This window comes from Drosophila ficusphila, unplaced genomic scaffold, assembly GCF_018152265.1.
Source record: "Drosophila ficusphila isolate 14025-0441.05 unplaced genomic scaffold, ASM1815226v1 contig_414, whole genome shotgun sequence".
Classification (NCBI taxonomy): Eukaryota; Metazoa; Arthropoda; class Insecta; order Diptera; family Drosophilidae; genus Drosophila; species Drosophila ficusphila.
The window spans coordinates 20628236-20700324 of record NW_025064328.1 but is presented as its reverse complement, the minus strand read 5'-3'; the positions used below and the strand labels follow the sequence as shown (position 1 = coordinate 20700324).

At 40.0% G+C, this 72089-nt stretch overlaps 2 protein-coding genes across 2 annotated transcripts; both read right to left on the bottom strand.

The window, feature by feature from the left end:
- Window positions 1-31746: 31746 nt before the first annotated feature.
- On the bottom strand, window positions 31747-39388 carry LOC122320100. Its single transcript, XM_043208181.1, has 2 exons — window positions 39334-39388; window positions 31747-32787 (listed from the first exon to the last, which is right to left on the bottom strand). Exon 2 carries the CDS (start codon window positions 32712-32714, stop codon window positions 32040-32042), a length of 675 nt encoding a protein of 224 aa, XP_043064116.1. The 5' UTR covers window positions 32715-32787; window positions 39334-39388; the 3' UTR covers window positions 31747-32039.
- A 6367-nt stretch (window positions 39389-45755) lies between these two features.
- On the bottom strand, window positions 45756-46538 carry LOC122320049 (secreted RxLR effector protein 161-like). Its single transcript, XM_043208007.1, has one exon. The coding sequence runs from the start codon at window positions 46536-46538 to the stop codon at window positions 45756-45758; it is 783 nt and encodes a 260-aa protein (XP_043063942.1).
- Between the last annotated feature and the right edge of the window lie 25551 nt (window positions 46539-72089).

Genomic DNA, 72089 nt, shown 5'->3' with positions numbered 1-72089 from the left:
GTTCTCCAAGTGAACAGATAAGTGCACGACAGTCGGGTGACGTTCATGAATCGGAAATGAAAATATCCGCCAAATGGCCTCGTTACAACTAACGTAGCGTCCAAGTTGATGTTCGGATCAACAATGCCGAACACCGCCATGGCGCTCCCTTTGTTCACATATTTGCAAACGTATTTGATGGATTTGATAGAGTTGCAGTACTCAACATTGCAATGCGTTGAGAACGTTTTCGACAAAAGCGGGCAATATGGAACGATCCAGCGGTTATCCACGATTACTGTTACGTTTGTTTCGTTACGTTTCACCATTAATTCGATCCATTTGCCGTTATCATCTGGAGAACCACGCCTATACAATGGATATCCATAGTTTCCACTGATTGTTTCAGCCGTAAACGGACGGGGAAATCGTTTTGTGCAGTTTCCGTTTTCCATGCATACTGATGCTGGGTTGTGGACACCGCAAGGGCCATGGATCATGCTCGTTGTCACAATGGAATGCAGCTCGGGATCAGTTTCTTTATCTGGTATTTCGGCTGAAATAATCGAATCAATATGATCTGGTCGGATCTTGTCGAACATCCCACGCTTCTGCCACTCAACCGAGTACATCCAACAACGAACTGCGCCAAAAACCTTCTGCTTCACAATGTAATCCATAAGTACTGTGATCTTTTGCTTGAATACTCGTGCAGTGATGTCAGGTCGATCGCTGGATGTTTGTCCTGGAAGCAACAGATTGGTAATTTCGGGCCATTTCGGATTGCACGTGAACGTGATGAATAAATCCGGGCGCCCGTAATTCCGGACATACGTCATCGCATCTTGAGCATACTCATGCATATGGCGCGGGCTTCCAACATAAGTAGCTGGGAGAATGGTCAAACAACCGATGTTGGCCGCGTCTCCTTCAGTAGCGATGTCGTCACGCAAGTGGATGTACTCGTCTGAGCGCAACTTCGACTGATTAAAACGAATAAAATTGAGACGTTCCATTTCTACTTTGACGTACATGTCGACACAGTACTGTTGAAACAAACGGCGGTATCTTAACAGATGATTGTCAACATCTAGTCGAATCATCAATCGATACGCATAAAAATTCATAGAGCTGATCTTTTTCTCCTAAAGTTTTAATTCAAACCTAGTTATAGAATCAAAAAGAAGTGATACATGTAAACAAACCTGTCATTGGATTAACCATCTTTATGTTGAAGTGATAACCATCTTCTCCACGACAGAACATCAACGGGTATTGAAGAGCATCATATGACCGATGAGTCTCATAAACTCGCTGCAATTGGCCATCATCCCGACGCTTAAGAACAATATCGCGTGATTCCACATTCTCGCCAACAATCACCACTGCGACTTCATTGGTAGTGGGAGCATTAAATGGTCTTGCATGGCTACCTGTGGGTCTTTTGTCAGCGCTGATAATGATTTTGTGTTCGTCATAATGCATTATATCCAATGCGGTTTTGAACAATCTGACCAATTCATTATGCTCATGGAGAAGATTTTGCAATTTTTCGATAATTTCACGTTTAGTTGCAGTAAAAATTGCACAGCGGTGATTTAGTTCAACTGCCGAATCACCAATGAAATAGATCTGAAGGAATTTATGATCTTTGTTTTGTGGTGGTAACAAAGCGCCCGCGCGGTGGTGAATTTGCCCTTGAATCTGAATGATACAATTTTAAAAAAATTGGAGTTGTTGTAACTTGGATTGTAGCCTGGTTGATGAAAAACCTCGGCTCCAAATGACGTCATTTGAAAGCATCCGTTATATTTTTGTGCAAGCTTTAGGAAACTGTTTGATTGGGCTGAATTTCCATATAGTAGCGAATTTTATGGCTCTGGTGGATGAGCCAAAACGGGCAATTTAATTTTGCCACCTGCACGGCATAAGCCGGAGGTTTCCAATCGAAACTTCAGTGCATTGAAATGCTGACATACGACAGACAATGAACCAATAACAACGCAGTTATGATCTTTGTAGGGTGTTTCAGGATTGTATGCGAATGCAGCGCAATTCAAGTTTTCATTTGCGGTTCGTCTTCCTCTATTATTTTGTCGGGCTTGAGGTGGGGTTTGTGCAGCGCGAAGCTGTGCCATTCGGGCACGTGTCGATGCATTTATTTCTGCACGTTCCTCTTGCGTCCGACTATTACGGAAATTCTGACTATTTATTACATTGCGCGAACGCCGTCCAAGTCTTAATAGTCTAACAGCAGGTACTATTTCAAATTGTTTGAGCTCGCTCGATTTTTTTGTTTAAATATTTTTTTACCGACTTCATCGATACACAATATCAACGCAGCTATGATCTTTTTTTTACATACAACATTGTGTACATCTGTTGAGCCGCTAGCGACTTTTCCAGAAGGTTTTCCCAAAGTTTTCTTATGCTAAAACCTTCTTCTGGTTCTAAGCTATCTCCCTACCAATTTTCAGCCAAATCGGTCAAGCCGTTTTCATGTGATGCGATTGCGCACATTTTTTGTCTCCATTTTTATATAAATAGTCACATATACAATTACTATTACTTTAACTATATCTATTACTATTACTATTACTATTTCTATTACTATCTCTATTCCCGCAAGGGCACCCCAACCGGGGTGACGGGCCTGACACACCCGCGGTCCCCTAGTCACGGCACGACCATGGATTTCACAAGGACCAACGGCTGGATAACACTATTGGAACTGATGATTGCGGGCTGACGAAAGCGGCATTCTGCTACCTTAGTAAGCAAGAGTGATATCTTGCAGAAACGGCTTTCAGGATAATGCCTCTTTCGCCTCCGTCCAAATAAAACTTGGCAAGTCTCTAAGTACGTTCGAACCGCACACCGATAGCTCGGTGGTGCAGGCGCAGTTGAACGGATTCCTGCCTAGAGTCTGTCCTGGCTCTGAACACAGATGCCCATGAAGCTCTGTGTCAACCCTCGCATGGACCTCACTGCAAGCATAGGGACCCATGGGGACATTTTTGACTACTGCACATATACGGGGAGATAGCGGCTTAGAGTTTGGACCCACTCACACAAGATGATAAACGCACAACGAAATAAGGACAATGAAGGAGATGCATTCAGGAAGAGCAACTTGATGACAAGATCACCGGACAATAACGAGACAATGAAGACCCACCGAAAGGACATCTCAGAGGCTGAAGATGGCGCAACCCTCAAACCGACGCAACAGACCCCTCTGCTTACGCAGAGCTCTACGTTGGGCTCCCCACGACAGGAACTGATCTATAAGATGCGGGCATTAGAAGAGAAGGCCTTATCAGAATGCAAGGCAATTCTAAGAAAAATGAAGACAGCGATGCAGAAGCAACGAAATATCAGCATGGACGTCAAGGACGGCACCTCAGAATTGAGCGAGCTTTTTGATGTTATCGAAAACTATCGATCCAGCTGGAAAACCGCAGAGCTGGAGCGCTCAAAGGAATCGAGGAAAGCCAACGATTACATATCTGGCAATACAGCGAGCGAGACCCCCGTTTCGACACTAAAGAAGAGGACGGCCACTAGCCCAGCAACGCAGGAGCTGAGCAAGAAGGTGCGAAATAAACCGGCAAACGACGGATTTCAAACGGTCACATACAAGAAGGGGAAAAAAGAAACAAAAACTAATGAAGGACATGCACGGCACAGTGGAGCTGAAAAAGCTAAAGAAAAGCCTAGCGCAAGAACTCGCAATCGCCCAGAAGCCGTTCTTGTCAGACCGGCAGAGGGAAAGAGCTATGCCGAAGTGTTGGGCAGCCTGCGGAGAAACCTCAAACCAGAGGAGTCCGACAGCAATATAGTGTCGGTCAGAAAAACGAAGGCAGGTGACATGCTCCTGGAACTTGCCAAAGGGAGCCAAACAGAAAAACTATGTGAAAACATCAAGGACACACTTAAAGAGTCGGCAACAGTGAAGACCATGAGGCAACTGGTCAAACTGGAGATAAGAGATATCGACAGCATCACACGAGAAGAAGAGATAATATCTGCAATCAGAGAAGGTCTAGGCGACACAAGCCAAGAAATAATTATACACCTGACAGGAGTAAATAGCTCGGAACAGAGGCGAGCTTTCGTCACACTACCAATGAAAGACGCGTCGAAGATATTGACGGAACAAAGAATTAAAATAGGGTGGACCCGGTGCCGTGTAAAGCGTTGTCTCGATGCAAAGAGATGCTTCAGGTGTTTCGGGGCTGGACACGTGCAAAAAGACTGCAAAGGACCGGACAGGAGAGACCTCTGCATCAGATGTGGCGAAAGTGGTCATAAAATGAAGACCTGCGCTAAAGCTCCGAGATGCTGTATCTGCGCATCAGAGAACAGGAGCGACGTTGGACACCTCCCCGGGTCAGCGTACTGCCTTAGCGTGGCCAGAAAAGAAAAAACATGAAGATTCTCCAAGCGAATATGCATAGAAGCAGAACTGCAAATGACTTGCTGCACCAAATTGTGCTGGAAAACCAAATCGACGTAGTCATTATTAGCGAACAATATAAGAAACGGGAGGACGGTATCTGGATAGAAGACGACACAAAGACGGCGGCAATATGGATTCCGAACCCTATCACGGTATCTTATGTGAGCGACAAAACAGAAAGATGCCACGTCCTAACACACATCAGAAACTGGACGATATTTAGCTGCTATCTGACCCCAAGTGACGACATTCAGACCTTTGAGACGAAACTCGAAGATATCGAAGACAACGCAAGACAAATAAGAGGGAACATTATAATAGCAGGAGACTTTAACTCGAGAGCTCAGGAATGGGGTATGCCATCAACTGACTCTCGAGGCCGTAGAGTCCTAAACATGGCTGCTAGAATAGGAATGACAACAGCAAATGTAGGAGCAATACCGACATTTAATCGAGCAGGGAACGAGGGCACAATCCCCGACATAACGCTAGTGACAGAAAACAGCGCGCACAAAATCGTCGACTGGAAAGTCATCGATACATATAACGGAAGTGACCATAGCTACATAATGTTTGACATAGCAGAACACGAACTGACTACAGTAGCACCAAAGAGAAAAGGATGGAACGTTAACCGACTGGACAAGGCAAGGCTGATACAAGAAATTGACACAAGACAAAATCGACAGCGAGGCGGCAATATAGTAAGCGACAACATGGCAACCATAAAACAGGCTTGCAACGCTGCAAGCCAAGACAAGGACAAGAAGCGTACTGGTGGACAGAAGAGATAAAAGCTCTTAGAGATGCCTGTATTAAAAACAGACGCCGCCTTACGAGGGCTAGAAGGAGGGGGGATTTCACAGAGCAGGACACCCAATATAAGAAATCTAAGAAGGACTTAAATGCTGCTATCCGAAAAAGCAAAACGGAGAAATGGAAATGCCTCTGCAACGACGTCAATAATGACCCATGGGGGTTGGGGTATAAAGTCGTAATGAAGAAGCTGAGAACAAGAGGTACAACACCGGAACTGGAGGAAGAGCAAATGGACCATATAGTCAAAACACTATTCCCTGCCCACACAAATAGCATGGCAAGACCTACACCACCAATAGCCGAAGAACAGATAGAGCCCTTCACAGTGGACGAGCTGCTGAAAGCAGCGAAAACTCTAAAAAGGAAGAAGGCGCCGGGGCCCGATAACATCCCATCAGAAGTCCTCAGAGTGATCGCCGAGAACAGACCCCAAATACTGCTGGATATGTATAATGCGTGCATTACCAGCGGGACATTTCCAGACACCTGGAAGGTGCAACGGTTGGTTCTGATAAGCAAAGGCAAAGGAGATCCCCTGACACCATCAGCTTATCGACCACTATGCATGCTCGACACAACCGGGAAGCTACTAGAGAAAATGATCAAGCCACGATTATCAGTAGCGATCGAAAGAGGTGGAGGACTCTCCCCGAGGCAGTATGGTTTCAGACCAGGCAGATCGACCATTGGAGCAATCCAAGAAGTAGTTAACCAAGCGCTCAGCAGCCAACAAGGCAACCACTTCTCAAGACCGGTAGTACTACTAGCAACTCTGGATGTTAAAAACGCATTCAACAGCGTTAAATGGGACAACATAATTGAAGCTCTGCAAAGACGATTCCAAATCCCAGGTTACCTGATGCGGATAATACAAAACTACCTTGACAACCGACGACTATTGTATCAAACAAAATCAGGAGAGAAATGTATGCAGATAACTTCAGGAGCTGCACAAGGATCTATACTTGGACCAGAGCTATGGAACATCAGCTACGACGAAATTTTCCACCTGGTCATGCCTGAGGACACGACCATCGTGGGGTACGCAGACGACATAGTTGCAGTCATTACAGCTCGAAATACCGAGTACGCACAGCGCAAACTGACGCAGGTAATGATACGTGTAAAAAGCTGGCTAAACTCACAAGATCTGAAACTGGCGGACGAAAAAACCGAGCTACTGTTAGCTACCAGAAAAAGAATCCCTCTAGAAATAGACATGAGAGTAGGGGAAAACTTAATAAGGACGCAGAAGGTTATAAAGTACCTAGGAGTCAGATTGGACTCAAAATTGACTTTCAGCGCACACATACAAGAGACGAGGAAGCGAGCGACCGAGACTACAAAGGCGCTAAGCAGACTCATGGCAAACGTGGGCGGACCCTTACAATCAAGACGGAAACTCTTGATGGAGATAAACCATGCAATCATGCTGTATGGGTGTGAGGCCTGGGCAGGAACCCTTGAGACTGCCTGCAGGTCAAAACCACTACTGGAGGTGCAAAGAACCATGGCTCTTCGAATCGCGAGCGCGTATCGAACGGTATCCGGCCCTGCTGCACTAGTTATCGCAGGCACGATACCAATCGACTTACTTGCTAAAGCGCGAAAACGGATATATGAGAGGCGGCAGACAGGAGAGACGACGAGAGCGTTAATCGAGCGGACCAGAGAAGAAACCCTCCAACAATGGCAGGAAAGATGGGCAGCTGAAGAACGAGGAAGATGGACAGCTAGGCTGCTACCAAACATGGTAGCATGGTCTACAAGGAAACACGGAGACGTGGATTACTACGTTACCCAGATGCTGACTGGCCATGGCTACTTTGCCGCCTTTCTCTACTCGATAGGGAAAAGAAATGACGCCAGATGTATATACGGAGATGCAGAGATCGACAGTGCTGAACACACCATCTTTCAATGTGAAAAGTTCGGACCGGCGCGCATTTGCCTGGAAGAAGTTGTTGGGATAATAACACCGGAAAACATCATCACGAAGATGATAGACAGCGAAGCAGCGTGGAAACTCATTGCAGGATTCGTTGAGAACATCCTCAGGGCGAAGAAGCCTGATCTGGATGAGACAGCTGGGTGACCTGGACGCAGAAGAAGATGAGAGCGCATAGCGCTTAACTGGCGCCACCTCGAAGTAATGCGAAAGCTTTTCCGAGGTGGAAACACGGCCAACGACGAGGGGGGTTTAGTGGGTGCAAGCCCCACATACCTCGCTTTGCGACGGCAAACGGGAGATGCGTTAGGCATTCCCCCTCCTCAACCCAAAAAAAAAAAAAAAAAATTACTATCTCTATTAATATTACTATTACTATAACTATTTGTATACCCCTAATTATAACCTACATGTATAAGCTTAGCCTAAGAATAAAGATAAGACATTACAATAAAAGCTCAAAGCTGGCAGTCGTGTACAGACCGCAGAAGCAACAGCTCGTTGAAACGATTTAAACGAGATTTCTTTATTAAAATAAGTCTTCGCGGTACCTAATTAGCAATTAGGATAGTAACATCAAGCCACGATCTAACTGGCGACGAGGATTTAAAAACCACCGATTTTGGAATTTGAAATTTTCCAAATTACCACGTGTATTTGAGTGCACACGATATTGCGTAATGGTCTGAGACAAGCGGCTCGAAAACATTACACCAAGCTCCACATACGTCATCCTTATCAGCAAAAGACAAAGCTCTGTTTTTGCGCTCAACTTATCCACCGATTTTCGCTACGACGAGCTCTAGCAATTACCATCGTTGTCGACGTCATCATTTACGGTATCATCTATTTCGCTTTATTTTGGACTTCGGAGAAGACTGCGCTGGTCAAAAAAAAAAAAAAATATTCTGAGAGGAAAAGCTTCCGCCTAGGAATACTGGAGTCGTAAAATCTATCATTGTGTATTACTTTCTTTTCACGATCCAGAAGTCTTTGTTAATCTTAAGTAAGTTCTAATTTTACATTTACTAAATTTACATTTACATTTAAGTTAAGAAAAAAAAAAAAACTAGGCCTAAAAATGAATTCCGAAGTAACCGCATCATTTACTCTTTATTTAAAGTGTATTAAAAATATCCAAGATTTTGATGGCTCAGATAAAAACCAGCTTCCCGACTTTATAAATCAAATCAACGAATTAATGCCATGTTTTCAAGTGTTCGACGAGCAATCGAGAAAAGTCCTCTTTAACTATATAAAAAATAAATGTTGTGGACTAGTAAGACCCGTTTTGCATAGGTACGGAAACGTTACGTCTTGGGAAAGACTAAAAGAAATACTAATAAAACATTTTGGGGAAAAGGAAAGTAGTGACGAATTGATGGACGCATTAAAACTATGTAGAATAGAATCCACAATAGAGCAATATTACGACAAAATAAATGAAATTGCCAATAGACTGCACAATCGAATATTAACACACTCTGACGGGACGTATACCACTCAAGAAGTAAACAGAATTTCACTTAGAGTATTTAGGGACAATCTTCCCGAACCAACGAAAACAATGATTTTTGCCAGAAACCCTCCATCATTGGACGACGCATACAAAATTATTGAAGATGCCCGCCATCAAAGTTATACCTTGTATGGACCAATTCGAAAACAATTTAGCAACAAACCCCCTTTTAGAAAATATTTCAGTAACGATAGTAACAATCAAAATGAAAGAACTCCAAATGGATACCATAATCAACCACAAATAGAGCAAAATCCTGGCAGTTTCAACAGGCAAAATACAAATAGGTATGAAAATAGAACCAGTTATAATAACAATTATGCCGCTAATCCATCTAGAAATTCTAGAATGTCCTATAACACTATCCAGCCTCAACAGGTAGCTAGCCGTAACACTCAAAATAATAATTCGGTAGGTCAAATGGACATAGGTAATATTAATACAAATTTTCAATTAGGGGACCAGCAAGACTACCCTATATAAAACTTCGATCATCTAAAAGAGACCTCCTATTCATTATCAGTATCATAAATGAAAACATATGCCACCCAAAATGGAAATCAAACATCGAAGTACAAGTAAAAGCAATGGGAAACATTATTCAGATACAAAAACTATGTAGGTTTCCTTAATTTAAAGAATTTGGAACAAATAATTATTCGTGGGAGTTCTTGGAATACAACTTCCACGATATATTCGATGGCATAATAGGAGGCAACATATTAAATGATTTAAACGCAATAATAAACTATTCAGAACAGACAATTACTTTGAATAACGTTAAACTAAACTTCTACACAAGGCACCCAAGTACGTTAAATAGTCCGGAAGTGAACACTAGCCATAGCGTGCCGTTAGAATATCTAAATCCTATTTATCAGAAACTACTCACTCCAGTTTTAAAACGATTTGAAGGTATATTTTATAAAGAAGGAGATAATTTAACCTTTACGAGTGAAGTTAAACACAAAATTCATACCAAAAATGATATTCCTATCTATTTGAAAGCCTATAGGTATCCCGAGGCCCATAATGACGAAGTAAACAAACAAATATCTGATATGCTAAAACAAGGAATAATAAGACATTCGAATAGTCCGTACAACAGTCCCTTATGGGTTGTCCAAAAGAAATTGGATAAATCAAATCAACCGAAATGGCGACTCGTTGTCGACTACAGAAAATTAAACTCGCAAACAATTGAGGATCGTTATCCTATTCCTAATATAGATGAGATATTTCATAAGCTGGACGGATGTAAAATATTTTCTTCCTTAGACTTAGCAAAGGGTTTCTATCAAATTGAAATGAGCGAGGGCGATATCCAAAAGACGGCATTTTCAACTGCTAGCGGGCACTACGAATTCTTGCGTATGCCATTCGGTCTTCGAAATGCCCCCGCAACCTTCCAACAGCTTATGAACCATTTACTCAGAAACTATATAGACCATTTTTGTATCGTGTACATGGACGATATTCTTATATTTTCGAAAACAATCGAAGAACATATTGAGCATCTTACCAAAATATTAAATTGCTTGGAGAATGCAAACTTAAAGCTTCAAATTGACAAATGTGAGTTTGCCAAATGCGAAATAGAGTTTTTAGGGCACGTTTTGAATTCAGACGGTCTGAAACCCAGCAAAAATAAAGTTGAGGCAATCGATAGGATTAAATTGCCAACAACGCAAAAACAAATAAAAAGTTTTCTGGGCATGACTAGCTACTTAAGGCGATACATAAAAGATTACTCTAAAATTGCAAAACATTTAATAAAATACCTGAAAAAAAATTCTAAAATTAATACAAACGATTTAGAATTTATAGAATCTTTTGAAAAGCTAAAAGTCTTAATTAAAAGCAAACCAATTGTAGCCTACCCTGACTTTCAAAAACAGTTTACACTTATTACAGACGCTAGCAACCATGCCTTGGGAGCGGTGCTAATGCAGGATACCAAAGTAATATGTTATGCCAGCCGTACTTTAAAAACCCACGAACTGAACTATAGCACGATCGAAAAGGAACTTCTAGCTATTTTCTGGGGCGTCAAATATTTTCATTACTATTTATACGGGAGTAAGTTTTTAATAAAAACCGACCACCGCCCACTAGTATGGCTAAACAACTTAAAAGAACCCAATTTAAAGCTACAGAGATGGAAAATTCAACTTAACGAATATGATTTCGATATGGCCTTCATTAAAGGAAAAGAAAATGCTCTAGCAGACGGACTAAGTAGGATATGCACTGATAATAATTTGTTAGATTGTCCCGAAGCAAATAGAAGTGATCTAATCCAGCTGAATGAAGCTTGTATATTGGTAGGCGAACTCGACAATACAATGCAAGCCGCCGAAACAATTGACGAGCTGAACAATGACTTTTCGCTAGACCTAATAAACCTTTTTTCAAATCAATCCACTAAATGTGAAACCATCCACAGTGCTCAATCCGATAACTTAAACTATATAAAAAATACAGATAACGCGTTAAACATATATAAGTCGCAAATAATACTAAAAGTATCGCAAAAGGAATCGCGAGCCACCAAAATCTTGTATAAACGAAAAATAAGACACATTATAGAAGCAATAGGAAATAAGTCCACCGTTTTGGAATTAATGCAGGAAATCTTACCAGATAAAGGCCTAGTAGCCATTTATTGCGAAGACGTTAATTTGTACGTCAAATTCCAGGAATGTTACAGACAATACTTTGCATGCAACGAAAATTTAAAACTAATAAGATCGTTTATTTTGCTAAAAGATGTAACAGATAAAGAACAAATTTTAAAAATAATAAATGAAGAACATTTAAAAAACAACCATAGAGGTATTAACGAAATCTTTGCCGAAATAAAAAATGTATTACTATCCGAATCTTCAGAAAGAAATTCAGAAATATGTTAATAATTGTAAAATTTGTAACTTGGCCAAATATGATCGAAGCCCCCTAAAATATAAGCTAAACATAACCGATACCCCGTCGCAACACAACGAGATAATCCATCTAGATATTTGGTTCCCCATGCGAAACATTATGTATCTTACTACAATAGACAAATTCACAAAATACGCTACTGCTTGTTATATTAAAGATAGATCTTGGGTTTCATTGCTAAAGGCTATACAAGAGAGAATTCAGTACTTAGGCAAGCCCATGCTTATTATAACGGATAATGAATTTAATATAAATTGCATAAAACAATTTCTTATAGATAATAATATAGAAATCCATTTCACGACACCGTATAAAAAAACAGGGAACTCAGATGTTGAGAGACTACACTTGACATTAAATGAGCACATCCGACTTTTTAATGCAGACGAGAAAAACAATGATACGATTCAAAATAAAGTATTTAAAGCAATGGTATGCTATAATAATACTATTCACTCTATTACAAAGATGAAACTAATCGATTTCCTAAACAACATCCTAAGTGCAGAACAACAACAAAACATCGCGAAAAAAAATCAAACATAATAAGGAACTCTTAAATTTAAAAAATAATAATATTAATAGGGAAAATTTTGAAAATGATTATGTTAAAAATTATAAAATTGGTAAATCAAATCCTAAGTATAAGCTAGTACAAAACTATCATCAAGATGGAAACTACCTAATATCAAATGAAGACGCAAACGCAAAAATATACAAAGACCAAGTCAAAAGAAAATACACATTCCAAAATTAAAATAAGTTTATAAGAGTTATACATGTAATTACAATTTATAAATTTCTACAATTAAGATTGCAGAAACTTGTCGTGGGGGAGTCACATATCCAATTACTATTACTTTAACTATATCTATTACTATTACTATTACTATTTCTATTACTATCTCTATTAATATTACTATTACTATAACTATTTGTATACCCCTAATTATAACCTACATGTATAAGCTTAGCCTAAGAATAAAGATAAGACATTACAATAAAAGCTCAAAGCTGGCAGTCGTGTACAGACCGCAGAAGCAACAGCTCGTTGAAACGATTTAAACGAGATTTCTTTATTAAAATAAGTCTTCGCGGTACCTAATTAGCAATTAGGATAGTAACATCAAGCCACGATCTAACTATATAGATTATCGGAAAATAAAATGATAACAAGATCGAAGCCATGTCGATTTTTCTATGAAGTTTCTGTATTATCGAAGATTGTTCATATGAAATAAATTCATACGCTTTTTATGAAACTTAATTCGAAATTCAAGAATCATTAGAAAACTCTATATTTCAGAAACTATCCTTTTCTGATGAAAAACAAAGATTTTATCATTTTTATATCCTTGCAGAGCAAATTTATTATAATTATTATGATTAGCATCACGATCTGAATCGAAATACGTTTAAACGAGTCTCTTAGTTTTGAAGCTATCTTGCTGAAACTTTCCCAAACGTTGTGTAGTTACTGGACGCAGTATATAAGTCGGAACGGGCCAGATCGCGCGACTATATCGAATAGCTCCCATACGAGAGAATAAAATAAAAAATTCTTGCCCCGTTGTTTTTAATCAGATCGACTTGATATCTTCGATATGGCGTTTTTTAACTACTATTGAATTTCGGGTTAAATTTTATCAAAATCGGATAACACTATCATATAGCTATAATATCGAAAAACATATATATAAATATTTCGAAAAAAAATTAAATCGTCGTTGTTTTCAATCCCTCGAGCATGATTTGTAAAATATGGAGCTTTATAATAACCCTTGAATCGAAAAAAAATTTCATTAAAATCCGACAACGTTATTAAATACCTATCATAGGAAAGATAGAAAAATTTATATAGAAATAACGGAAATAAAATTGTAACATCGTTAATTTCATCAGACATTCATGATTTTGGGGATAAAGAGTATTCTAACGACTCTTGAATTACTAATTAAATTTTATCAAACTCGGAAAACTAAAAACTTGATCAGCATCACCATCTGAATCGAAATACATATGTATATATGTATGTACGTCTGTCCGTCGTTCCGTCTGTCCGTCTGTCTGTTTCTATGTAAACTTGCCTCTCAGTTTTAAAGCTATCTTGCTGAAACTTTCCCAAAAGTTGTGTAGTTATTGCTCGCAGTATATAAGTCGGATCGCGCCGGGTCGGCTGACTATATGGGATAGCTGCCATACGAGACAATGAAACAAAAATTCTCACGCCGTTGTTTGTGATCGGATCGACTTGAATTCTTCCAAATGGCTTTTCTAACTACTATTGAATTTCGGATTAAATTTTATAAAAATCGTATAACTCTATCATATAGCTGTCATAGGAAAGCTCGAAAAATATATTTATAAATAATGGAAAAAAAATTTAACGTCATTGTTATAAATCCCACGAGCATGACTTTCAAAATATGGAGCTTTTTTAATAACCCTTAAACCGAAAAAAATTTCATTAAAATCCGACAACGTTATCATATACATACATACATATGTAGCTGCCATAGGAAATATGGAAAATGAATAGAAAAATCGTCAAAGCTTCGATGTTGTTTGGCCTTTTGTATTTTGTTCGACTTATTAAATCACTGCAATGTTAAATATGTCGTAAAAAGTAAAAATTTCGTTCGTCAATAATCGCCTTTTAAAGGAAGAACCAAAGAGGATGGAACTGAAAGCTCGCAATTCTTCCAAGAGCGAGCCAAGCACGACAGCCTTTGCAGGTGGAAAATGAAACATGTGGGGGCGTCTCAGTGCTTTTGGAGATGCAGGAAAGAGTAGACCTGGTCACAGGAATAATACGAACAATTTTCCTTATAAATGTCACTCATGTGGTCAACCTGCACGCAAACATGCTGCTTGTCCGAAGAAAAACAAGAGTTCTACCATAATCCGAATTGAGCGAACGATGATTACAGCCATTTTCGTTTTTTAGCCGCATCGTTTGAGGTGAAGAACGGAACACAGTTTTTCTTGGACTCCGGAGCATGAGATCACTTGGTTCGAGGCGAGGAGGAAATAATTTTTTTTTTTTTTATAATGCTTTGCTTTGTTCATTGAATCTTCTCCTTACGAGACTAACAATAAATGTATCAACCTAACTATCAGTCATATAGACTGGAACAGTAAAAAAAGGCCCTGAGAAATTATGCCTGGGTTGGAAGGTCGTTACGTTGTAGGCGGGTTCTTCTGGAAACCCGATTCAGATCCCTTGCGAGAGGATTTGGGTGGGGTGAGAGTTTTTCCTTGAATGACGCTTTTTGCTTCTCTATTTCATCTTTTACTGCGAGAATGCCAAAGTCCCTGTGGATGTTTTGGTTTCGAATATACCATGGTCCCCCAGTGATAGTTCTCAGGATCTTTGCTTGAGCGCGCTGTATGATGTCTATGTTAGTTCTGCTCGCGTGTAACGAACACACACACAAGTGCTGCTCACTCCCAACACGCTCTGTCTACATTTTGTCCGGCCTGCTCAGGGTAGGTGGCGTGGGTTTGTGTTAAGAGAGAACAGGGGTGCTACAGAATTAAATAGTAGACAGAGATAAACAAAAGGCCAAAACTGATCATACACCAAACGGCTATGAATCGGACGAAAAATAAAGGTATCCATCGATGTTGGAGGACCAGATGGTGATGGCCTCCTCTATACCCACCCTACCAGTGGAATCTAAGAAGATTCCACCCCTTAATCAACTGCTATGCTACATTTCCAAAACTTTGCCCTCCAAAAATACTACTTTTAATTCATGATTAACGTTATGTAATTAAAAAGGAAACGAAACGAAAGCGATAATATACATGTTGATATTTTAACCTAACCTTAAATCTACTTAACTTTAGTTATCCGAGGCTTAACACCTATACGCTATTCGTATGTGCTTATAGGTTCATGAAGAAAAGGCAAGGTATAAAAATTAAAAGATTCCTAACTTTAAAGGATTTCTCACATTTACTCCATATATTTATTCAAGGGTTGCAAGCAATAGGAAATATATATATATGTAGCCAAAAATATACGAAAATACAAGAGATTACACGGCTATGCCGTACTTACGACAATTCCAACGAAGTCAGCAGGCCTGTTGACGGTGTTGTTGTTGTTTTTGCTGTTTTACAAAAGAAAAAGGCGAATATATACTCCTCTACTGCTGCACCATAAAACTATAACGGGGTCGAAGAGGTTTATAAGTGTATGTTTTACGAGTTTAAAGTAGCAAAATAAAATTTATATTTACGATACAAAAAGAAGTTCCAATCAGAGATCCAGGCGGGCACGAACGATCGTGTCGATCGTCGTCGACGTTTGCCTGTATGCGGCGTCCGTGAGAGCCGAAGGCGTTTGCGCTTGTGTGCGCAGAGGCAAGATGGCGCCTTGGGTGCGCGGATGTACGTGTGTGATCACGATGTGTGTGTGCGCTTTCGCACGAGCGCGGATCCAAGATGGCGCCTTCGCCTTCGCGCGGCGATGTGCGTGCTTTCGCCCTCGTGCAGCGATGTGCGTGTGCGATCGCGCGTTCGCAGCTACGTGCGTGTGATCGGCCTGCACGCAGCGATGTGCATGTATGCGATCGCCTAAGTATGGCGACGATGTGACGCGCCAGGCGTCTGGAGAAGTCCCTCCTCAAATTCGGCGTCTCCGGCGTTCTTAGAATTCCGCCCTTGTAAAACACTAGTTTTAATCACAAGGCCTTTAGCCGTTCACTGGCTTACCGTTGACAGAAGCCGTTTCCTCGAATTCACCGATTCCTAGAATTCACAAGTTCCTGGAATTCGCAAATTCCTTGATTTCACACTTCTACACGTCACAGATCGTGGGATCGGCTGAAGGTTTTTCCAGTCGGGGTTAATCGGGTCTCTCTTGTTGCAGTACAAACAATTCAAATATTTAATATTCACTTTTTGAAATTTTAAGATTTAATCACTGCGAGAGATGTCCGTTTCGATCGGCGATCAGAAGAAAAGAGAGAGAGTGGACGTATACGAGCGTCCTGCAAAATGCCATAATGCCAAAAAAGCTTAACGCAATCAATCGATTGGCAATTTTGTCATGTGGTAAAGGTCATTACTGAATGTAATTTAGACTCGACCCTTGCAAGGTGGTATTATCGTGTGGTAAAGGTCATTGCTGATATTATTTTGACACGACCCTCATAACCACAGATTCTATTTTAGTCCCTGCGATTAAAATGGAAACTGAAGAAAGGGTCCAAATGCAATCACCAGATGTCCTTAGCATGAAAGTTTCCTAGTTCTTTACCGTTCATGTCTTGTAAAAGGTAAAGTGATGGTCCAAGTTTCTTCTTGATCCGAGCTTTGGTTCCTACTGGAGCTAATTTTGCGTTGAAGTTATCTGCAGCCTTGCTCAATGCGAAATTTCTTTTGATAACCTCTTGCCCTACTTCGAATGTACGGGGTCTAGTACGCAGATTGTAGGTTCGCTGGTTTTTATCATAAGCCTCATTTAGATATTTATTCATAATGGATCGGATCTTCTGGAATTCATCGGTTCTGCTGAGTTTGATGTCTCCTTCTGACAGTAGTCCTAGGTTTCGCAGGAATTTGTAATCTTTTCCATGGCATAGCATATGCTGACCGAAGACAACCTGGTACGGTGAGACACCTATTGATTGATGCAGAGAATTTCGAAGGGAGCAGTTGATACTGCTGAGATACACATCCCACTCGCGTTGATCTGAACGAATGTAGGCTCTTAATGCTGCATTAATAGAGCGATTTACTCTCTCCGCTGCGTTCGATTGCGGGGAATTATAAAAGTTAAAGTTATAAAAATTAAAAGATTCCTAACTTTAAAGGATTTCTCACATTTACTCCATATATTTATTCAAGGGTTGCAAGCAATAGGAAATATATATATATGTAGCCAAAAATATACGAAAATACAAGAGATTACACGGCTATGCCGTACTTACGACAATTCCAACGAAGTCAGCAGGCCTGTTGACGGTGTTGTTGTTGTTTTTGCTGTTTTACAAAAGAAAAAGGCGAATATATACTCCTCTACTGCTGCACCATAAAACTATAACGGGGTCGAAGAGGTTTATAGGTGTATGTTTTACGAGTTTAAAGTAGCAAAATAAAATTTATATTTACGATACAAAAAGAAGTTCCAATCAGAGATCCAGGCGGGCACGAACGATCGTGTCGATCGTCGTCGACGTTTGCCTGTATGCGGCGTCCGTGAGAGCCGAAGGCGTTTGCGCTTGTGTGCGCAGAGGCAAGATGGCGCCTTGGGTGCGCGGATGTACGTGTGTGATCACGATGTGTGTGTGCGCATTCGCACGAGCGCGGATCCAAGATGGCGCCTTCGCCTTCGCGCGGCGATGTGCGTGCTTTCGCCCTCGTGCAGCGATGTGCGTGTGCGATCGCGCGTTCGCAGCTACGTGCGTGTGATCGGCCTGCACGCAGCGATGTGCATGTATGCGATCGCCTAAGTATGGCGACGATGTGACGCGCCAGGCGTCTGGAGAAGTCCCTCCTCAAATTCGGCTTCTCCGGCGTTCTTAGAATTCCGCCCTTGTAAAACACTAGTTTTAATCACAAGGCCTTTAGCCGTTCACTGGCTTACCGTTGACAGAAGCCGTTTCCTCGAATTCACCGATTCCTAGAATTCACAAGTTCCTGGAATTCGCAAATTCCTTGATTTCACACTTCTACACGTCACAGATCGTGGGATCGGCTGAAGGTTTTTCCAGTCGGGGTTAATCGGGTCTCTCTTGTTGCAGTACAAACAATTCAAATATTTAATATTCACTTTTTGAAATTTTAAGATTTAATCACTGCGAGAGATGTCCGTTTCGATCGGCGATCAGAAGAAAAGAGAGAGAGTGGACGTATACGAGCGTCCTGCAAAATGCCATAATGCCAAAAAAAGCTTAACGCAATCAATCGATTGGCAATTTTGTCATGTGGTAAAGGTCATTACTGAATGTAATTTAGACTCGACCCTTGCAAGGTGGTATTATCGTGTGGTAAAGGTCATTGCTGATATTATTTTGACACGACCCTCATAACCACAGATTCTATTTTAGTCCCTGCGATTAAAATGGAAACTGAAGAAAGGGTCCAAATGCAATCACCAGATGTCCTTAGCATGAAAATTTCCTAGTTCTTTACCGTTCATGTCTTGTAAAAGGTAAAGTGATGGTCCAAGTTTCTTCTTGATCCGAGCTTTGGTTCCTACTGGAGCTAATTTTGCGTTGAAGTTATCTGCAGCCTTGCTCAATGCGAAATTTCTTTTGATAACCTCTTGCCCTACTTCGAATGTACGGGGTCTAGTACGCAGATTGTAGGTTCGCTGGTTTTTATCATAAGCCTCATTTAGATATTTATTCATAATGGATCGGATCTTCTGGAATTCATCGGTTCTGCTGAGTTTGATGTCTCCTTCTGACAGTAGTCCTAGGTTTCGCAGTAATTTGTAATCTTTTCCATGGCATAGCATATGCTGACCGAAGACAACCTGGTACGGTGAGACACCTATTGATTGATGCAGAGAATTTCGAAGGGAGCAGTTGATACTGCTGAGATACACATCCCACTCGCGTTGATCTGAACGAATGTAGGCTCTTAATGCTGCATTAATAGAGCGATTTACTCTCTCCGCTGCGTTCGATTGCGGGGAATAGGCACCAGTGAGTACGTGCTGAATACCATACTTGGAAAGAAAATTGGAAAAATCATGGCTTTTGAATTGGGTACCATTGTCGCTGACAACTGTTTGTAGTACTCCGAAACAAGAAAAGATTTCGTCACGAAAGATTTTGGTTACCACATCTGTTTTGAATCTTTTGACCGCTTTTAGGAATGTGAACTTAGAGAAATGGTCTAGGATTATGAGTATTCCTATGTTTCCTGATTTGCTACGCGGGAAAGGACCTATGAAATCAAGGTAGAGTCTTTGAAATATTCTTTCGGATCGGGTCGGATATTTTGTGGTAAGGCATATTTCACACTTACGAATGTAATCGCGTACATTTGTTACCATATTTGGCCAATAAAATCGACGACGAATGCGTTCTAAGCACTTGGCCATGCCACAGTGCGCTGATGATGGCTGATCATGAGCAGCTGCTATCACCGTATGTCGCAGTGACTCAGGAACCAGTAACTTCCAACAATCATCAGGTGAGATATCTAGACTGTTGGGAAATGTTGTTCGGTGGTAGATGAAATCGTCAACAACTTGAAAGTCTGGTAATTCGGAAGCTTTAATTTTCTGTCTAAAAGCAACATATTCTTCCGATTGGAATGCGTCCGATGACAAATCGATTTCGGGATGAACCTCGATATCAAATGCGGCAATTACGTCTTCGCTTTCAAATGATCGGAATAAGGCATCCGGGACTATGTTCTCACTTCCTTTTCGATGTTCGATACTAAAACTTAAGCCTTGCAGTTTGTTAGCCCATCTTCCGCTTAGATCCGATTGTCTCATATGCCATTTAAGACTTGCGTGGTCTGTGACTACTTTGAACGTCTGTCCTTCAATGTACATCCGGAATCTTTTAATTGCTAACACGACCGCTAAGCATTCTAGTTCGGTGACTGTGTAGTTACGTTGAGCCTTGTTTAGTTTCTTGGACATGAATGCAATAGGTTTTTCCCATCCAGATTCATCACATTGCGCCAGAACAGCACCAATACCATATAGGGATGCGTCACACTGCACGATGAATGGTTTATCATAATTTGGATGAATTAGGCAGGGAGCTGAGCAGAGTTTTTCCTTTATCAATTCGAAGGCGTTCTGCGCATCCTCATTCCAGGCGTACGACTTTCCTCGAAGCAACTCGGTAAGATGGAATATGATTGAAGAGTAGTTCGGGATGAAACGTTGGTACCAACCAGTCATACCTAAGAAACGTCTAAGTTGTCTTTGTGTTTTCGGAATTGGAAATTCGCTGATTGCGCTGATTTTATTGGGATTCACTTGGAGTGTTCCGTCTCCCACTAGGTATCCCAAGTAGTCAACCTTTTTAAGACAGAACTGACTTTTCTGCACGTTTATTGTCAAACCTGCTTTCCGCAGCTGAGTTGCCACTTCAGATAGATGTAAGAGGTGGTCTTCGAAATTGCTTGACAATACAAGTAAGTCGTCAAGATACACTAAAACGTGAGACTTAATGTGGTACGGAATTACTAAATCCATAAGTCGACACATGGTTTGTGGAGCGTTGGTCAACCCAAAAGGCATCCGTTTGAATTGATATAACGGACGATTTGGTACGGTAAATGCAGTCTTTGCGCGAGATTCTTTGTCCAAACAAATTTGCCAAAATGCGTCCTTCAAATCGATCTTCGAAATACAATGAACGGGCGGTAGGCGACTCAATAAGCCCTCCATAATGGGAATTGGATAGGCGTCCTTGACTGTGACGGCGTTGAGTTTTCTAGCGTCTAGGCAGAAGCGTACCTTACCAGGCTTAATGTGCAACATAATCGGGGAAGACCAAGGGGAAATTGAAGCTTCTTCAATAACGTCCATCTGAATCATTCGGTCAATTTCCGCACACAATAGTTTTTCTTTTGCTGGCGATATAGGGTAAAATCTTTGCTTAATTGGTTTAGCATCCGCTGTATCGATGTTGTGCTCGATCAGTTTAGTTAGGCCCAAGCCATCCTTTTCAAATGATGGGAAGAAGTCAATAATGGCTTGCAGTTTGGATTTTTGTAGAGAAGAAAGGTTCAAACGATCTGATTCTATTGTTGAAGAGAAATCTATTTCCTTCACCGAGAAAGAGGGTACAATGGAAATACCGAAAACTTTCCAAAAATCCATCCCGCATATTACATTTTGTTTTATAGAAGGGACCAACAGAAAATCAAATTCTAAATGTGTTGAATTATTAATTACAGGGACGCAAATAGTGCCCGCCACTATTTGGGACTGGCCATCGGCGGTGCGTACAGTTGAATTCAATCTCACAAAACGTTGTCCAGATGATAATATTTGCTTGGCAAGCTGTCCTCCTATGACACTTTTGTTGGCACCACTGTCTAACAAAGCTAGATGTTCTTTACCCAAAATCTATATGTTAGTAAATGGGCTAATGTCATTAATCTTATGAACAATTGAGGAATTTATGAAACGATTGCATCTGCGCTTTCGGCTCCAGTAACGACGTAAGCGTACTGATCATCGACGTTTGCTTGCTACTACAGAACATGCATGAAATATTTCAGCCTTACGCTTTTGATATTCCTTTAAGCGTAGGTGATAGGGTTTGAAATGTCTGGGAGGTGATATGTCCGATGTAACTGGTGGTGACACAGCTGGTTGCAAAACCTTGATCGGCTCTTTAGCGTTCGTGATTAGTGTCGGATGTCCCCCTTCGAGACTAGACGGACATCCGCTTTGGAGTTTTCCGAAGCTGATGCGCATTTTCCACAGTCGGGCTTGTACATATCTGGGGTACCGCAACCATAACAGAAGATGCGGCGAGGTTTACGACAATCATGGTACCTGTGACCCTTGGCGTCACAATTCCAGGAGGTTAGCTTTTCTGCCACCTTGATGGCACAGACTTCGTCAATTGTTGAGTGATCGTCGTCAGAGTGTTCTTCATCATTGTTTTCACATTCAATAGCGTTTACTACTCGTTTAGGAGGATTGAAACGATTCACAGTCTTTGTGCGATTACTGCGATAAAATTCTTCATGGCGATAACATTCTTTACGCAAGGAAGCCAAATTTGGGGTTTCAATGTGCAATAACTCGAGCTTTAACTCTTGCTTGAGGTTGTGGCGAACTTCCGCCGTTAGGTCTGCGTCATGCATAGGTTCTTGGAGAGAGTCTGCAATTAAAAGCATGGCGTCTACGAATTCATCGAAGCTTTCGTTTTGACCTTGTTTTCGACGACGCATAATATTCCTAATTTCACGGTCAGATCTCTGATCCTGATAACGCTCTCTCAAATGTCTGCATAGAATTGACCAGTTCAACGACACTACCGATTTGTGAACACGCCAGTAAAACGACAATGCAGAGCCTGTGAAAAGCAAGTTGGCGAATTGGCATAGTACGATAAAGTTTCCGTCAAGGGATTGTTGAGTAAGACAATTTACACGATATATAAAGTCTTCGATAGTTATATCGCTTGGCGAGCCACTGAACTTGATGCGCCAATTCGAAATTGTATTTGAGATCTTGTCTGGGCGATCAATTGATAGATCGCTGTGTGGGCTGCGGCCGCTTCGACCACTAGTCGGAGTTCCTTCCGAGCCAACCGGGTTGCTTGGATGAGCTGAACCATTTCCTTGGACCTGATGGCCGACACGCTTAAATTGCTGAAAAGCTTCAGTGATCTGATTGGTTATGTCCATGGAAAGTTGTGCATGAAACCTCTCAAATGAACGAGAGATTAACTGCTGAATTCGACTTTCGTCCACGTCTGATGCGCTTTGAGAAGTCACTTGATCCGCTCGTTGTTGAGGAATCGACTGAGAGTCCTGTTGATTTGCATTAGCGTTTGCCATGAGCGCGCGTGAATTCGATCTAGTTGTCATTCTGTGACTGTTCGAGCTCGCGCCTGGATCGCTCTGAGATCCAATAGATTTGGAACAAGTGGGACAATTGGAATCGGTTCGTAACCAATTTTGTATACATGCTCCTGAAAAGAGTGTTTGCAGCCTGTTTCGTGCAGGTCTGCTGAAGCAATTGTTACATTACAAATGAGACAAATCCCTATCTCTTCCTCACTTTCAAGTGAGACCAAATTTTCTGTACTACGTACTAAAGGCATTCTAATATTCTAGAACTTTCTAAAAGATTCTTACAAATAAAATAGGCGATAAACGGTAAATCTGACAGTAAGCGATAAGTCTGACGATAAGCGATAAATCTAGCGGTAAGCGATAAAACTGACGGTAAGCGATAAACCTGACGATAATTGAGGGACTTATGTTTGGAAAGCAGCATAAGCAGGAATTTTAACATCGATGGATAATATAAACTGTATGTGGAAACTGATTTAATATGGAAATAAAATTGTGTGATGTCCCACCCAGTAAAAGAGGAACTTGCCGAATCTATTCAGCAAGAGCAAATCTCGATTTCACTTAGGTAAGATCGGTGGGCTTAAGCAATTTCTCTTGGCCTAGAACCGATCAACACCAGAACTGGAGCTCATTTTCTATAATGTTCGGCTTCCGAACTGATAGTAAAACGAAAAATTATATGATAAATATATCTGCTGGACTGGGTCCGAAACTATCCAGACTGCCAGTAAATCCGAGACGAGAATATATTTACCACCTGAAACTACGACTTAAAACATTGGATGGAAATACTATTTTCGGGAAGCTAGGGAGTCCAACGACTAGAACCTAATCAGGCTACGCTGGCTTCACGATTGGGCGCCATTAATTCTGTAACGAACACACACACAAGTGCTGCTCACTCCCAACATGCTCTGTCTACATATTGTCCGGTCTGCTCAGGGTAGGTGGCGTGGGTTTGTGTTAAGAGAGAACAGGGGTGCTACAGAATTAAATAGTAGACAGAGATAAACAAAAGGCCAAAACTGTTCATACACCAAACGGCTATGAATCGGACGAAAAATAAAGGTATCCATCGATGTTGGAGGACCAGATGGTGATGGCCTCCTCTATACCCACCCTACCAGTCGAATCTAAGAAGATTCCACCCCTTAATCAACTGCTATGCTACATTTCCAAAACTTTGCCCTCCAAAACAGCAGGCCTGTTGACGGTGTTGTTGTTGTTTTTGCTGTTTTACAAAAGAAAAAGGCGAATATATACTCCTCTACTGCTGCACCATAAAACTATAACGGGGTCGAAGAGGTTTATAAGTGTATGTTTTACGAGTTTAAAGTAGCAAAATAAAATTTATATTTACGATACAAAAAGAAGTTCCAATCAGAGATCCAGGCGGGCACGAACGATCGTGTCGATCGTCGTCGACGTTTGCCTGTATGCGGCGTCCGTGAGAGCCGAAGGCGTTTGCGCTTGTGTGCGCAGAGGCAAGATGGCGCCTTGGGTGCGCGGATGTACGTGTGTGATCACGATGTGTGTGTGCGCTTTCGCACGAGCGCGGATCCAAGATGGCGCCTTCGCCTTCGCGCGGCGATGTGCATGCTTTCGCCCTCGTGCAGCGATGTGCGTGTGCGATCGCGCGTTTGCAGCTACGTGCGTGTGATCGGCCTGCACGCAGCGATGTGCATGTATGCGATCGCCTAAGTATGGCGACGATGTGACGCGCCAGGCGTCTGGAGAAGTCCCTCCTCAAATTCGACGTCTCCGGCGTTCTTAGAATTCCGCCCTTGTAAAACACTAGTTTTAATCACAAGGCCTTTAGCCGTTCACTGGCTTACCGTTGACAGAAGCCGTTTCCTCGAATTCACCGATTCCTAGAATTCACAAGTTCCTGGAATTCGCAAATTCCGTGATTTCACACTTCTACACGTCACAGATCGTGGGATCGGCTGAAGGTTTTCCCAGTTGGGGTTAATCGGGTCTCTCTTGTTGCAGTACAAACAATTCAAATATTTAATATTCACTTTTTGAAATTTTAAGATTTAATCACTGCGAGAGATGTCCGTTTCGATCGGCGATCAGAAGAAAAGAGAGAGAGTGGACGTATACGAGCGTCCTGCAAAATGCCATAATGCCAAAAAAAGCTTAACGCGATCAATCGATTGGCAATTTTGTCATGTGGTAAAGGTCATTACTGAATGTAATTTAGACTCGACCCTTGCAAGGTGGTATTATCGTGTGGTAAAGGTCATTGCTGATATTATTTTGACACGACCCTCATACGCGTTCCCCCAGAGCTGGGAGCCATACGTCCAGATTGGTTTAAGAGTGGAGTTGTAGAGCAGTACCTTGTAGTCCAGACACATGGGCGATCGGGCGTTTATAATCCAGTGGAGGCTGCTGGCTTTTAGTTTTAGATGTAGTTTCTTGCATTCGATGTGTCTACGCCATGTTAGACTCTGTCGAGGTGGACGCCGAGTTACGTTGGGATAATGTTATGAGTTCCTATATATGGCAATATGCGTGCTAGAAGGCATTTTTCGAATTGGTCAGTAAGAGGACGGAATCGTGTGATCTTTTCCGGGCTCGGTATCATTATAATTATTGACTTTTTCCATTTTTTTGGGTAGTAGCCAAGACTTATGATCCCATTGAAGAGTTTACAAATGACCTCAATAGCACAGTTTGGAAGTTAAATTATAATTTTTTGATTTATTTGGTCACCGCCGGGAGCCTTTTTCGGTTTTAGCCCCCTGATGACTTTGGTGATCTCGTTCGGTCGAAACGGTGTTATTGTAGATTCATTTTCAGTTTGGATTTGCGGTAAAACAAAAGGACTTGCAGCGGGATTCGGTTGGAAGTCGCCCCTGAGATGTGAGGCAAATGTTTCGGCTCTGTCGGGGAGACGGTTTCAACCGGAGAGCTTAGGTTTGGGTGAGCCTCCCACAAAAAGGATGCTTTGCACAAGTTAGAGAGAGTTTCTTGATATATCTCAGTTGTGCGTTTTCGGCATCTTGCTTCAGACCCGGTTTAGTTTGCGGGTGGCTTCATTTAGACGTTGGTTAGAGCATGGCGATCTGCTGGTTTGCCACGCCCGTCGCAGACGCCTCTTTTCCAGAACTGTTCTATTTGCAGGTTGATTTTGAACTTCTTTATTTGCACATCATGTCGTTGTGGTGTTGAGATCCTGGCTGCTGTGACGAGTACCTCTTTCAGGGCGGCGGTAGAGCAGTCGATGTTCGCTTCGATATTGAGCTGTGTGGCCTGTAGGTGTGGTCCGAAATTTCTGGGCTTTGAAGAAGGGTTATCAATAATGAAGAGTGGTCTGATGAGAGATCCGGTAGGGCATTGGCGTTTTTTAGGTTGCGTTGGATGTTTTTTGTCACCGCGAAATCAATTAAATCTGGGATCTTTCTGGGATCTGCTGGCCAATATGTGGGGCTACCAGGAGAAACGTAGTCCAACTTATTTTCCACATTTCTAAGTGCATTATAAAGTGGCCTTCCCTTGGGAGTAACGAGTGTAACCCAGTGCGTATGCTTGGCGTTGTAATCTACAGCAGCTATGAAGCGATCCCCAAATGAGTTGTAGAAATCCATGAATTGACCTTCAGAGATTGTAAAGCGAGGTGGGCAGTAGACAGCGGCGATGCAAAGGTTGTCGTTTCCTGACTGCACTTTTATGGACGTGGGTTGCAAGTAATTTGTTGCAAACCTTTGGTGAAAATTGAGTTTGATGCGTTCTCTAATGAAGATGCCGGTGCCGCCGTGGGCTTTACCATGATGATCTGTGCGGTAGAAGGTATAATGTATATGGAAGTTATATCTGCTTGTGAGATGGGTTTCAACCAGCAGCATGGCGTCGATGTGATTTACATTTAGGAATTGTGTTATTTCCAGTTTATGCCGTGAAATGCCGTTGGCATTCCACATGGAGTAGATTGGTCATTGATTATTTGGAATGATGTGATACAAGCAGCTGCATCACCATATTCTGATTCTGGACCAGCGTTTGCATGGTCGCTTTCATAAATGACATGAACTCCATCATACTTTGTTGCATAATAAACATCATAGTTTCCAAATTGCTTTGTGGCTGGACTGGGACCTGATGAGCGTTTTGTGAGTGTGGCGTGGGTGGATTTTCCATACCCGTTCGTAGTGCATCAGCGTAGGAGATGCCACTGCTGGTACTGAGCTGACCGAAAGATGATCTGGCTGCCTTGGCGAAAAATATGTCTGGCGTAGATTTTGATTTAAAATACACATTTTGTGTATTTTGTTGACGCGTAGCTGTCGCTCGTCGCACGCGACTCTTTAGCTCCTTGTCGACCAAACAGCCTCTGTAGTTTGCCGTATGGTTTCCTCCGCAGTTCCCACATTTCTTTGTATGGGGATCTTATTTGTTAGCAGGGCAGTGTGCGAAATTGTGGAAGTCTCCGCAGACTATACAAACTGACCGAAGTGTGCAGTATGTCCTGGTGTGCCCAAACTCCTGACAATTTGTACATTGCACTGGGCCGTTCCGTTTGTGTGGTTCTTCCACTGTGATCCTCCGGTACAGTAAGAACTGCAGCTTGTAGATCGGGTGCACTTCATTTTTCTTTAGGGTTTTGCTATCTGGCTCGAGCTCGACCTTAAAGAGTGGTTGCGGCTTTTTATTTTTGTTGATAATGTTGCTAACATTCTTAGCAGAAAACCCCTTGTCTTTAAGGGCTTCGAATATCTAAGGGGGGCCGACTGCTTTTTAGTTGGTGGGTGTAAAAGTTCTTTTTGTTTCCACAGCTCGGAAGTGTTCTTCATATTTGAACTTTAGTTTCGTGGATGTTCCCTTTAACAACGGAACAACATGAAAATTTTCGTCGCCGACCAGCGCAACAATTTTGTTGACCAGGGCGTTTAAGCTTTTTTCCCTAATATAAATAGGTGCAGGTTTTGGTTTCTTTTAAGTCACTTGCTCCGGCTCAGCTTGGTTCTCACCATCTGCTCAGAGGGAAAATCTTTTGCTGTTGTTGGAAATCCTGGTTTTTTCTTTGGTTTGGATTGTACGGTTGATCTTTGGTTTGTTACCAACCGTGTTTTGCGGACTAAGCTTACGCTTTATCTGGATGTAGCGATCCATACCGGTCTGTATGGCCGGAACCGCTTGTTGCTTATCAAAGCGTACGGATTTTGTTGCCGTTGCAGTTGGCGGTGGAGCCGTTGACACCGTTTTCGCAATATTGGTCGTTGCTTTAGTTGGTGTTGTTACTTTTGCTGAGGTAGCAGAAATTGAAGCACTGCTTGTTGTTGGTGCGTCTCCCATAGAAGCCGGTGGTGGTGGGGTCTTTTCGCGAAATAAAAATCTGTTATTTTCGAAGTGTTTTTAGTTACTCGGCGGAGTGATATAAAAACATGTCTGTTGTCATTGACAGTTCACTTTTACCTGAAGGAGGAGTTAATCAACACAAGGAAATTGGAACAACCTGTACTGACCAACGTTGCTAAGGCAAAGACGTCGCTGAAGTCATGTTGGGGACCTGGAAGTCATCGTCGTCGTGAATGGACAGGATATTGGTATTCGCATCGAACACGTGCTATCGGTACCAGGACTAAGCCACAATCTACTTTCAGGAGGAGGAGGAGCCGGAATCATTAGGAAGAATGGACGAGTTGCAGCAGTTGCCAAGAGGGAGAGACATCCTTTTACAGTCTGGAACTCAGGAGGAAAATGACTGAGGCAAATTTCTGTCAGAAAAAGAAAACTCTGCAGCTGTGCCATAGAAGTCTTGGTCATTTAAACTATGATAGCCTGAAACGATTACCCAAAGGGGCGGATGGAATATAGCTCAATCGAATTCCGGAAGCACCTTAAATTTTTGATATATGTGTCGAAGGCAAAAAAGTAAAATTACCCCACAGCCAGACACGTCAAAGAGCCAAAAGACCAATTCAACTTGTACACACGGATCTCTTCGAACAAATTCAAAAGCCTTTCGATACATCAAAGCATATGAGGGCATGGCTTTAGCACACTTCAAACCAAAAGTGCGACAATGCCAGAGAGTTCATCTAAAAAAGAAGTGAAGACGTTTTACGAAGAAAGGGGAACACAGGGGAAATATACAATGAGATAAACGCCTGAGCAGAACGGCCCCGCAGAGAGAATGAACAGGGCAATTGTTTAAAGAGCCAGATGTATGATCTTGCACTCCAAGCTTAGTAAAAGCTTCTCACCAACCGCAGCCCAATCACAGGGTTGGGTACGGCGGCAAACCTAACCTGGAAAACTCCGAATATTTGGATGCGTCGCTTTCTTGAAGGTGACCAAACAGGTCGTAGGATGAAAATTCAACTCGCAGTCTCTACGATACAGGATGATAGGGTGTTGTCCGAAAGGCTACAAGCTCTGATGTCCACAGGAATAAAAAATAATCATGGGCAGATATGTCATTTTTGAGGAGACAAGATTTCAGTTTAAGGAAACGAACTCTGCCGACTAGCTGAACCACGACGTCGAGGAAACCGCAACGGAAGGTGTACCCGAAGAACCGTCCCAAAAAAAAAGGAAAGGAAGAATAACACTGTGCGACAAAAAATGTTTAAGTTGATTTTTTCTTATTTTTCACTTCTACTAATCAATATAAGAATATGAGTTTGTGGATTTGTTAATATCAATAGCTAATCAGCTTATACGCTCACTCAAATGTCCCAAAAACACGCGTTTTTGCATATTTCACAGCCTTATAATCACATAATGGGAAAATATTTTTTCACCTTTATAAGCGTTTATGCAAGTTCAATATCTAATAATTAAAATGTATTAAGCAAATATACCGTTAGGCTTTTATCACAATGCTTTAAAATTTTTTTCTCCCAGCTCCATACTCTGGGCGACTACGTATGGAACTTGTTACGCGAGGATACCTCTGAAAAAGCCAAAAAATCAGGAAAAAAAAACTATTTTAAAAAAATAATATTGGGTTGGCAAGAAAGTCATGTCGTTTTTTTTCAATATTTTCAAAGATGATTTATTTATATCAGGACATATAATAATTCAATTATGTATTGGCCGTTTTGTTCGACCACTAATGACAATCTTTCGGGCAGCTGCATAATTGCGCGCTCGAAGAACTTTTGGTCTTTTCCACTAAAGAATCGAGACAAGTGGTTTTCGACAGCCTCATCTGAATCAAAGTTTTTACCACTCAAAGAGTTTTGAAGAGAGCGAAACAAATGGTAATCTGACGGTGCTAAGTCCGGACTATAAGGTGGATGTGGTAGCACTTCCCAATTCAGCTCCGTTAATTTTTGCCGAGTTACCAAAGATGTGTGGGGCCTAGCGTTGTCATGGTGAAAGACTATACCCTTGCGATTAGCTAGTGCCGGCTCCTTTTCTTTAATTTTTTCCGCCAAATCGAATAGCTGGCGACAGTACACATCTGAATTGATGGTTTCATTCCGTCCCAGCAGCTCAAAGTGCACTACACCCTTCCAATTCCACCAAACAGACAGCATAACTTTCCTCTGATGGATATCGGCCTTTGATGTGGCTTGGGCTGGCTCATCTTTCTTGCTCCATGATCTTTTTCGTTGGACATTATTGTTAACAACCCACTTTTCGTCGCCAGTAATGATCCGCTTCAAAAAAGGATCGTTTTTAATGCGTTGCAGCAGAGAATAGCAGATGTTGATACGCTTAGTTAGGTGAATTTCCTTTAAGTTATGCGGAACCCAAACATCGAGCTTGCCAAGTTTCTTCAAATGGTTTTCAACCGTTGAATCCGACACAGTGAGCTTCTCTGACATCTCCCGCGATGAATAACTCCGGTTTTCATCCAGCAAAGCCTGAATTTGTTCGTCAAAAACGGCCGATGGTCGACCAGAACATGGGGCGTTTTTAACTCAAAAATCTCCAAGCCTGAATTTGGCAAACCAGCGCTGACATTGGCGATCTTATGGCATCTTTACCACATACTTCGCACAATTTTTCGCGAGCTTCGACCACTTTTTTTCCTTTTCGGAAGTAAAAAAGCAAAATATGCCGAAAATGCTCACTTTGGTCCTCCATGTTTAATTTGCTATAGCTTCCACAAATGTTATCGAATAATTACCAAATTTTCAACGATAGTACCTAAGACAATAATCTTTAAAAAGATACTAAAAAGTGTGACCCTGGTGCTCGATTAGTCGTAAATAAATTAGATTAAAAACGATTACTAAAAAAAACGACATTTCTTGCCAACCCAATAGTTTATTGAAAGTAAAAATAAAAAATAATATTTTGTGTTAATTATTTTCATAATAATAATTTCATAAAAATTACCATGAAAAAAGAAATCGTATCACTTAAAAGGTAGCATAGATATTTTTGTACATAATTTATGCACCTTAACCGAAAACAATCAAAAAAGTAATGTAGATCCAAAAGGGGGTCTACTGCTAACGTGGCCCTGTGCCACAAGCAACTTCAGAGCAACAAGATCAATAAAATTATTGAAGGCCAACTTGCGTTAGCGGACGGGACAGACAGTGTAATGAATTTGCGTGTGCTTCAGTTTCAGTTCTTTTCTCAAGTGATCGTTATAATTTTCCATATTTGTTCTTAAGCTAAGCGCTGGCATAATTGCGCGTGTATATGTAAGCATGCAAATCATAGATAACAATAGATAATTGGAGAATGAGCGAATTTCAATATGCAAGTGAGCGACTATTAAAGAGCGTAATGTTAGCTTAAGAGTAGTACTTCAATTCGAGCGTAACATAAAAGTATTGGTTTAACTATAATTACATATAAATATATATCTAATTAGTAGGACTTCATGAAATGACTTAACATCGGCCGCGTTGAACGGCTGCAAGGCTTCAAAATTCATTTACAGGCAAAGGAGCTAATCGACGTATTGATCGCTTAAAAACGCCAGATTTAGTTCTGACGACCGCCACGCGAACTTTTCCATCCTCGCCTTTGATGACCTCCTCGATGACTCCCATTAGCCACTGCTGAGGCGGACTGTTGTCCTCGTGGACCACGACGATTGTTCCGATTTGTATATTGTGGCTCTCGCTTAGCCACTTCTGTCGTTGTTGCAGGCTCAGGACGTAGTCTTTTTGCCAGTCTACCCAAAACCGTTGCTTGACGGCGGATATCAGTTGCCATCTCTTCAAGTAGCTCAGTTTGTCGTCTGTTACTGGCTGACTTGACACGAATGGCAGCGCAACGAGCGTTGTTCCGACCAGCAGATGAGCTGGGGTTACTGCTTCGCCGTCGTTTGGGTTGGAGCTGTCCACGACGATGGGCCTCGAATTGAGAATGGCTTCGACTTCTACCAAGACGGTGTTCAACTCGTCCTGTCGGAGCACTGCGCTGCCCACGGCCTTGACCATTAATCCCTTTGCTGATTTCACGGCCGCCTCCCATAGGCCGCCAAAATGGGGCGCTCGGGGCGGGATGAACGAGAAGGTGATCCCACGCGTGGCTGCGAACTCTGTTATGGCATCCTGGTTGGCAATGAAATGGTCCCTGAACTCCTGCAGCATTCGGGAAGCACCGACAAAATTGGTGGCATTGTCGCAGAAAATTTTCTGGACACGTCCACGCCGGCCAACAAACCTAGACAAACACATAATAAATGATTTAGATGTGAGGTCTGAAACAAGTTCTATGTGAACAGCTTTAGAGGAAAAACAAACAAATATGGCAATATACATCTTTACCGCTGACTTCCCTCTAATTCCTAAGGTTACGAAAATTGGACCACAAAAGTCCACTCTACTGACTTCGAACGGTCTGTTGCCGTGAAGACGATCAGCAGGTAAATTTCCCATTATTTGGGTTGCCAAGACTGGCTTATAGCGAAAACAATGTACACACTGCCGTACAATGCTATTACACGCTTGACGAGCGTTTACCAACCAAATTTGCTGCCGAAGAATAGCCATCAAAGCACGTGGACCTGCATGACAATTCGAACGATGCAAGTATTGCAGGTATATTTTAACGAACCGGTTATCTTTTGGCATGAGCAACGGGAACTTAGCATTGTGTGGCACAGGAGCTTTTAACAAACGACCGCCGACTCTAAGCAGCCACCACACATGCTTGCCATCTTGATGAGGATACAAGAATGTATTAAGTTTCTGAAAACTAGGTTGTAACGTCAAGGATTTATTTAGCCTCGCAATTTCATTTGCGAACTCGATTCGCTGCAATGCGGACACCACTGCTAAAAATGCTGAACTCAGTTCTTCCGCTGATGGCACGAGTGAAGTCTGTTTGTGCGATTTTCCATTGATAAATCGGAGCATATATGATACGATGCGCAGAATTTTCAAATATGACGAAGATTTGTCAACGAGGTCCAAAAAGGATTATCCAGTGCATCGGCCGCGATCAAGACCGTGGCATCCTTCCGCATCTCTAGCACAGAGAGATCGTTGGGGGATTCTAGGTGGTAGTTTACTGGCCAAGAGGTTCTATTTTCCTGTAAGAAGTTTGGGCCCGTAAACCAGATTGATTCCCTGAGCTCACTAGTTGAGCAACCACGTGAAAGGATGTCCGCTGGATTCGCGTTGGTAGGCACATGACGCCAGACAGCTTGTGAAGTCAATTCTTGAATTTCTGCTACACGATTCTCAACAAATGTATTTAGGTATGATGGGTGCTTCTTGATCCAATACAGCACCACCTCAGAGTCCGACCACAAAAAAACGTCGTCCACTGGTGAGTTCAACAGATCCCTGATTTCACTCCATAGCTTCGCCAGTAAGTGAGCAGCGCATAGTTCCAACCGAGGCACAGACTTGGTTTTGAGAGGTGCCACTCTCGACTTGGCTGTGAGCAATCGGGTAAACGTTCCCTTCCGATGCTCCACTCTGACATAAATGCAGCAGCCGTATGCTCTCTTTGACGCATAATCCAAGTGGGTCATACAAACGTGCTACAAACGATAGAATAGACCTCTTAGTCGGCACAAAATCGAGTGAAAGATGGTCTGCGGAGTATTTGAACACATCACTTCTGGGATTCCAAATCAAACCCAAAGTTTTGGTGTCTTCTTGCGACCCAATTGTAATGGACGCATCAGAAACTTGGAATTGTTGGCAGTTGGAAGACCATTTGGCTAAACCAAATCCAAATGGTTTTAATACAGAGTCCAACTCCTGCTGCAATAGCCCTAATTCCTCTGGCGTTTCTGCTCCCGCTAATAAATCATCGACATAAAAATCATTCGCAAGTGATTTCGATGCTAATTTATGCGATGTTGCGTGTATTTCACTCAAATATTTCAGGCACCGGATAGCCAAAAAAGGTGCTGACGCAGTGCCGTATGTAACCGTGTTCAATTGATATATTTGTAATTGATCTTTCGGGTTTTCTCTTCAGAGGATTAATTGAAAACATCTCTGGGTCTCGTCAATTTCCACTTGACGGTACATCTTAGTGATGTCTGCAGTAATTGCGTAAGGATTCAATCGAAAACGAAGCAAAGTTGCGTAGAGAGATGGTTGGATCGTTGGACCAACCATAAGCGTGTCATTAAGCGACATTTGTGATGACGTTTTGCTTGACGCATCGAAGACGACTCGCAACTTTGTTGAAGAGCTTTGCGGTCTGAGCACACACTGGTATGGGATAAAATAATGTGGCTCACTCGGGACTGTGTTACTGATTGCACTCATATGACCAAGAGAAATGTATTCTTTCATAAAAGAAATATACATGTCTCGGACTTCCGCTTGTTTTTCCATTCGCCTCTCCAGGCCAAGAAATCGCCTCTTAGCTGTCTCAAAGGACGAGCCAAGACAAGTCGGACTAGATTTAAACGGCAATTTAACACTTAACCTGCCCGAAGGTAATCTGTTCACAGATTCAGTGAACGATTGCTCGCAAAGTAGCTGTTCTGGGGTATATAAATTTGGATTCGCAGTATTTGGAGCTTGCTCCAACTCCCAGAACTTTTTAACAATTGAGTCTAACGACGATTCACCGGTTGTACTTAATAACGTCGTTGAGCAAGCATTTGCATCTGGTGGGGCTTTACAACGACCAGATACGATCCAACCAAAAACTGTTTCACGTAAAGTTAAAGACTCTTGTTTACACCTCAGACGCCCATCTTTAAGAAGATCGAAGAAAGCGTCTGCCCCAAGCAGCAAGTCTACGCGTTGCGGCTTATGAAAAAGGGGGTCAGCGAGATCAATATGACTTGGAATGTCAACATTTTCTACAAGCCTTTCGGGTTGATAGGACGTGATAGATTTTAATATACTTAATTCAGTCATCGTTTCAAAGGAATTCAAACGAGAGGCAATATCGGTTTGAACTGCATGCCGAATGGCCGATTTTGTCTTGCCTATGCCTACTAAATTTATATCTTTGCGCGATTTGGGTAATTTCAAAATATTGGCCAGGTTTTCGGTAATAAAATTGACCTGGGACCCAGAGTCTAAGAGTGCTCTGGCCATATGGTAAGATCCCAACTGATCTTTTATTTTTACAACTGCGGTGGCTAATACGACTTGGTCAGAATCACTAGCAGCGAGATTGGCGGACGACACTTGACTAGATGTCGAAGTTTGTGCTGGTGGAGCTTGAGATTCTGTTGCATACCTATGCAGTAAAGTATGATGCGGCTTTGAACAGACTCTGCAAGTGCTCGACTTGCAGGTAGTAACTGTGTGGCCTTTTCGTAGGCAATTTATACACAGGGGGAACGATTTTACAAACTTAAAACGATTATTGCATGGGATAGCAGCAAAGGAGGAACAAGATTGAATGAAGTGATCCTCCGATTTGCAAAACGAGCATTTTGGATTATGCTGTTCATTTGGCTTAGCCACTGTTAGCGACGTTTTTCCTCCCTTTTTTCCACCATTGCGCTCATATTTTTGAGCTCGAGAAGCTCCCCCCACCTGAAGAATTTTCTTCAGCAGAGAGGTGCTGGTACCTTTTATTAAGGGCCTTTTCGCAATCATCCCAAAGTGGCAATTTTGTATAATCTAAATTCTCCTCCCATTTTGACCTAGTCGTAGAATCCACCTTGCCCATAACTAAGTGTATTAGCATAGCGTTGGAGATCTGTTTGTCATTTCCTAAAGACAACAACGACTCAACACCGCTCTTACTGTGTCTATCAACGAACGCAGTGAAGACGCAGATGCTCCATGCATTTTTGGAAGGTCGAATAACTTTGAAATACTCTCAAACACAATTAAGCAACTATTATCGTAAACGTTTTTTAAGGCAGCTAATGCTTTTGGGTAATTAGCATCGGTTACTTGATACGATTTCACCGTGCCCAAAGCCTCTTTCTCTAAGCAAGACAACAAATAGTTAAATTTCTCAACATTTGAAAGAGAAAGGTCATTTTCAACGAGGTTTTCGAACAGTCCAATAAAATTTTTATATTCCGAATACTCCCCACCAAACCTTGGCAGTTTCATATGGGGCAGTTTTTTGCTCTGAGCAAGAGTTGACCCTATCATGGTTGAATTCGCATGATTGTCTTTAATAACGTGATTACTAGTGCCTTTGCTTTTAAGCAGAGCCTTTGTAGTTGCACATAAGTCTTCTAGATCAGCTCGAGAAACCAGCTCGGTATTAATGTCATCCAAATCCTGTTGAATATTAAAGGCTTGTCCAACATATCGATCAAGTATTTCCAATCGGCAATCAATTTCAATTGGGTCAACGTACCCTGAGTAATTTTTAACTGTAGTTTTAATACGCTCAATATCAGCAACAACATTTTTATACTGATCTAACAATGTATCAAGGCGACCTAAAGTTGTTTCGCCTAGCGATTTGTCTTGACCTTTTCCTTTTTTACCCGGCATAATTGTACAACTCTGCTCCAATAGCAGCCAACAATTATACAAACGAAATTAAATGTAAAAAAAAACAAACAAACAAAAAGGAATTGATGCAACAAGTATAGTCAAATGCCAGTAAGCGATGCACACGCCTTATGCCAATTTATGTATGTACGTGTGTGTGACGAGATGTTAAAATTTAAACCCAAGTGGCCGAATACCACTAAGCAGTACACGGACGATATATGTATGTGTGTATGGCGAAATGTTAAAATTTAAACTAAAGCGGCTGAATACCACTAAGTAATACCAAAGACTATAGAATATCAAGATGTTGCATCCCATACAAAAAATTTTTCGTTTCTGTTTCGAGCTTCATGATGCGGTCGGTCGGGGTAAAAAGGGAAAATCTAAAAATAGAAACACGACGAACTGCTGCTTTCGGCTTTCGTCTTCGTTTTTAATATTCGTCGTGTTCCCAAATTGGAAATTTGTTCACAGCTGGCAATTTTCAGTTTATCGGGCTTTATACACTTTACAATAGTATAAGGTTATATCAGACTTGTAAAGCATTATTATTTTATTTTCTTTAATTTTCATTTAAATCATAATTTTTCGTTTATAATAATTAAATTAAAGAATTCATAGGTGCAATATTAATAATGTTCCTTATTCAGATAATTGTGTCGTTAAATTTTCACGCATGCGCGTGTACATACGCGTGTTAGGGTATTTTGCTGCTCACCATGATACAATTATTCAAGGTAGTCCACTCGGCTTGCCGAAGTCGTTCGGTTTTGGTCCCTTATTTTCAGTGCGTGCCTGCTTGTCAAACTGAAGCACAATGTAGCCGTTTCACTCACACTTACTTGACAAAGTTAAATTAGGGGACTATGGATTTTGCCGAGTGGACTACCTTGTATAATTGTATCAGGCTGTTCACCACTTGTATGAACGCAAAAAAAATTATAAAAGCAAAAAATTGAAAAAAAATGTAAAAATAAAATAATTAATTAATTTACACAAAAAAAGAAAAGAAAAAAAACAATTTATGATATGGCTGGGGGCTCGGCGGGGATACGAACCCGGGCCTTCATGTACACGAGGCATAGCATCTACCACAACACCACTGGGCTTCATGAAGCACGGCGAACTAATTGAGTATATGGTCTTAGCTGCCTTTAAAAGTGCAAAGTCATGTGGGTCTCCATATCAAGACCCACCATAGAACGATTTTTTTGAGGTCATGCAACATCTTGATATTCTATAGTCTTTGGTAATACGGACTATATATGTGTGTGTGTATGGCGAGATGTTAAAATTTCAACTAAAGCGGCTGAATACCACTAAGTAATACGGACTATATATGTGTGTGTGTATGGCGAGATGTTAAAATTTCAACTAAAGCGGCTGAATATCACTAAGTAATACGCGCAATATACATATATGTATGTATATGTGTCGAGATGTTTAAATATTTAACCAAAAGTGGCCGAATACCACTAAGCAGTACACGCACTATATATGTATGTATATATGTCGAGCTGTTAAAATTCAAACAAAGGCGGTCGAATACCACTAAGTTCTTCGCGCCCTATATATATATGTGTGTATGGCGAGATGTTAAAATTTAAACCGAAAGTGGCCGAATACCACTAAGCAATTCGCGCACTATATATATACATATATGTATGTGTGTATATGAGATGGGCATCCAAATTCACTGCCCAAGCAGCGATAGAAGTAACACAAAATCAAACGCAAATCAAACCAAAGTTCACTGCCCAAGCAGCAATAAACGGGAACAATGCAAAGACAATCGAAGTCAATGCACCAACAAACGAAAGTTCGCTGCCGACGCAGCGCAAGTGACGAAAGAGAGAACTGAAGAAAATTGTACAGCAAAATTTGATAACTGTACCGACAACGATGCGCACTTTTCTATTAGCATAAATTCCAACGGGACCTCTTTTTTCTTTTACTGGTTTCCACGGAAGTAAGGCACAAGAAAACACCAACAATTTTCGCGCTCAACAGCGGCTTGTGCAAATCAATTAGGGTGATCCGAATAAGTTACCACACAAAAATTATATTTTAATATTTGTATATTGCCAAATTTATGTTTGTATTTTATATGCCGGAAATGTTGAGTTTCGAATAATATAAGTTTTTTACACCGAGTGATAAGTGAACTACGGTCCACTCTATGCTTTAGTGCATGTACATATGTGTGTATGCGCGTAGGCTTGAACAACTTTTATTTTTGCCGCACAATATTTATCACCAAATTTATTTATTAAATAATCACACACTATATGCCTCGTAGTTCACTTTTACTCGTTACCTGTGTACTCCTAGCCAATGTAAAATCCATATGTAAATTTTCCAAAACGTCAACTTCCCAAATAGATCCAAGTCAAAGTCCAATTAGAGTTCCGAAGTCCAACCAAAGTCCCAACGAAAACGCTTCGCAAAATTGTCCACCTGGGGGGCGCCAAAAAAATGTAGATCCAAAAGGGGGTCTACTGCTAACGTGGCCCTGTGCCACAAGCAACTTCAGAGCAACAAGATCAATAAAATTATTGAAGGCCAACTTGCGTAAGCGGACGGGACAGACAGTGTAATGAATTTGCGTGTGCTTCAGTTTCAGTTCTTTTCTCAAGTGATCGTTATAATTTTCCATATTTGTTCTTAAGCTAAGCGCTGGCATAATTGCGCGTGTATATGTAAGCATGCAAATCATAGATAACAATAGATAATTGGAGAATGAGCGAATTTCAATATGCAAGTGAGCGACTATTAAAGAGCGTAATGTTAGCTTAAGAGTAGTACTTCAATTCGAGCGTAACATAAGAGTATTGGTTTAACTATAATTACATATAAATATATATCTAATTAGTAGGACTTCATGAAATGACTTAACAAGTAACTTAAACAAAGATTTTGTTAAATTTTGTCGCACAGTGCAATTATACTTACCAGAGAAGACCGAAGAAATGACTGAGAAGAAATTTCCTAACATTACGGATACTAATATTAATAAATGTTAACGGATACTCCGAGGAGAAGTGAGAGAAGAAAACTGAAACCTCGACACCTGGACGACTATGTTGCGCTGTACTTCAATACAAAGTCACTTGTCGATGATTTTTCTGGAAGCTACTAGGAAATCCATATACGTGACGACAAGGAAAATTGGGAAAAAGCTGTTAAGGAGGTGATTAACTCTCTCACCGAAAACCAGACCTGGAAAATTGTCGACTTGCCGGAAGGAAAAAGTGCGATTGGCTATAAGTGGGTCTTCAAAGTCAAAAGAGAAGCTGATGAAAAGATTGAGCGGTCAAGGGCTGTGCGCAGAGACAAGGCTTCGATTTCGAAGAAACATATGCCCTTGTAGCTCGCCTTACAACTTTGAGAGCTCTTCTATCAGCAGTGAATCAAGACATCTTATACACCAGACAACTTGATGTGAAAAATGCGTTCTTGCACGATATGATGAAATATACACGTATGATGAAATATACAGTTCGTTTCATTTGGATAGGACACCTAGCAACTTTTTTGGTTGATAGCTCTTAGCGAAGCCAAAAAGTATTGAAAGCTAAATTTTGTTTAAAATTATTAGCTCTGTTCTTATATCCTCGATGGAAGACGCCTCCAAGAAGCACCTGGTCAAACGACTCACTTGTATTGGAGCATTATCTTGTTGAAATATAAGCTGCTGTTCCCTATTTTGTTCCAAATAGGGTAGCAAACCCTTCTCCAATACTTCGATATATCTAGCACTGTTCATTCGACCAGTTATAAACTGTAAATCAGCAGTTTCAGGCGCATTGAATGTAGCCCAAACCATAACTGAGCGTCCACCGAAATTGCGCGTTGAGAAATATTGGGGCTCCTTCAGCAGGTCACGCTTATAAAAGTTGAGCCCATCAGGACCATCCAAATTAGGTTTTTTTTCATCGGAAAATTTTATCTAAACATTAAAAAATATTAAAATAAAGCTTATCAGAAGTCTTTTAGAATAGATAACTGCGCGCCCATTCGTTGCAAAATGTTCTTCTGCAAAATTGAGCCGTGCCTGCCGATGGATCTCTGTAATTCCTGGAACCCTTGCCATTTTTGATGGCAAGTGTGAAAAGTCCGCCAAATGGTGGCTTTAGACACTTTGTTGCCCTCATAATCAGCCAAACCGGCGTAGGACATGGTTAAATTGGAGGCCTTTTTCGCTATAAGCCGCACATCTCGAACGTTTAACTTTAGTATTCGGAGCCTTTTATAATTTTTTTTAGTTAGTTTTATATCTGCCAAAGAATGCTTCCTTTCTTGTTATACGTTAAAATACGGCCAAATTCGGTCGTTTAAAACGCTGTAACTCCGTTAGTTTGACTCTAATGGACTCAACATTTTTACACAATGTTTTCGACATATTGCTCGCTTAGAAAAAAAATAAAAAAAAATCGAAAAAAAAAATGTTAAGACCTTACTCCGTATAAAGATGACAATTTAATTGCAAATTCAAAGTCTTTAATTACACTGTGCGACAAAAAAATGTTTAAGTTGATTTTTTTTTTTTCACTTCTACTAATCAAAATAAGAATACAAGTTTGTGGATTTGTTAATATCAATAGCCAATCAGCTTCTACGCACACTCAAATGTCCCAAAAACGCGTGTTTTTTTTTTACAACCTTATAATCATATATTGGGAAAATATTTGTTTTTTTCCCCCCTTTATATTCATATTTGGGAAAATTTTTTTTCACCGTTATAAGCGTTAATGCAAGTTCAATATCTATTAATTAAAATGTATTAAGCAAATATACCGTTAGGCTTTTATCACAATGCTTTAAAATTTTTTTCTCCCAGCTCTATACGCTGGGCGACTTTGTATGGAACTTGTTACGCGAGGATACCTCTGAAAAGACAAAAAAATCAGAAAAAAATTTCACTTTTAAAAAAAATAATAGTTTATTGGAAGTAAAAAAAAAATAATATTTTGTGTTAAATATTTTCATAATAATAATTTCATAAAATTTATCATAAAAAAAGAAATCCTATCACTTAGAAGGTGGCATAAATATTTTTGTGCATAACTTATGTCCCTTAACCGAAAACAATCAAAAAAGTAACTTAAACAAAGATTTTGTTAAATTTTGTCGCACAGTGTTATTTGTGTTGTGCTGGGGCGTCCGACTGAAGGCAGCAAAACTCCTGGTGGGCAGCGACAGCTGGCGGTGTTAAGCTGTGGGGTGTGAGAAAGAAAACCACTCGGCGATCGCGAAAAGTAAAGACTTTAAACTTCGTAATGGCGCGGACCGGCCGGGCGTTTATTCACACGTTTGACGATTTTGGAACTAACTTATGCTATTCTAAGCTAGGCGAGAATGCGGTGTGGGGAGAAGCTCCGGGAGAGGGAGAGCGGGAGAGGCCTGAACAATTTGAAAACAAGTAAACCCGGCGAACTCCGTTCCGCCACCAGATGGCGATAGTTTTATGTAAAATTTCGTTTGGTGTTTAAAAGATAAAGAAATTTTTTTTTTTATATATGAAAAGGAAAAATTTTATTTCGATACCATTAAAACTTTGGCCATTGCTGAGTGTTTTGCAATATTACACGTTGGTTCTTCAATAATTTGAAGATTTAACGGTAATTTTAATGCTGAATGAGCCGTTTGGCATCTTTCTAACAATATGGCTGCTATTCCAGAAGAAGCAACTGCAACAGCTATGTTGGATCTCGCCCGAACAGTGGCTAAAGCTAATGACATGAGTAATGTCTTGCCAGTTCCACCAGGGGCATCTAGGAAATATAAACCACCATTTTCTTCATCGATTGCCTTCATTAAAGTATCATAAACTTTCTTTTGTTGGGAATTCAACAGGGGGAACATTCGTTTGAACTAATCAATTTAATTCCTGGTGATCATATTCACGTTCCCGTTCTAATTCTCGATTAATTTGGCGCTGGCATTCCTTACCTGATTAATAAATTACCACACATGAGGTAACACATATCTTCGATCAAGAGTAAAGCCCGATTATGTATCTCCTCATTCATCTCAATGTCGTGATTTCTGCCCAGTATCGCGACGTTTGAGCACAATATCGCAGTTTCCAAATTGGTCACCAACAATGTTTTGTTCTCCTTCAGTCCTTTCATTTGCAGTATTTTGTAGCGAGACGTTACGACACTAGAATATCAAATGACTTCTTCAGTACAGGGTAATCGAACCACAGCAGATTTCTACCAACAGGTCCATACCCACTTATCACTCATCTTGAACAAAATTTCATGCATGGAAATGGGAAGAGAATAAATTGATCTTTTCGCCAAGTCTTACAGAGACAAGGCGCTTGATACATTTATCAGAGGTCTTAACGGCGACTTGCCCAGACTGCTAGGTACCAAAGAGCCAGCAGATCTTCCATCTGCACTCCAACTATGCAAAAGACTAGAACATCAAAATTTCAGAATTAATTACGCCAATAATTATCAAAACAATTCAAGACAATTTGAGGGGCCTACTAGAGGACCGCCTTACAAAGAAATTCGTACAAGCAACCATCCAATGCAGCCAGACAACCATTTATCTCACATACCACAGACCCCGAAAACGACACCCCATTTTGCACAGCAGCAAGTGCAATTTAGTGGACATCATCAACAATATTCTGCTTACCCAGCAATACAACCACCACGTCCATTGGCTCCAAAGCCTCAGCCTAAGCCAGAACCTATGGATATATGTAGATAAAAGTTTACAGACAAGACAAATAAATTATATGCACAGACCAAATAAGGGACTGCAGGGAAAACGACCACCACCTCAAATAAGCGGACTGGCAGATAAAAGACAAAGAAATTTTTACATAAGCACTGAACAAGAACACCCATTAGAAATCACCGACCAATTAACGGAAACTGACGAGACAACAGCCGAATACTATGCGGAAATTCCAGATTTCGAACAAGAAACAGAGGAAACCAAATATACTGGCCTTCATTTTGTAGAGTAGAATCCTCTTCATAGTAAGGTATACTTTCTATGTAAAATCGGTGATGGAGAGATGATAAAAATTTTAATAGATACCGGCTCTAATAAAAATTACATTCAACCACGATTAGTAAAAAAACCAATAAATAATACAAAATTTTTTCATGTAAGCTCCATAGCCGGAGATGTTCAAATCACACACCACACAATTGCCAACCCATTCGATTTAAAAGATAGATTTGTTAAATTTTTTTACTACCCTCGTTAAAATCTTTCGATGCGATCATAGGAAATGATACACTTCGCGAAATCAAAGCTCAAATAAATTTACAAGAAGGTTACATTTCAATTAAAAACAAACAAAGAATCAAAATAAAACAGAAAGCTTCTCACCAGTGCGACTAACCCGGGCCCGGGCAAATTTTTTGATGGGCCCTGTCATTTAAAAACCTTAAAGTAGTTAGGACACTGTATACATTTATATAGATGCAGAACTTAAAAATGATATTTATATTATCAATTCAAATAAAATAAACAGGTTCTTACAACACATAGAACAAAAACGAGCAGCAGCCCTAGCCGGGGCCCCTGGTCGGGGGCCCGTGCATTGGCCACGCCACCCTTAGTTACGCCACTGCTTCTCACGAAGTCAACAATTTAGATATTCGAATAGAGCATACAACGCAAAAGAATAATTTAAAAATTATTTGCTTAAAATTCCCAAATTTATGTGGCGACCCAGACGAGAAACTGACATACACTACCAAAGTAGAAGCTATTATAAGAAGTACGAACGAAAGTCCAATATACTCGAGGCACTACCCATACCCAGAAGCTCTTAGGCCAGAAGCTGAGTAGCAAATGCAAAAGCTACTCGATAACGGCGTGATTAGACGCTCGAGATCCCCGTATAATTCTCCAATATGGATTGTACCGAAAAAATAGATGCCTCCGGACAGAAAAAACATAGAATGGTAATAGAATATAGAAGCTTAACTTGGTTACTATCGCAGACAGATATCCTATACCGGACATTAACAACGTACTGGTACAACTTGGACAAAATAATTTTTTTTCTGTTTTAGACCTTAAAAGTGGATTTCACCAAGTCCCACTCAGACAATCAGATATAAAAAAAAACAGCATTTTCAGTAAATCAAGGCAAATATGAGTTTACCAAACTCCCGTTTGGACTCAAAAATGCCCCTTCTATTTTCCAACGAACGCTAGATGACATTCTTAGGGAACACATAGGAATTAGGTGTTTCGTCTACATTGACGACATTATTATATTCAGTAAAAGCGAAGAAAATCATCTAAAAGACATAGAAATTATATTCAAAATTCTTGAAAATGCAAACATGAGAATCCAATTAGATAAATGCGAATTTTTTAAAAAAGAAGTTGAATTTTTGGGATTTTTAGTAGCAGATACCGGAATTAAGAAAAACCCGGAAAAAGTGAGAGCAATCGTCGAATACCCCGAACCAAAGACACTCAAAGATCTTCGTTCCTTTTTAGGACTGTCAGGGTTTTATCGTCGCTTTATTAAAGACTATGCTAAGCTTGCGAAGTGTTGTAATTTAGCTTGAGTAGAATAGTTTTATTACAGAGATAATTGATACAGAGATTAAGCTTTACACATCTGTTGGCGATAGAGGTGGAAGGAAGAAGAAGGAGGCAGTACGATCGTTAGAGAAGGTACATTAGACTTTACTATCGATAGTTCGGTATGCGATACCGTGCCAATTGCATTTCCAATACTTCCCCTCAATTAGTAAGGTGTTGATCGACTAGACGCATACCCAAGGCCGTCTTGCAGGTATTGTGTTTTGAAGCGCTGAGTCCCTTTGTCAATATGTCTGCTGGCATCTCGGTCGTTGGAATGTAGTTTACTGAAATAGTTCCTTCGTCAACCAGCTCTCGGATGAAATGGTGGCGGATGTCAACATGCTTGGTGCGTTTGTGGAACACGAGGTTGCGCGTAAGTTGGCCAGCTCCTTGATTGTCATTGTAGATGATGGTCGTCTTCAGTTGGCCCAAAATTTCTTGTAGAAAGCTTCTGAGATGAACAGCTTCCTTTGAGGAGTAGGACAGAGCCATGTACTCTGCTTCTGTACTCGATAATGCAACCGTCCGTTGCTTCCGGCATTCCCAGGATATTGCTGCACCTGCGAACTTAAAAGCAAAACCTGAAAAAGATCTGCGATCGTCAATGTTTGCGGCCCAGTCAGCATCGGTGTAGCCTACAAGGGGTTTGCCACTTCGTTTGTAAACCAGGCAATAGTTCTGAGTACCTTTTAGATAACGTAATACCCTTTTCGCAGCAATCCAGTGTTGTTTTCCAAAGTTTGTATTGTATTGACTCAGGGCACTCACTACAAATGCAATATCAGGGCGCGTTGATACTGCCAACCACATAAGGGCTCCTATTAAACTCTGATACGGCACGTTGGAAACTTCTTCTTTCTGGTTTTCGGTTTTTGGACACATTTCGGTTGACAATTTCTCATTCGTGTTGATCGGTGTGTTTACGGGCTTACAATTCTCCATATTGAACCGTTTGAGAATGTCTGCAACATATTCTCAATTTCTCCATTCAAATAGGCGCTGTTGAAGTCAAATTGATGAAGATCCAGTCCGAGTTCCGCAGCTAGTGCTATTACAATTCGAATCGAGCTCATTCTGGACACTGGTGAGTAGGTCTCATCGTAGTCAATTCCTTCGCGTTGGGTGAATCCTTTAGCAACCAGGCGAGCTTTACGGCAATTTACCCTTCCGTCAGGTAAATACTTTGTTCGAAGGACCCATTTCGTTTCGATAACCCTTTGGTTTTTCTGGCGATCAACAACTTCCCAGGTATTGTTCATTTTCAATGACCTGTACTCGTTCATTAATGCCTCCTTCCATTCGATGGCATTTGTACCTTTTAAGTGCTGCGCTCGCAGTTAGTTCCTTCGGGTTCGTTGCAAGTGAAGTAGCTTCGTAGAAAACATCTTCTTGGTCGGACACAAACTGCTGATTAGGTGTGTTGATCTGGTCTGCAAGTATTTGATTGTAAATTAATCTGGGTTTTCCTGATTTACCTGTTAACTGCTTCCTTGGCCTTCCACGACCACGTTTTACTCGCTGTCTATCGTCTGGCTCATTGTCCTCTGACTCAGGATCTTCTGGTTGGATGCTTTCGTTGTCATCTTGGTCACTTTCTGGTTGATTTTCTGCTACCGGCTCAATGTTGACATCAATCTGAGGTTCAATGAACTCTTCGAACTTATACTCGTGTCCAAATAGATTTGTGAAAACGACGTCTCGGCTTTTGATTAACATTTGATTTTCCACATCGTACAGCCTATAAGCTTTGGCATCGGTGCAGTATCCAACGAATACACATTTCTTGGATTTTGGGCTGAACTTGCTTTTCGATCGTTTGTCCAGTGTATATGCAATTTGACCAAATTTTTGCATATGCATTACAATTGGGACGCGATTGTTCCACAGCTTAAAGGGCGTTTCTCCACATAGGCTCCTTGAAGGACATCTGTTTCTTATATAATTTGCTGTGTTTACTGCTTCAGCCCAGTAGCTCGGAGGAAGTGCGGCCTGCAACATCAGGCAGCGAGCCATTTCAACAAGGGTCCGGTTCTTACGTTCGGCTGTACCATTTTGTTGAGGAGTATATTCTACGGAATACTCGTGCTTTATTCCTTGGGCTGCAAGATAACTTTTGAACTCATTATTAGTGTATTCTGTACCGTTATCTGACCTGATTGTTTTGATCTTCTTTCCAGTTCGCCGTTCAACATAGTTTTTGAATTCCTTAAATTTCTGGAACACCTCAGACTTTCTTTTGATCGTATAGAGCTCGCACCATTTCGAGAAATCATCGATGAATGTCAAAAAATAGCGGCTGCCGCCGTGGCTATTTGTACGCATGGGACCGCATACGTCGCTGTGGACTAATTCTAGTATGTACGTCTCCTGCTCTTGAATTTGATACTGGGAACGGCTTTTGGGACTGCTTCCCCTTGATACATACTTCGCAAATTGGAAGAGTCTCCTTGAGGTTTACTTTGGCTCCTTGTACTTTACCTTTTCTTATTAGTTCTTTTAGGTCCGGCTCATTGAGGTGGCCGAAACGTTCATGCCATTCTTTGATACTGTTTTGCTTACCTTCAGTGATCTGGCTGCATTCGAGTTTTTCTTGTAACTGGTATAAGTCCAATTTGCGAGGAACGGTGAACACTATTTCTCCTCCTGTAGCTCTAATTATTTCAGCTTTCTCCTTCTTGAAAACAATATTGAAGCCGTGATCACATAGGTATTTTTGAGACCGATAAGAGATTGGTCCTTAAGTCCGGCACATAGAGCGTGTTCTTCAGGCTGGCGGTGAACTTTTTGTTTGGCGAGAACTGCACGGATCCATATCCTTTTATGTCTGTGGCCTCATCATTTGCCAGTTTGAGTTTCGGGCCTTCTGCATGCTCAAGATTCACGAACATATTTTGTTGTGAGCACATGTGTGACGTTGCTCCAGAGTCTAGACACCAGCTACTGCAATCACTGCTTGTATGATGAGCTGCGTTTTCGTACATGCTATCATTCTGGTTCTTTATTGGCTTCGACCTGCACTCAGCTGCACGGTGACCGACTTTTCCGTAGTTGTAACATCTAAACTTAAACTTTCTATTAGTGCCTGATTCTTGCGGATTGCTGTTATTATACTTCTTGTGTGCCAATAATGCTCCGGGCGTCGACTCGCTTTGATTTCTGTTTCTCGCCTCGTATTCGTCTAATAACTTTATTTTATGTGCCTCCGTTGAGATTAAGTTTTCCTGCGTTTCAATCGCGATTCGAAACTGTTCATATTTTTCAGGGATACTGTACAGTAGCAAAATTGTTAACAGATCGGCAATATTCATGAGATCAACTTCGTTTATTTTGTCTACTAAATCGGAAAACATATCTATGTGGCTTCTCATGTCTCCGCCTGCATTCATTTTTAGTAGGATCAGTGATTTCAACAGTGCGGCTTTACGGGCTGGTCCCGTTGACTGGTAAGTGCTATGCAGCTTCTTCCATACATCGTTTGAAGTTTCGAAGTTTCTTGTATGCCTTAGTTCCGATGTTGACATGGCTAAAATGAGATCGGACTTAGCCTTTGCATCTTCGTTTATCCATTGCGTGATATTTGTTTCGGGTTTTAAATGAGTCCCGTTCACATATTTCCACGAGTCGTTCTTGACTAACAGGGCCTGCATTTGTATTTTCCACGTGTCGAAATTATCCTTGCCCAAAGGCTCTATGCGTATACTTGCAATACTCATTTTTCTTTGTAATTTCCGTTTAGTTTTGCTACACAAGCAACTGGTTCACGAAGCTACACAAGCAACTGGTTCACGGAGTTACACAAGCAACTGGTTCACGGAGCTACACAAGCAACGAATACTCTTCCTTTTGGTTTTTGCTACACAAGCAAATAGTTCACGAAGCTACACAAGCAACGAATACTCTTCCTTTTGGTTTTTGCTACACAAGCAAATGGTTCACGAAGCTACACAAGCAACGAACACTGTTCTTCTCTCTATCACCAATTTGACGCCTTCAGTCTCATTTCCAGAAGTCTCAAATTTTTCATCACAAATTGAAATTTGCCATTTAATCTCACTCGTTCTTCAATATCTTCTGCTAACTATTTTCTGGCGCAGTGGAAGGGTGCTGCGGCCCATAACCTGTTGTAATTTAGCTTGAGTAGAATAGTTTTATTACAGAGATAATTGATACAGAGATTAAGCTTTACACATCCGTTGGCTATAGAGGTGAAAGGAAGAAGAAGGAGGCAGTACGATCGTTAGAGAAGGTACATTAGACTTTACTATCAATAGTTCGGTATGCGATACCGTGCCAATTGCATTTCCAATACGAAGCCCCTAACAGCCCTTTTAAGAGGGGAAGAGGGCCGAGGCCGCATCTCAAAAAATGCCTCAAACAAAACTCTGATTGATCTTGATAAAGACGCAAGGAAAGCATTTAGAAAATTAAAACAAACTCTCGCTTCCGAGGAGGTAATGTTATCATACCCAAACTAAAATAAAGAATTTCAGTTAACTACCGATGCTTCGGACTATGCTATTGGTGCCGTATTGGTCCAAGAGGACAAATCTATAATGTATATTTCTAGGACTTTAAGTAAGGCAGAAGAAAGTTATGCTCCTAACAAAAACGAAATGCTAGCTATAATTTGGTCAATACAGACTCTTAGAAATTTTCTGTTCGGTCCAACCAAAGTGAAAATATTTACAGACCATGAATCTCTCACACACCCAACTAACCCGAAAAGCCGTAACGATCAGATGAAGAGATGGAAAGCAATTCTAGAAGAGTACAACCATGAACTGCTCCGCAAACCCGGCAAGGCAAACGTTGTTGCCGATGCTCTGAGTAGACCTCCTATTAGACGTCTGCATGATTACATTCATAACATACGTCTAAGTGAATACATTCGAATCGAATAGAATGGATTGAGTGGAATGCTGGAAATGAAATGACATTGTATGAGAGCAAGCCTTTGTTGCTCTCTTAATTTGAGACGTCAAACGAAATTAGAGAGATTGAACGAAACGAAAACTGGAACCCAAACCACCGATCGCTCTTTTTTACGTCTTGGTCCTGACTCCGTTCCCACTTCCTCTGTCGGTTACGCTCCTATTACACCAATAAATAAAAAAAGGATGTTACTAAACTGTATGTAATTTAAAATATTCATTAAACAACATAATCAAACAATAGCTACTTTATTTTAAGGCTTGCGCCAAATTTTTGCGGCACTAGTTATTTTTCGCTAATTTATGAATGTATGTGTGTACAGGCACATACATGCACACATATCTAAGGGAAGCGTGGGCTTGCAAAGAAGATACAGGGTGCGCCATCTCGAGCTTCGGTAGGAAAATATTGAATAACTTTGGAAAAAAAAAACAAAAATTCATGGAAAATGTTTTACTTCTATTTAGATTGATCCTTTACAATTCATTTGAGTTAGTTTTTGAACACAATATCGACTAAGTGACTTCCTTTGTTCTTGATGGCAAAAAATGTCCTTTTTCGAGCATTTTCCATTACTTTCTTGAGCAATCGGCCGATATATTGGCCATTTCGGTGCGAATACTCTCCTTGAGCTCTGTGATGGTCTAGGGCTTGCTTATGTATACCCCACAAAAAGAAATCCGGCGGGGTCAAGCCAGTCGATATCGCCTCTTTTTGACACAACGCATCCAGGGAATTTCGCTGCAAAAACTCCATGGTTTCGTTTGCTGTGTGACATGGTGCCCCGTCCTGCTGAAACCAGAATTTTTCTAGATTCTTATTATAGCTTTGCTTTTATTTATTGAATCTACTCTTAATTTTGAGACTAACAATAAGTTGGCGAATCTTAACATTAAAATTTAACTAACAGTATACTAAGACTGCATTCTGGTTGCGCGTCCCTCAGGTCGTTCGCTGGGTGGGTAAGTCGTTACGACGAAGGCGTGATTGGTTGCTCAACCTTGTTAGACCTCTCGCCAGGTGGTTAGGGTGCACCGATAGCTTGGTTAAGTACTTTTCCTTCTGTTCAGTGATCACTTCTTTGACTGGTAGAATGTTTAAGTCGCGGTGTATGTTTTCGTTGCGAACGTACCACGGTGCCCGGGTGATAGTTCTCAAGATCTTCGACTGAACTCTTTGAATTATGTCAATGTTGCTATTGCTGGCGTTCCCCCATAACTGGGAGCCGTACATCCATATAGGTTTTAGGACCGAGTTGTGCAGCAGGACTTTGTATTCAAGGCTAAGAGATGACCGAGCGTTGATAAGCCAATGAAGGCTGCTGGCTTTTAGCTTTAGGTGTGTTCTTTTGGCTTCAATGTGCCGGCGCCATGTGAGTCTTCTGTCGAGATGTACTCCTAGGTATGTTACTTCGTTTGCTTGTGGGAGTAGGGTATTGTTTAATGTAATCGGCGGGCAGTTCTGCCTGTTCAGAGTGAACGTAACGTGCTTGCATTTTAGTTCGTTCACTTTAATTCGCCAATCTGACAGCCATTTTTCAACATCGACCAAATGAAGAGCTAGCTGCGCAGTTGCTTGAATCGGGCATTTTGAGCGGCTAAGAATAGCTGTGTCATCGGCAAACGTGGATGTTGTTAGACGTGTGATTGTCGGGATGTCTGCTGTGTACAGGACATATAAAATTGGTCCTAGCACGCTACCTTGAGGAACTCCAGCTCCAACAGTGAAATCGTCAGAAATAGCAGTGTTGCACCTCACGACAAATTTTCTGTCGTAATGGTAAGACTCTAAAATCTTGTGGGTGCTGTAGGGGAGCATTGTCTTGATCTTGTACATTAGACCTTCCAGCCAGACTCTATCAAATGCTTGAGAGACATCTAAAAATATGGCAGTACAGTACTCCCGTTTTTCGAACGCGTTCCGAATTTCTGATGTTATCCGGTTGACCTGCTTAATTGTTCCATGCTTTTCACGAAACCCAAATTGGTGTGACGGGATTCCTTCCTGGATTCTCAGGTATGAGTTTATCCGAGTCATTAGGCATTTTTCAAAGAGTTTGGATAGGCAAGAGAGTAGGCTTATAGGTCTATACGACGTGGGGATAGTGTGGTCTTTCCCCGGCTTTGCTATCATTATTATAATTGACTTTTTCCATCTCACTGGAAAGTGGCCAAGTTTTGCGATGGCATTAAATAGCTGGGTGAGAGTGCAAACGGCGCAGTATGGGAGCTCAATGATCATTTTGGGAGTTATGAGGTCGCAGCCCGGGTATTTTTTCGGATTCAGTTGTCTTTTGATGATGTTAACGATTTCGTTTGGGCGAAACTCGATTGGCTCACGTTGAGGCTGGAGTTCATATGATAGAGTCGGCAAAGTAAACGCATTGGTGGCAGGATTTGGTTGGAAGACATTTTTAAGGTGTTTGGCAAACGTGCTGGCTCTGTCTGCGTCGCTGCGCGCCCACCCGCCTGTGGAATTTCTAATTGGCATCACGGTTTCTTTCGGTGAGCTCATAGTTGGGTGAGCTCTCCACAGTGAGTGTTTTGTACTGTTAGTTGACAATTGCTCTATGTAGCGGCGGTGTACATACGTTTCTTCTTGCTGTAGAGCTCGATCAAGTTGACGTGAGGCATTTTTTAAGCGTTGCTTAGCAGATGGCGATCTGTGACATTGCCATTCTCGACGTAAGCGTCGCTTTTCGAGGACGAGCTGTTTGATTTGTAGATTTGTCTTCTTTTGAATGTATTGTGTGTTTGTAGTTTGAGGTGTTGAAACTCGAGCTGCAGAGACGAGTACAGACTCCAGTGAATTAACAAAACTGTCTACGTTGGCTTCGTCGCTGAGGTGAGGACTCAGCTCAATGTGTGAGCTGATATACTTCCTGTACTTAACCCAATTGGTTTTATGTGAGGTCAGTTTTGATGAGTGATCCCATGTTCCTGGGTGTCGGAGTAGAGTAAAGAGGACAAGCGAGTGGTCAGATGAAAGATCCGGAAGGCATTCGGCGCTTATCATATTTTTATGAATGTTTTTGGTAATCGCAAAGTCTATTAAATCGGGAAGTTTCTTTGGGTCTGCCGGCCAGTATGTTGGAGTGCCAGAAGAAACATAGTCTAGCTTGTTCTTAGCTTTGATAATTGCATTATAGAGCTGCTTTCCTTTTGGGGTCACGAGACGAGATCCCCAGTGTGTGTGCTTGGCATTGTAGTCTCCTGCTGCTATGAAGTGGTCTCCGAGTGAGTTGAAGAACTGCATAAACTCATCTTCGGCTATGGTGAAGCGTGGGGGGCAGTATACGGCGGCTAGAGTTAGTTGCTTGCTAGTATTTAGGTTTGTATTTATTGATGTGGCCTGTATGTAGTTTTTAGCAAATTTCGTATGGTAATGGTGCTTAATACGGCTTCTGATTAAAATTCCAGTCCCGCCGTGTGCTTTACCATCTGGATGATTTGTTCCATAGAATGTATATCCTCGTAGTTGGAAATTGTATTTGTTTGTAAGATGTGTTTCTGAAAGCAGCATTACGTCGATTTGATTGTCTAGAAGGAATTGCGCTAACTCGAGTTTGTGCTGCGAAACGCCGTTAGCGTTCCACGTAGATATTCGTAGGGAAGTCATTATTTGGATTGTTGTGAAACCAGCATTTGTATAAGTAGATTTTGGTTTCGCATTAGATCTTGCATAGTTGTACGCATAAACGACATAAACTCCGTAAGGCTTTGTTGTAGGCTGCATATCAAAGATTCAAAGTTACTTTTTGGCTGCTCCGGCGGTTGATGCTGCTGAGCCGTGTTCGGTTCTTGGTGTGCTGATTGCGGCAGTGAGATTTTTGGGGCTGGGGTAGCCAGTCCTGATTTTAAAGCGCTTGCGTATGTGACATTTTTTGGCAGAGTTTATGGGTCCTAGTGAGGATCTGGCTGCAGTCGAGAAGAAGACTTCAGGGTTTGACCTGGAGGCTATGAACTGATTATTTTGGGTGCGGGCAGTAGATCCCCTCTGGTGGATGCGACTTTTCAGCTCCTTATAAACTGGGCAACCCCTGTAGTTAGCAGTGTGATTTCCACCGCAGTTGCCGCACTTTTTCGAGTTCTGGTCATCTTTGCTCGCTGGGCAGTGTGCGGAGTCATGAAGCTCACCACAAACTACACACACCGGGCGCAGTTTACAGTAAGACCTTGTATGGCCATATTCTTGGCAGTTCGCACATTGTACCGGGCCATTGCGTTTGTGCGGCTCCTCAACTGTAATTCTGCGGTGCAGCAGAAACTGAAGATTGTATATAGGGTGCACTTCGTATTTCTTTAGGGGCTTAATTTGTGGCTCGAGCTCAACCTTAAAGAGTGGCTGTGGCTTTCTATCCCTGTTAAGGATATTGAAGACCGTCTTGGCGCTAAATACCTTCTCTTGTAGCGTCTTTGTTATCTCTGCAGGTGATACTTCGGGCTCTATGCCCTTAAGTACGACTTGCAGGCTCTTGCTGCTTTTTTGCTGATACGTGTAAAAGTTCTTTTTTTTTTATCGGTGAGGTATTTCGATAATACTCTGTAATTATCTTCAGACTTCGTTTGTACTTTTGTTTCCTGGATATTGCCCTTTACGAGTGGTATTATGTGGAAGTTGTCCTTGCCCTTCAAAAACTAACTCAAATGAATTGTAAAGGATCAATCTAAATAAACATAAAATATTTTCCATGAATTTTTGTTTTTTTCCAAAGTTATTCAATATTTTCATACCGAAGCTCGAGATGGCGCACCCTGTACATATATACAGTGTGCCACTAAAGTCATGATACAGCAGACGATTTCTACGAAACTTGCAAAATATACCTTTATTAAACGAAAAATGAAAAAACTAAGGATGACATGTTGTGTGATTCACTTGCCTTAACAATATTACAAAATAAAATAACAACTTTTCCTTATAGTTTACTTAAAAATAAGAAAAAACTTAAAAAAATCTTAAATTTAGTTCCACAAAAGTCATGATACACTTAAGAAATTACACACTTCTATCTTTTCTGTTTTGACAATTGTAACGGGACTTTTACCATATGCTTTTGTGTGCCTTCCTTTGCATTTGTGCAGTTCTGGGAAAAGCAAAGTTAAGAAGGAGCCAGAAAAATGACGCGTAAAGAGCTCACGGTAGAGGAACGGAAAATTATATTAAATTTACACATAAAAGAACGGAAATCGTATTCCGAAATATCTGAAATTATGTGTAGAAGCCGGTCCACTATTCAACACGTGATCGGACGTTTTAAGAACGAGTGCCGGGTTGAAAATAACCAAAGAACTGGCCGCCCGCCAAAACTTAACGATAGAGACAAACGCACAATTAAACATTTAATTGATAAAGAGCCCTTTCAAAGTGCCGTTAAAATAAGTGATGTGATAAACACAACTCTACATAAGGATGTCCACCCAGAAACTATCCGCAGGACAATAAAAGAGTTCGGGTTTGGCTCATATACACCACGTAAGAAGCCACACGTGTCAAAACAAAATCGGCTTAAAAGGCTTGAGTTTGCAAAAACATATAAAAATCATTCGGTTGAGTTCTGGCGCAAAGTTATCTTTGCAGACGAGTCCAAATACAACATATTTGGGTCAGATGGGCGTTTCAAGGTTTGGCGGCGACCTGGAGATGCCTATAAACCCAAATACACCATAAAGACCGTAAAGCACGGTGGAGGAGGAGTGATGGTTTGGGGTTGTGTGGGCTTTGCAGGCGTTGGAGGTCTAGAATTTATTGATGGTATCATGGACCACAAAAAATACATCGATATCCTTAAGCGAAATCTCAACCAAAGTGCAGATCGTCTTGGAATTGGGTCATCTTATTACTTTTACCAAGATAATGACCCGAAACACACGGCCTTAAACACTCGCCTCTGGTTGCTCTACAATGTTCCTCACGTCCTTAATCCTCCACCGCAGAGTCCCGACCTCAACCCCATTGAGCACGTATGGAATCAGCTGGAAAAAAACATAAGGGGCCGCGAAATTCGCAACAAATCCGATCTGAAAGCAGCGCTAAAGGAGGAGTGGGACAAAATGGATCTATCATATCTAGAGTCATTAGTCTCATCCATGCCAAGAAGGCTTAATGAAGTCATCAAAATGAAGGGATATCCTACAAAATATTAGATTTAATTTTAAGCCGTTAAATATAGTTTAAGTGACCTTAATGAAAAGTGTATCATGACTTTTGTGGAACTAAATTTAAGATTTTTTTAAGTTTTTTCTTATTTTTAAGTAAACTATAAGGAAAAGTTGTTATTTTATTTTGTAATATTGTTAAGGCAAGTGAATCACACAACATGTCATCCTTAGTTTTTTCATTTTTCGTTTAATAAAGGTATATTTTGCAAGTTTCGTAGAAATCGTCTGCTGTATCATGACTTTAGTGGCACACTGTAACTTACTTTTCAGGTAATTCTCCATCTTGCCTTTGTCATCCATCAACGTCCACCAACACCATCAACCAGAAATCCTAAATATTATCGACAATTTTGTTAGTTGTTAGTAGGGTGACCAGATAGCTGAAGTGGAAAATACGGACACTTTTCTCGCCTTTTCTCTTTTTCAAATATGTATGAAACCGGAATATTTTTTGAAATTGAATTGAACCAAGATTATACTTGCCAAGTTTTCGAAAACAAAATTTTTCCGTTCGTCGCTCCATTGAATATTAACAAGTGAAAAAACGCGTTCGCAATTTGCGTTGTGACAAGGAATCGCAAAGAAATATTGAGAAATTTTGAGTATTTCAGGACATGATTCAAAACAACTGTTAGCAGAAAGAAAATCACAGACTTTTTCATTGCTACTTTTTTTGAAAAAATCATCTCTTGGTTCTTGTTCTTGCTTTTCTTTTTCATTCAAAAATTTTTTCAAATTAACAAACTGGTCGAACAGTTTTGAATCATCAGCTTGAATATTTTTGGATGCGAGAAATGCAACAGATTTTTCAACAGATTCATACCTCAAACTTTTTCCTGGCTTGAAATTTAACCATTCCAAGTCTTCCAAATGACGCAATGACTGGCTCCATTTCAGCAAATAATCACAAGATCTTTCATACACTACAAGCATGGATTCTGTGAAGTTTTGACACTCAGTTTCTTTACCTTCATTTGTCAGCTTTTGCAATTTCTGCTTGACTGCGAATGGTATAAATTTCGAATTGAGTCTTTCAGCCAAAGTCTCCGATACTTCAATTATTTGCGAAACTAAAACAGAATTGTCTTCGCGTTCGATGCTTTTGATTCTATTGTGAAAGACATTCATAAGTGAACTTCCGCAAAATCATCTTTGAAAAACCTCTTTAAAATAATTGGCGGATGGTCAGGGGATTAAAAAAAATGATTTCAGATCTGGAAAAATTTGTAAAATTCGATCAACGCTTGGCATGAGGGTTAGCCATCGTGTTTTGCTGTGAGATAGCAGTTTCCTGTACTCCACATCAACGAAATCGCAAAAATCCTTTAATTTATTTTTCCGAACGGTGTAAATCGAGAAGTGATTAAAAATTTGTATTACAATAGATTCAATGTGTTAATTATCACAAGCTTGTTGCAAGTGCAACCTGCTTTTTCGTCAAAAATGCGAAAAATACGGGCATTTTACAAAAAATACGGACTAACGGACACAGAGCTGAAAATACGGACATGTCCGTAATAATACGGATGCCTGGTCACCCTACTTGTTAGAAAAAAAATTTAATTAATTTTCTTACAATTTGTTTGCACCGAACGCAGAGTTGTTAGTGAAAACATCGATGGTGGTCACGAACCATCGATGGTTACGACGTTTTGAAAACATCGATGTTATCGATGTTTCACTCGATGTTTCTGCACCTCTACTCAGTAGAGGTGGAGAACTATCGATAGTCGGCGCCATCGATAGTGAGCGATTATTTTTCTCAAACCATCGATAGTGTCGATAGTGCTATCGGTAGTGTGATGCTTTTTAATTGTTAAATGTAAAAAAAGCTATAAAATAAAATTTAAACAAAACATTAATTTATTCTTAACTCTTAAAAATAAAAAATATATTTCATTTGTTGCTTATAAAAAATAATAAAATATTTCATTTAAAATAATAAATTTGATTGAAACAAATACAAAACATTATCATTTGGAAAAAAAAATTATGTCGCTTCTTCGTTCAGCCAAGAGTTCTTGTTCAGAAACAATAACATATTTATGTTCTTCTCCTTCAGCCGAGTTCGACGATCGGAGACTATTTGTCCGGCCTTGCTGAACATGCGCTCGGACTCCACTAATGTGGCGGGTACGCACAAAAATTTTAGCATGACGGTTTTTATGAGTTGGAGATCCGTTTCGTTCATCTGAAATTATAAACACAAAACTGAATTTAGTTGATTAAGTCTATATTAACTTAATGTATGCTTACTTGTATCCAGAGCAGAGGATCTGTATCCTGGGATGCTACACCTCTTTCTAAATATTGCCTTTTAACTATAATGGCATCAGTTCGGCAGGTGGTTGTTTTCTCGTTCGCTTTCATTTCGACGAAATCAAAAAATGGTTTATTTTCTTTTGAAGTTTTTGGTTCCGATTCCGCAATGGGTTTTGGGATTTGATGTGAAGCAATGACTAGCTCACTTTCTAATAGAGCTGATGCTTGCTCAGCGTTGTAATCGTTGCGGAATCCGATTTTTTAAATCTCGGATCCAAAATTGTTTCTATTCTGGTAATGCTTCGCTCCTCATATTTAAAAAGCTTTTTTGTTATTGACTCCAACAAACATACTTGCAGCACTTTTCCTTCATTCGTATTTAACGATGGTGTCAGTTGGTCAACTTTGCGGTATTATCCGTATACAATTGGTATAATTAGAGAAATTGTGATGTACTTGCCGCCGGAAATTTGCTCTGTCGCACTTTAAAAAGTGCCAATAGGTTGCATATGTCCTCTAATATAATTATTTCATTGGCGGTAAATGGCAGAGGTGCATTTGCTGTGGCCAATAACACTTTTGAAATCGCTTTGTTTGTTTTAATTATTCGCTCTATCATAAAGTAGAAGCTATTCCACCTAGTTGGCATTTCCTGTAACAAGCTTAGCGGTTTTGCGGATTCTTGTGCTTTTTTAAATTTTTCGTATGCAATAGAGCTTTTCTTAAAAAATTTGACGGTGGTCTTACATTTTGCAAATAAGTTTCCCAAGCACAAATTGGTGTTTTCAATTTTTAAAGCGTCTTGGACAACAAGATTTAAGCTGTGTGCAAAACATGGCAAGTTACGAATCTTTAAAATTTCACATGCTTTTAGCATTGAGCTTGCGTTATCGGTCACAATGCACACTGTTTTGTCCAAAACATTGAATTGCTCCAAGACACCTTTCAAAGTTTCAGCAATATTTTCTGCCGAATGATTCGACGCATCTTTTAATTTTTCTGTGCTCAGTGACGCTGTTCGAAACTTAAAGCAATCTATGAAATGGCAAGTCACAGTCAAGAATGAATCATTAGCGCTTGATGTCCAGCAATCGCATGTCACAGCAATACTAGTTGTTTCCTTCAGTTTGGTTTTTAGGGTGAGCCCAGTCTCATCAAATACACCCTTCACCAGCACATCTCTGAGATGGGTTTTGCTGGGAATTTTGTACCTTGGGTCAAGGATTTGCGAGTACTTGATAAAACCTTCATTTTCAACTATGTTGAAGGGTTGAACATCCTTTGTGATCATCTTGGCTAGTGCACGATCGATGTCCCTCTTCCGTCTTGAGTTGGTATCATAGGCAATGGCTCGTTTGAAGTATGAAGAGATCGAGTGCATGCTCGATCTTGCGCTGCTGCTTGAGGATCCAGGTAAATTTAAGTCATTGCACTCTGCAGGTTTGGCAACAGCGTCATCGATGCCTGGATGAAATCGTTTTAGGTGATCTCTTAAATTTGACGTGTTGCCACTCGTCCTGTATTCATTTCCGCAATTCAGACACTTCGCCAGTTTCTTATCGTCAGATCGCTTGAAGTACTTCCATACCTTTGAAATCCCTTTCCTACGTTTGAGGGCTTCCTGCTGTGGGTTGCTTGTGTCCGAGTCAGCGCTGCTGCAGTCACATGCTACCTCGACGTCGCTGCTAGGAGTAGACGAGCTGCGTCGTTTAGCTTTAATTGATAAAAACACGTTTTGAATACTTAAAATAAAACTTACAAATACACTTGCACTTACCTTTTCCACAATGGTTAGGAACTTATCCATGTTATAACTTTTTATTCCTTTCGACTTTCAATTATATTTTGGCTTTTCACTTTATTTTTGCACTCTGCTGTATTTTTACTTTCCACTTTCAATTTAGTTTTTCTTTGTGATGGAAGACGCGCGTGCACCACTATCGATAGTGCAAGGCTGCCATCGATGGCGGCACGATTGCGCCCAACCATCGATAGTGTCGATAGTGCCATCGATAGTTCTCCACCTCTACTACTCAGTACGCTCGGGTCGTTTGCAGAGAGAGGTTGTTCGCGGACGATTATTTCTCAAAACGTTAACTCTTGTGTGCTTATGAAAAATACTTGTTGCAATTAATGCAGCAAGCACATACAATGCGTAACATGTAATATTTCACAAAATTATTTTGAAAGGGTAACAATATGGGGGCGAGTCCTAAAGGGCAGCTTTGGGTAAAAACTAAAAATTACGGAACAATTAATACTCATTGTCATATAACAGTCCAATTCCGCGCTCGAAGAACTTTTGGTCTTTTCCTTCAAAGAATCGAGACAAGTGGTTTTCGACAACCTCATCTAAATCAAAGTTTTTACCATTCAAAGAGTTTTGAAGAGAGCGAAACAAATGGTAATCTGAAGGTGCTAAGTCCGGACTATAAGGTGGATGTGGTAGCACTTCCAAATTCAGCTCCGTTAATTTTTGCCGAGTGACCAAAGATGTGTGGGGCCTAGCGTTGTCATGGTGAAAGACTATACCCTTGCGATTAGCTAGTGCCGGCTCCATTTCTTTAATTTTTTCCGCCAAATTGAATAGCTGGCGACAGTACACATCTGAATTGATGGTTTCATTCCGTCCCAGCAGCTCAAAGTGCACTACACCCTTCCAATTCCACCAAACAGACAGCAGAGGAAAGTTACTCTGATGGATATCGGCCTTTGATGTGGCTTGGGCTGGCTCATCTTTCTTGCTCCATGATCTTTTTCGTTGGACATTATTGTAAACAACCCACTTTTCGTCGCCAGTAATGATCCGCTTCAAAAAAGGATCGTTTTTAATGCGTTGCAGCAGAGAATAGAAGATGTTGATACGCTTAGTTAGGTGAATTTCCTTTAAGTTATGCGGAACCCAAACATCGAGCTTGCTTACGTAGCCAAGTTTCTTCAAATGGTTTTCAACCGTTGTATGCGACACACTGAGCTTCTCTGACATCTCCCGCGATGAATAACGCCGGTTTTCATCCAGCAAATCCTGAATTTGTTCGTCAAAAACGGCCGATGGTCGACCAGAACGTGGGGCGTCTTTAACTCCAAAATCTCCAAGCTTGAATTTGGCAAACAAGTGCTGACATTCGCGATCACTCATGCCATCTTTACCATACACTTCGCACAATTTTTCGCGAGCTTCGACCGCTTTTTTTCCTTTTTGGAAGTAAAAAAAGCAAAATATGCCGAAAATGCTCACTTTGGTCCTCCATGTTTAATTTGCTATAGCTTCCACAAATGTTATCGAATAATTACCAAATTTTCGTCGATAGTACCTAAGACAATAATCTTTAAAACGATACTAAAAAGTGACCCTGGTGCTCGATTAGTCGTAAATAAATTAGATTAAAAACGATTACTAAAAAAAACGACATTACTTTCTTGCCAACCCAATATTTGCAGATCTCGTTTTTTAAAGTTTGGTTTTTAGGTTGTGTGTATTATTGGTGTATTGTTGTGTATTATTGGTGTATTGTTAAATGCAAGACGGCTTTTGCCTATTCCGCCTCTGCAACAAGTGGTTTAGGGACTGTCGCAGAGGCCAGCTGGTTGAAAAGACAGTTTCCCGCGTTTGTTTTTGTTCGTGTTTTTGTTAGGTATTAACCTGTGTATTTGTGACCTGTCTATAAGTGTTTTTGTTTGTGTTATTTTTTCGGAGTTAATTTAAATTGTTTAAAATATGTATATAGGCTGTGCAAAGCGCGGTGGGTATCAAAGAGATGCTGCAAAGTGGAATGTACACCTACATAAATAGAAAAGAGAGGCAGAAGCGAAGTCTGGGAATTTTTCTGCAAAATTAAAAACGAAAATGGAGAACAAATTGAAGACTTTGTGGCTTGTAGGATGTGCTATACTGTTTTAAAGTTTACAGGAAGCACATCTAACCTGGTCAAACATAAATGCTACATCGTAAATGCCAGCAAATTCCGCAACGGTGCTTTTATTGAAGTGAACAAAGCCACAAAAGACGAGGGCTTATCTGTTGTAACCGAATGGGTTATTAAGAACTGCCGTCCTCTTAAAATTATTGACGACTCTGGCATTAAACAGTTTGCATAATTTTTAATAAATGTTGGAGCTAAATATGGTGCAAATGTCGACGTAAATAAGCTGTTACCACATCCAACAACCGTATCCCGAAACATAGAATCAATATATTTGACCCACTTTGGCCCAATAAAAACGGAAATCGAAAAGTAGGGGAATGTTGTCAGGGTTGGGCCGTTGTCAGGCTTGGGCCATCTCAATGTTTTGAATATTCGTTCTAGTACCATCTGTTAGTGGGTATCTAGAAACTTCTATCGGTCACTCGAAACTTTCCACGTGACAACTTATTTCGGGATTTCATTTTTCTACGTGCCGTTGTTCTGTGAAAAGAAAGTGCTCGAAAAAGTTTTTGTAACCTGGCCGAAAAAGTGGAATAACACAAGATTACAACATGTCATCCGCAAAGTGAGCATAAAAATACGTTATATAGTTGTTATATTACAAAATACTAAGATATAGTTTCATTGTTAGATATAGTTTGGCTATATCATACCATTATAGACTAATACCGCATGTCGTCAGGGTTGGCCCACTCTTGTAGTCAGGCTTGGGCCATCATAATTTTTACATTTTATTCGTGTATTTTCGATTTTTGTTGTAATATTTAGGTTTTTGGTAGCAAAAATATGCAAAATAAATTAAATAGATTTCCTTAAAAAAATATTTTGATGGATTGAAAGAAGATGAATCATTTTTATCTTTTTCCTTAGTGTTTCTCGCTACAAACGAAAAAAAACTCTGAATAATTTGATATTTACTGTAAAATCCCAAATAATTAAATGAATGAACAAAATAATATCAGATTTACCTGAATTCAATTTTATTCCACCACGTTACGATATTGTCAACGATTTTCTGAAGGTGGCCCAACCCTGACTACATGGCCCAACGCTGACTACATTTTTTTTTTTTTCAAACGCCTATAACTTTTTTTGTTTCTGTTTTTTTATTCTCTATTTTTGATGAACTCTTCCTCTCGCTTGTACCTTTCCAAAAATGTATAAACTTATTCTAAATTGTCATTCGTTCAGAACTTATGGACATAGGTCAAAATATGGCCCAACCCTGACAACATTCCCCTACAAAGCCTTTGGATATGCTATTACCAGTGACATATGGACGGATAATTTCTTAAAAACAGCATATTTGTCGTGCACTGTCCATTACATAAGGGAAGGAGTTTTGGTCGATCGTCTTATGGCCATGAAGTCAATGAAAGGCTCGCCCAGCACAGGTTTGTTAACCCCATCTTTATATTTCAAGTTTAATTACAATTTTTTTCTTTATCAAGGTGACAATACAAAAATAGAGGCGATTTTGAAGGACTTTGGATGTGACCTTGAAGTAGACAAACCCGTAATCGTAACTGATCGTGGGTCGAACATGATTAAAGCCTTTTCGAGCTCAAATAGAATTCACTGCATAAACCACTTGCTTAACAACGCTGTTGAAAAAGCTATTAACGCTATTCCCGAGGTGGAAAATATTGTCGCAAGTTGCACCAAGCTAGTCAGCTATTTTAAAAAGTCAGGAAATAATTCATCGTTAGGGGTGTCCTTAAAGAGTTTTTGTCCAACTCGGTGGAATACCGTCTACTATTTGCTTAAGTCCATTGAAATAAATTGGATAGAGCTAACAGCTATTTTAAAAGAAAAAAATCAGACCTGCAGAGTTGATAACATCAATATAAATCAATTAGGTGCAATTGTACGATTGCTGGAAGTTTTTGAGAATGTGTCCAAAAAACTTGAAGCTTCTAAACAAGCTAAAGAAAACCTGCCATATCGAGTACTATGACAAAGAAAAAATTAAAAGCCTTAAATTCCAACTCAATAGCCAAATTTTGACAACAGTTGCTCCAAATTTGACAAAATACCATAACATAGCTTTGTTCCTTTTTCCCTCAACCAACAAACTTATTCAATTCTTACAAACTGAGAAAGAGACCATTATTAAAGATTGCAAAATTATTATGACTCAATTTCTTCAAGACAATTCTGACCTCAACAATTATGAACCCTAGTTAGTAGACGATGAATTTGCTGATTATTTCAATGTCCCCCAAATTGAGACAATACAGGACAAGGTGGAACAAGAAATTTCTGGATATTCTAATATTAATGTTGCATACACTACTGATTTTAATGCTTTAGCTTGGTGGCATTTGAATAACAATTTTTTCCGCCATTGCACAAAACAAGCTGCAAAATATTTTGCATTCCAGCGAGCAGCGCGGCTTCGGAACGGACCTTTTCAAATGCAAGAAATTTAGTAACAGAGAAGCGTTGTCAAAAAGCCACTAACTCTGAAAATATCAACAAAATAATGTTTTTGCATTCAAATTTAAATTAGTTGTAAGTTATTGTAAATTTAGAAATAAATAAAATAAAAAACCATAAATATAAAGCCTTTTCGGACTCGAAGAAAATTCACTGCATTTAATTGCTTTTATTTCCTTTTATTTACATTTGCAACTCGAATCATTCGAATGCAACGTCTCTGTTTTCAACGTTCTCAATTCGTTTCCTGCTACCTGCTCTTTGTGCAAATGAGTAAGCGAAAGAGAGCCAACCCTCTCACTCCATGTTGGCTTCACTGTTGCCAACTCTGGATGGTCATTTATAGCAGTGAAGGCAAAAAAAATAGCCAAAAATAACTACATTTCTTAAAAACTAGTAAATTAAAATAGCCGTTAGTTTTCAATAACAAAGTCTTTTATTTTCGTACATTTAGTGTTGATTATTTAAGTTTTCTTCTTCGTTAAGCAAATTGCTTAAAATTGGCCCAATTTCGACCTCCTCGGAACTCAAGTACTTTCCCATTATACCAATCTGAGAAAGGCACCTTTGGGGGACGTCGTACTGGAAACATCATTTTTCAGCTCGTTGCAATCCATATCTGAAAAAAAATTGATGAATTTTCTTAAATACTCATTTAAAATTATTGAATTCATGCCTAAAGTCTAATATCGAACATAGTGTTCTCATTTGCATTCCGTTCTTAATTTTGATTTTACCAGGTTCACCTGGCTAAAAACTCGTTCTATCATTGCGTTTGACCATGGTAAGCTTAGGAGCATGATAGCGAATGAAGCCAAATCATTAAACGGATTGTTTCCTGCAGCGTCTTTGTATATATTAACTTCACTCCAAAATAAGGAATTATCTCCAATATTTACCCACTTAATTAATTGAATATTGGCATACTGATTCAGTAAAGTATCGATTTTTTCAGTTGGCGTGTTAAAAAAGTTTAAAATATTCAATATGTCTGCATTAAAACGTTTTCGACTCCAAACAAATGTATGTTTTCTAAGATTGCAAAATTATCTAATGGTCTGATGTAATAAAGAAAATTAATTAATTAGAATGTAGCTGCATCCATTAAATACGCATTATACGAACCTTTGATTTATTTGTTTTATCAATTCTATTATAAAATCTGTGCATACTCTTCGAATTTGAAGTTCCTGTTCGGAGCATAAATTCATTGATTTAATTTCATTTTCGAACTTGTATCCCAAAAATAGGTTCCGCTGAACGTAATTTTCAAACTCATCATCATTATGCTCATCCTCACTAGGTGGTATTACTTTAGACTTAAGTAAGTCTGCAAGTAATTTAAGATCGCCAAGAAGTTTTGTTGCATTTGGATTGTTCGCCTGAAAACTTTTGTTGACTCTCTGAGCATCTTCCAAAATAGGTCTTAAAAACACAAGATATGCGTAATTAATTCTATCCGCGTACATGTCCTTTAAAATTTGAGCTTTATGACACTTTTCTTGTGTAGCTGCAATATCAAAATGCAACTTAAAGGGCATCCCACTGATATAAAATTCGGCTAACTGCAGTTTCTATTGACAACCAACGCGTGTCACAAACTCTTGGGATCTTAAGTGGTTCCTATTACATATATAAAAAAAAAACATAATTAGTTAAATATCAAAATTAACTTATAACACATACTGACAATCACAATGTACGATCACAAAAGCAAATTGCATTAAAAAAAAAAACAAAAATCTGTAGGGTAAGATGGGGTAAAACCGCCGGTGCACTATGGGAAAAAAAGTCGATTTTTTGGCATTAATTAATAACTTGAGAACTAATCAACATTTTATTGATCTGTTTTTTGATTCCAGTTAATAATAAAATAAGGAATGTATTTTAAGAAAATGGGGTGTGGCCTCGCCTATTTTTTAGATTTAAAAATTTTTTTTAATGAATAATATTAAAAAAAAAAAATTTTTTTTTTATTTTTTGGAATAAAATTGTTAAACAAAACAATTTAAAAAAAAAGTTCGTTGTCCTAACTTTTTTTTAATAATTATATAGATTTTTTTTGCATTTTGCGGAACACTTTTTTAGAGCCTGTAACAAAAAAGTATACAACTTTGATTTTAGTTAATATGTTTATGTTTTTCAGACTTTTTTTCCATGGTCCTCCTGGTTCTTAGCGTTTTTTATAGAAAAAAATGTTTTCGAGCTTAGCCAAGTGTCATGTCTTCTCTCAAGCTGTGTTAAATTTCTATTGCTAGGTTAGCACCTTAAAAGTTCAATTTTGAAGAAACGTGCAAAAAGTTGCAAAAATGATTAGTTTTGCGATATTAGGGATACATTTGGTAATAACTTTGCGTTTTTACCTTTTTGCAACGTTGTGCCGTTTATAAGTTATACACCACGGAACACAAACAAACTTGTAAGTTTTAAGCTAAAAAGATACACATATAAAACAGATCACAGTTGGACAACAAGTCATAATAATCAAAACATGTAATCTAAGATACATTTATAAATACCTTTGCTACGATTTGCCATAATCAGAAATAATAAATCAATTTGTTGCTCCACAAAATAAACAATGAAAGTTTGCAAAGATTTTTCACTAATTTAAGCACACAAAAAAGTCAATCGAACATCTGACTTTGTTCGTTTATCAACATTATAGTGTTGTTAGTAAAAAATCGTAGATAACGGTTCTTGGCTAATTAGGGTATGTAAATTCAAAAAATATATTTTATTTTTGAAAATAATTTGTAAAATAATTTGATTTTATGCCAAAAAAATCGACTTTTTTCCCATAGTGCGGTGGGTAAAACCGCCATTTGGATTTCAAATTCAAATGAAGCGCCGAAACGATTAACCGTTGATAATGTAGATTCTGATTGATAATGCGCGGTTTTTGAAGTCGGTCGGAATACTGCAACTTTATCGTGACAATTTCTATAGCGCCATTTTTGTTTCACTCGACGGCGCCAAAAAATTTTTGTTATAAAGATTGCTCAATCAAGTGTAAGTGAACGGCTTAAAAAAAGAGGTAAGTGTCCGCTTATAGTACGAACCTTGATACTGATGTACATGTATCAAGTTAGTCAATATTTCCAAAATTGTACAAACTAAGTGACCTCGAAAAAAAATTGGCGCGTGGGGTAAAAACGCCGCGAAAAGGTGGGGTAAAAACGCCACACAATTTGATAACGGAAAAACTCGTTTTAATCGAGAATGAATGTCTTTCAGCATCATGCCTCGCAATTACGCAAGAAAAAAAACAAAAATTGATGAAAATATATTTCAACGGGCAATCGAGGAAGTTCAGGAGGGCAGCAAGGTAGCAGTTTTTGCCGAAAAATATGGGATTCCCCGACAGACTTTGCGAGACCGAGTCAACAAAGCGCACAACGCTTATTATGGCCATCATCCCCAGGTAAAGTGTCAAATATTCATAATTTTTGTCAATTGAAACAATATGTAATGTCATGATTTTGAATTCAATTCAATTTAAAAATAACACCCTTTCTTTTTGAACAGATAATTGCAAACAGTTTTGTATAAAATGATTTTATCTTTTAAATAAGAATATTTTAATTTTCAGTTTCAAACCTTTGTTAATGCGACATTTCTTCTTAGTTTAAAACTATTTTAACCACGTAAATCTTATTTTACAGATTTTTACTGACGACCAAGAGGCATCGCTTGAGAAATATCTCATAAAAGCATCAGCTATATTTCATGGTTTCTCTCGGACAGCAGTTCGACGACTTGCTTATGACTTCGCTTCAATTTCTTATTTTTACTTTTATATAATATATTCGTTGTAACATGTAATATCCATTTGAATTGAATAAAAATTTTTCTCAGAAGTTATTGACATTATTTGGGTACTTAACTACACTAAAACCAGAATGGCGTTTTTACCCCACTAGGTGGGGTAAAACCGCCGTTTTAAACTTTTCTTCTGAACGATCACAATTCTTTTAAAATAAAAGCTACATAAAAACTTTCTAAACGAATTTTGTAGCCAAGGGATTAAACTTTCAGAAATATGATTTGGATCATTGATCATTTTATAAATGAAAGCTTGACATCGTCAAATATACATTTTTGGCGGTTTTACCCCATCTTACCCTATATAATACAATTCCAATGAAATCAAACCTTCTCATCGTTAATACATTGATAGATTTTTTTGTATTCCATTTGGCGCTTGGAACTTTTGGAAAACCAGTTGTAGGTTTCGTAAATTAGAAACTCCAAGCCATCTGGGAGTGTTAATTTACATGCATGGTTAACAGCTAATTGAACCGAGTGGCAAACACAACCAGCACGAACACACCGGCATGCGAGCAGACTGCCCGTTCGGGAGCGCGCACGCCCACGGGCAACGGGGCACTGCACCAACTGCTACAGCATTTGGCATCCCCAGAGGGCCCCACCACCTCGGCCGCCTCCCAGCAGCGCGCCGCCGAGACCATTCTGGCGATGTTCCCAGCCACGAGCTGCCACACGATCGGCTGACACCCCAGCAGCACGGACGCCCGCTTTGCCCGACAACGCTGCGGCCGTAGTGGGTGTAGCCACCGCGTCGCCGCCCAAACCCGTGCGACGGGTAAGATCACTGCCCGCCACCGACACATACCGGATCCAGGTAACACGAGGCGGCCACCGGGTCACAGTCTTTCCGCATCCCCGAAGAAGGGATGGGATGTGAGGTATCCCTCACGGGGCACAGACCCACCTGCATATATTATTAGTTAAGAATAGGTTTAAGTTAGGATTTAGAACCATTGTATCTGCAGCACACCCCAATATCGCCGGCCACATCACCGTCAACATCATCGGCAACATCGCCGACATCATCGCCAGCAACACCCATCGACAACATTGCCGACATCATCGCCAGCAACACGCTTCGGCAACATCGCCGACATCATCGCCAGCAACACGCTTCGGCAACATTGCCGACATCATCGCCAGCAACATCATCACCGGCAACATCGCCAGCAACACCACCGGGAACATGGTACATACCATGGTACAATTATACAAGGTAGTCTCCATGGTACAATTATACAAGGTAGTCTCGTCGGTTGCCTAATCGTTCGGCTTTTTAGTCAGTGCGTTCGTGCTTGTTGAAGGATGAGCACGTGTGCGGACGAATTTTTTCAGAGTATTAACCCTTGTGCAAAGATGTCGTTCTGCCCTTGGCTGCAAACTTTTTTTGTTTTTTAACATGTCGTTTCAGATAATTTTAGTATAACAAAAAATGTAAAGGGAAAACTATTAATTGTTGCTAAGAAACATTAATTTAGATATTAAACAATTTTACTTCAAGAGTGCAATTTTTTTTTTTAATTAAGAACCCAAACAAAAAAAAAGCTATCTCAAAACAAAAACAACGTTTAATTTTAAATTCAAAACTATTAAAAATTAATTTATAAAAAACTTCAACTCCTATTACTATAAATGAGCAATTTAAGACCCATGCACCATCTAAGGGCTATGCAAAAAGCTCTTTTGTCGTTTCACCCGCACTTACTACGCAGACTCCTCTCACTTGCACTTGTGGTGAATAATGAATAAGGGAGTGCTTTTTGCCGACGAGACCACGGTACAATTATACAAGGTAGTCTCGTCGGCTGCCTAATCGTTCGGCTATTTAGTCAGTGCGTTCGTGCTTGTTGAAGGATGAGCACGCGTGCGGACGATTTTTTTCAGAGTATTAACCCTTGTGCAAAGATGTCGTTCTGCCCTTGGCTGCAAACTTTTTTTGTTTTTTCACATGTCGTTTCAGATTATTTTAGTATAACAAAAAATGTAAAGGGAAAACTATTAATTGTTGCTAAGAAACATTAATTTAGATATTACAAAAATTTACTTTAATATTGACATTTATTTTAAAATTAAGAACCTAAACAAAGAAATAACTATCCAAAAATAAAAACAACGTTTAATTTTAAATACCAAACTATTAAAAATTAATTTATAAAAAACTTGAACTCCTATTACTATAAATGAGCAATTTTAGACCCATGCACCATCTGAGGGCTAAGCAAAAAGCTCTTTTGTCGTTTCACTCGCACTTACTACGCAGACTCCTCTCACTCGTACTTGTGGTGAGTAATGAATAAGGGAGTGCTTTTTGCCGACGAGACTACCTTGTATAATTGTACCATGGACGAGACTACCTTGTATAATTGTACCATGGACGAGACTACCTTGTATCAGTGTTGCCAGATTTTGAGAGATAAAATAAGCTAGATTGAAGAAAAAAATAAGCTAGAATAAGCTAAAAATTAAAAAAAAAAAAGCTTAAAATAAGCTAACCATGGAAAACATTAAAATAGTTGATTTTTTACTTTTAATAATACGATATTTATATAACTATTAAATTAAAGAAATAATTTTATCAACTTCCTCATTAGATTCATTATATTTGGCCGAAGATTGTATTAAAGCAAAGTATTTCGTTGGCAGTTGGTACTCATGGCAACATTTTCCATGACGTCGCAGTCCATATCTATAACATTAAAACAAAAATACTTTGTATATTTTAAATAATTTAAAATTTCAAAAACAAACCTTATTCTTAAAATTGCGTTTAAGCTTTTTAAAGACATTTTGTTGCGCATTTTTAATTTAACAATGTTCATACTCAAATAACTTGGCCCCAATCGACACCTTACAAAAGCAGGAGTACGCTTTTGTGGAGTCAGTTGGCACTTTGCGTAGCCACTGCTTAAATTCTTCGAAATTTAACCACAAATCGCGGAAAT

Excerpts from the sequence above, each read along its gene's own strand:
- LOC122320049 (XM_043208007.1), bottom strand. The coding sequence starts at position 46,538 with ATGGAGAATTGTAAGCCCGTAAACACACCGATCAACACGAATGAGAAA.
- LOC122320100 (XM_043208181.1), bottom strand. The coding sequence starts at position 32,714 with ATGCTGCAGGAGTTCAGGGACCATTTCATTGCCAACCAGGATGCCATA.